Source organism: Haematobia irritans, chromosome 2 (assembly GCF_050003625.1).
Source record: "Haematobia irritans isolate KBUSLIRL chromosome 2, ASM5000362v1, whole genome shotgun sequence".
NCBI lineage: Eukaryota > Metazoa > Arthropoda > Insecta > Diptera > Muscidae > Haematobia > Haematobia irritans.
Window position 1 is genome coordinate 160,184,861 of NC_134398.1, and position 72,089 is coordinate 160,256,949.

General features: G+C 32.3%; 2 protein-coding genes across 2 annotated transcripts; both read left to right on the forward strand.

Annotated features, from left to right (window-relative positions):
• The first annotated feature begins 7,089 nt into the window (after nucleotides 1–7,089).
• Nucleotides 7,090–51,387, forward strand: LOC142225136 (uncharacterized). The gene is made up of 7 exons (XM_075294913.1): nucleotides 7,090–7,148; nucleotides 7,199–7,252; nucleotides 8,077–8,334; nucleotides 43,749–43,941; nucleotides 46,146–46,149; nucleotides 46,212–46,697; nucleotides 46,742–51,387. The coding sequence occupies exons 1-7, from the start codon at nucleotides 7,090–7,092 to the stop codon at nucleotides 51,385–51,387; spliced, it is 5,700 nt and encodes a 1,899-aa protein (XP_075151028.1).
• Nucleotides 43,626–51,784, forward strand: LOC142225137 (uncharacterized). The gene is made up of 2 exons (XM_075294914.1): nucleotides 43,626–43,884; nucleotides 51,457–51,784. Exon 2 carries the CDS (start codon nucleotides 51,464–51,466, stop codon nucleotides 51,782–51,784), a length of 321 nt encoding a protein of 106 aa, XP_075151029.1. The 5' UTR covers nucleotides 43,626–43,884; nucleotides 51,457–51,463.
• Nucleotides 51,785–72,089: the final 20,305 nt, after the last annotated feature.

Below are 72,089 nucleotides of genomic sequence, written 5' to 3' on the forward strand. Positions count from 1 at the left end.
TTTTTATAGAAATAAAATGTTTGCAAAATCTTCTATGTAAATAAAATTTTGGTTAAATTTTCTATAGAAATTAAATTTTGGCAAAATCTTATATGAATTATAGAATTAATTTTATAGAAATAAAATTTTGGCAAAATATTTTATAGAAATACAATTTTGGCAAAATTTTCTATAGAAATATAATTTTGGCAAAATTTTCTATAGAAATAAAATTTAACAAAATTGTCTATTGAAATAAAATTTTGGCAAAATTTTCTATCGTGAGGTACTTCAATTTTGTATCGAAATAAAATTTTAGAAAGAAACAAAATTTTGGCCAGATTTTCTATGTAAATAAAATTTTGCGAAAATTTCTCTAAACATAAAATTTCGGTAAAATTTTCTGCAGAAATAAAATTTTGCCAAAATTTTCTATAGAAATAAAATTTTTGCAAAATCTTCTATATACAGCAAAATTTTGTATAGAAATTAAATGTTGGCAAATTTTTATATGAAAGAAAATTTTTCTATGGAAATAAAATGTTTTAGCAAAATTTTCTATACAAATAAAATTTTTAGCCAAGTTTTCTAAAGATCTAAAATTTTCTGTAGAAATAAAATTTTGGCAAAATTGTCCATGGAAATAAATTTTTTTGCGCAATTTTCTATAAAGATAATATTTTTGCAAAATATTCTATATACATAAAATTTGTGCACAATTTTCTATAGAAATAAAGATTTGGAAAAATTTTCTATAAAAAAAAAATTTTGGCAAAATTTTTTATACAAATAAAAATTTGAAAAAAAAATTTAACAACATTTTCTATAGAAATAAAATTTTGACAAAATTTCCTACAGAACTAAAATGTTTATTCTATAAAAATAAAATTTTGGCCAAATTTTCTATAGAAATACAATTTTGGCCAAATTTTCTATAGAAATATAATTTTGCCAAAATTTTCTATAGAAATATAATTTTGTTGTTTGAATTAGTTGACCTTTAAACTTTTAATTATATTTTCTTAGTTCGGCTTGAGGTCATGTGAATAAAAACAGATGTTGTTGTTTTTTGAGTTGTATTTTTATATTTAAAATTTTCCAATATTTCGAGACATCTCCGATGCTCGTCTTCAGGGAAATTAATTTAAATTTAAAGAACAGTGAACTTCTTTACAAGGGAGTATATTTACAACTGTTGTAAATATACTCCCTTGTAAAGAAGTTCACTGTTCTTTAAATTTAAATTAATTTCCCTGAAGACGAGCATCGGAGATGTCTCGAAATATTGGAAAAAAAAATTTTAAATATAAAAATACAACTCAAAAAACAACAACATCTGTTTTTATTCACATGACCTCAAGCCGAACTAAGAAAATATAATTAAATATAATTTTGCCAAAATTTTCTATAGAAATAAAATTTTGGAAAATCTTTTTATCGAAATAAAATTTTGGCAAAATTTTCTATGGAAATAAAATTTTGCCAAATTTTTTAAAACAATAAAATTTTGATTAAAAAATAAGATTTTTTAAATTGGATAGATTTTTGGTGGAATTTTCTTCAAATTTTGGTAGTTTTTTTTTTTTGGCACGAGTGGCAACCGTGGATGGATCTCTACTGGTATACACGGTAACAAGCAAGCACAAAAGATTTGTGTTCATTTGTGTAATTGGGCAATGGCGCAATAATGAAGATTTTTTTTGCATCGCTATAAGATTCGCGATGACCAAATTTTTCTAAAAATTCAGATCTTACATGTATGTATGCTTGCGTCCTAACATTTTTTTCACTTCACTTCACATCACCATTGATTGCTTCCATTTCTGTTGTGACAGATAAATCACTTAAAAATTTCGTTTGCGTCATTTTATCACATCACAAATAAAATGTGACATGAAACAATAAGTAAGGACATACAAATATACTTTATCAAAAATTTTTGTTGACGAAAAACAGCAAGAACTGTTCACCTACAAACAAAAAACAAATGCTAGCATTTACTTAAGCAGTTTTCCCAAGTTACAAAATCTACTTCGTACTCACAGATGGGACGGTGTTACTGTGCAAAGGATGTAAGGACAATACAGAAACACAAAACATGTTCTTCAAAATTAAATCGAACATGATGACAGTTGAATAGAAGACCAATAACAACAAAAGTATATATAAACCTGCCTGCCTGTCTGCCAGAGAATACGGTAATGAAAAATTTATGTTCTTGACATCCTACAAATAACAGCAAAAACAAGCATAATAGTAAAGAAAACTTAAGATGAAGCAATAAATTGAAATCAAAATGTATGTCAAGTCTTCTATTTTTCTTTTCGAATGAATGAGTTTTTCTTTTGTTTAGGAAACTTGAGAAAAATTTTCACATGTGTAGATTAAATGTTTTTGAGTAAATCACATCTGTGTCTTCAACAGTATGTGAAAGTCATGTGTGTTTATATATTATGCGTGTGAAAATATTCCAAACAAATCCTATGCAATTTTAATAAGCAGAAATTAGATTCTTAATTGCACTCTATTAAGGGTGGCTTTGTGAGAAACTGACATTTTAAATATTAATATAAACAGGTATATACGGCCGAAAGTTCGGCCGAATCTTGTGTAGCCTCCACCATACATTGCTTGTACGCAATATACAACTAAAGCATGTCCTCCACAATCGAATTACTTAGCAAAGGTATCTTAAACCATCTTGTCTTCTAACTTATAATTTAGTATACATGGAGTCTATGTTAGATATTTGGGAGGCTAGAAACCTTAAAGCTGTATAAATGTATTCATACCTTTGAATTCGAAAATCACTAGTATGCATATAACTTTATAAATGCGAAAGCCTTTATTTAACGTAAACAAATCTTGCATTTTTAAAGGACGAGCGAAAAAAAATAATATATGCACGACGAGATCCGTAAAATTTATATTTAAATATGTTTCTGAAAAATGAAAATTTGGACCAACGAAGTTTTCATTTATTGTTAGCAGGACTGTGGAGTCGAATTTGGAGTCTGAAGATTTTGTTGGAGTCGCAGTCGTAAAAATTTTACTTGACTCTGGCTAAACTATTTTTTTAAAACACTTAACATATTTGTAACTAAACAAGTTTTTACGCAAATTAGTTTCCATTGCGTTATTCATTCGATCAATGTACGGTATGATAGTAAATGAAAAACAACTTCCAATTACGGAGATCATTTTATGTTTCCTAGGATGTTAGACTAGCAGATGGGCTGAATCGATCCATTTTAATGCCCACCACCATAACAATTTATTTGAAATATTTCGAAACATTTCGATTTTATAGTTTTAATTTTATTTTAAATATTGGCAGAAACTTTTTTCAAAAATTTATTATTTGGTCAAAATTTTATTTATATAAAATTTTTTTTTTAATTTTATTTCTATATAAAATGTTGTCAAAATTTTATTTCTATAGAAAATTTTGTCAAAATTTCATTTCTATAGAAAATTATGCCAAAATTTTATTTCTATAGAAAATTTTGTTAAAATTTTATTTCTATAGAAAATTTTGTAAAAATTTTATTTCTATAGAAAATTTTGTCAAAACTTTATTTCTATAGAAAATTTCGTCAAAAATTTATTTCTATAGAAAATTTTGTCAAAACTTTATTTCTATAGAACATTTTGTCAAAACTTTATTTCTATAGAACATTTTGTCAAAACTTTATTTCTATAGAAAATTTTGTCAAGATTTCATTTCTATAGAAAATTTTATAAAATTTTTATTTCTATAGAAAATTTTGTCAAAATTATATTTCAATATAAAAATTCGTCAAAATTTTATTTCTATAGAAAATTTTGTCAAAATTTTAATTTCTGTAGAAAATTTTGCCAAAATTTTATTTCTATAGAAAATTTTGTGAATTGTTATTTCTTTAGAAAATGTTGTCAAAATTTTACTTCTATAGAAAATTTTGTCAATATTTTATTTCTATAGAAAATTTTGTCACAATTTTATGTCTATAGAAAATTTTGTAAAAACTTTATTTCTATAGAAAATGTTGTCAAAACTTTATTTCTATAGAAAATTTCGTCAAAATTTTATTTTTATAGAACATTTTCTCAAAATTTAATTTCTATAGAAAATTTTGCCAACATTTCTTTTCTGTCATTTTGTCAAATTTTCATTTCTATAGAAAATTTTGTAAAAAATTTATTTCTATAAAAAATTTTGTCAATATTTTATTTCTATAGAAAATTGTGTCAACATTTCATTTCTATAGAAAATTTTGTTAACATTTCATTTCTATAGAAAATTTTGCCAAAATTTTATTTCTATTTTGTCAACATTTCATTTCTGCCATTTTGTCAAATTTTCATTTCTATAGAAAATTTCTTTAAAATTTTATTTCAATATAAAATTTTGTCAAAATTTTATTTCTATAGAAAATTTTGTCAAAACTTTATTTCTATAGAAAATTTTAACAAAATTTTATTTCTATAAAAAATTTTGTCAAAATCTTATTTCTATAGAACATTTTGTCAACATTTCTATAGAAAATTTCATTAATATTTCATTTCTATAGAAAATTTCGTTAAAATTTTATTTCAATAAAAAATTTTGTCAAAATTTTATTTCTATAGAAAATTTTGTCAAAACTTTATTTCTATAGAAAATTTTGGCAAAATTTTATTTCTATAGAAAATTTTGTTAAAATTTTATTTCTATAGAAAATGTTGTAAAAATTTTATTTCTATAGAAAATTTTGTCAAAACTTTATTTCTATAGAAAATTTCATAAAAAATTTATTTCTATAGAAAATTTTTGTTCAAATTTTATATCCGAATTTATTCTGATAATTGGTTGATAGTTTTGCTGCAAGTAGAGGATGCTGATGAGGAATGTGGTAATTCCGAAACAGCTGTACATCCAACCATCTTGCAGTCTATAGGGCTTTGCCCAAATAAATTTGACAAGCATACTTTTCCTCTGTTGGTTAAGCTACACTTGTAGTTTAGTCAATGCATGGCTTTAAGCTGAGATCAAAAAACAAAAAAACAACATAGAAAATATTGTCAAAATTTTATTTCTATAGCAAATTTTGTCAAAATTATATTTTTTATAGAAAATTTTGTCAAAATTTTATTTCTATAGAAAATTATGTCAAAATTTTATTTTTATAAAATTTTGTCAGAATTTTATTTCTATAGAAAATTTTGTCAAAATTTTACTTCTATAGAAAATTATGTCAAAATTTTATTTCTATAGAAAATTGTTTAAAAGTTTTATTTCAATAGAGAATTTTGTCAAAATTTTATCTTTATAGCAAATTTGGTCAACATTTTATTTCTATATAAAATTTTGCCAAAATTTTTATGGAAAATTTTTGTCAAAATTTTATTTCTATAGAAAATATTGTCAAATTTTATTTCTCTAGAAAATTTTGTCAAAATTTTATTTCTATAGGAAATTTTTGTCAAAATTTTATTTCTATATAAAATTTTGTCAATATTTTATTTCTATAGAAAATTTTATTGAAATTTTGTTTCTATACAAAATATGTTAAAATTTCATTTCGATAGAAAATTAATTATTTCTACGGAAAATTTTCCCAAAATTTAATTCTATAGAAAATTTTATTTTTATACAAAATTTCGTCAAAATTGTATTTCTATAGAGAATTTTATCAATATTTTATTTTATATAGAAATTTTTGTCAAAATTTTATTTTAATATAGAAAATTTTTGTTAAATGTTATTTTTATAGAAAATATTTTCAAAATTTTATTTCCATGGAAAGTTTTGTAAAATTTCATTTCTATAGAAAATAGTGTAAATTTTTTTTTTATAGAATATGTTGTCAAAATTTTATTTCTATAGAAAATTATGTCAAAATTTTATTTCTATTGAAAATTTTGTCAAAATTTATTTCTATATAAAAAAATTTTTAAAAATTTTATTTCTATAGAAAATTTTGTTAAAATTTTACTTCTATAGAAAATTTTGTCAAAATTTTATTTCTATCGAAATTTTTGTTAAAATTTTATTTCTGCCCAAAATTTTGTTTGTTTTCCACAGAAAATTTCGTAAAAATTTTATTTCTACAGAAAATTTCGTCAAATTTTTTTATTTCTATAGAAAATTTTGTCAAAATTTTATTTCTACGGAAAATTTTGTAAAAATTTTATTTCTATAGAAAATTTTGTCAAAATTTTATTTCTATAGAAAATTTTGTCAAGATTTCATTTCTGTAGAAATTTTTCTCAAAATTTTATTTCATAGAAAATTTTGTAAAAATTTTATTTTATTTTGTAGAATCTTCAAAAACATCAAAAATTTTACCAATCTAGCAAACAGTAAAATTCTATCAACTGTGGCAATAAAGTGAATATAATGTGTTTTTTTCCTATAGCTTCCTCATCAATAGACAATAAAATATGACAATAAGCTTATCCAGAAATTTAAGAAGAATATATTGTACAAATAGCTTGCTCGAAGCACATATTTGATACTCTTAACATACATGATATGAAAATGATAATGTACAAGATTTATATGAAACTTTTATCGGAAAACAACGGAAAATATTTGTATGAAACCTGCCATTTTCGTATCTCTTTCGTAGCCAGTGATTAATCAAAGCAAACGTGTTTCCCTCACTCGCTCACTAATGAAGTCCCCATATGACAAGAATTCAATTTCCCATAGAAGTCAATAGGTTTCTGGAACTTTTCTAGGGACCAATCCCACACGCACAAAAAAATCATAAATAATAAATGACTCCAGTTGTTACTATGACAAATGATGTTGGTCCTTTTGAGTATAAATATTTGACACTTTTTGCCAATAATAAATTCCCATCCAAATAGCCAAGTGTCAAAGAAAATAACATGTGTTTTTAGATACAACAAAACTAACCAATTCACCAGGGAAAGATGTGGGAAAAAAACAGTTTCCAAAGAAAGGAAAAGTAATTTCGATAATACATTGCAAAGTCAATCGACAGTTAAACTGTCTTCTGCTTTGAAGTGATATATCATTTATTGCGTAGAATAATGAGGGAGAAAAAAAACTCCTCGTAAATAGAAAAAAATATTATTTTTCCCAAGTGTCTTCTAACATCTAAAGTGATTCAAAAGAAAATGCCTTTACCCATAAAACCTAAGCCATGTGGCCATGGCTACACGGCATATTTTCAATAGTATGTTAAATGGAACAAAGGCGTGTGGTCTATTATGTTTCCTTATACAGCTGTGAGGGAGTCTTCTATGCTGTCCTTTCACTTCCTCATCATATGATGCTGCTGTATAGTGTTCTTTATTAGTGATGTCCAACAGTCATTGAAGCTATTCACCCATATACTTGTCCAACTAATAACATATGTCTTTATAGAATGTTTGTTAAGGTCCCTACGGAAAGCTCGCATACTGACCTCACCCTAAACTTTATTGGTTATCGTTGGGTTGGTAATACCTATATGAAGAACAATAACGTTTTTCTTATTAATCTCGAACAGTGGAGGAATTTTCCTGATGGGAAAATTGCCACACTTTCTCAGAAAGAAAATATATAACATCCATTAGTGGGAGTTCTTTGCGAAAATCCCATTGTAAGTTCTTCTAAAGGCACAAGAATTTCTTTATTTTAACAACCCAGGAGATTCTTTTGATTCAATTGATTCAAGTTTCATATTTTTAGTGGTTAACTTGTTGTTATATGGTCACCCTTGTTACATATTCGTTTTCTTAAATGCGAACAAAATATTCCAACCACTGTGCTATTGTATTAGTGAGTCAAAAGTAGTTTGTACGAGAAAAACTCTCATTGCGTAAAAAGTACACATGTTTACGTTCCATAAAGTAAGTCTAACATTAAGAATTTCTATTACGGCTATTGTCACACCCACACAAACACACATCGTAATAACAAGAAATAATTCTTATTGCAGTGCCACACAATATCCAATTCATTCATCCGCACGGTTCTTGATTCTTTAGTCCGCTGACTCAGTGTTTGTACACGCTTCACGGTATATGTGTGTGTGCGTGTGCCGCGTATAATTGTGGATCCCCCCAAAAAGAAAGTGAATTTCATGAAAACATCTCCGTTTTTTTTTCGTGCGTTTGCAGCTCTGGTAATAGAGTAATAAATTTAAAGAAAATGAAGGATAACAAGGACACATCTTGTAACAGTTTAACTTGTTTTGGTATTGGTGTTGTTTTTGTTGTCGGTAACATTGCCATATTAACCAACCATGCGATCAACCAAACAACCCCGACCAACAACATCAGCATAAGTAGCAATACACTGAGCAATGGCAAGCGAGAATATCAACGAATATTCTCAATATCAATCGTATTAAGTTATGGCGTAATGAAAACGTTAAGGTAGTAATTGTGTTAGAAAAATATTGAACCCAAAATAGATTTTATCGGGGTTTGTCAAAATGTTATTCCAATAGAAAATTTTATCATTTTTTATACCCACCACCATAGAATAAAAAGTTTGTCATTCCGTTTGTAACACATCGATATACCGATTTCCGACTATATAAAGTATATATATTCTTGATCAGGAAGAAATAGCCATGTCCGTCTGTCTGTCTGTCTGGCTGTCTGTCTGGCTGTCTGTTGTAATCACGCTACAGTCTTCAATAATAAAGCATTCGTGCTGAAATTTCGCACAAACTCGTCTTTTGTCTGCAGGCAGGTCAAGTTCGAAGATGGGCTATATCGGTCAAAGTTTTGATATAGTCCCCATAAAGGGTGATACAGTCAAAATTTGGTCAATATAAACTTGACGTATTTCTTTCAATTTTGCATTTGAAAAACCTGAACACCCCTCATTTTGAAGGTGTGTGTGTGTAGAATGTTGCTCCTATTTTTATTTTGGAATTCACTCTTCAGTTGTCACAATGCCGTCCAAGCAAGAAGAGCAGCGTATCAAAATTTTGTTCGCGCATCGCGAAAATCCGAGCTACTCGCACGCAAAGCTGGCAAAATCGCTAAAAGTTGCCAAATCAACCGTTACAAATGTAATTAAAGTGTTTGGGGAATGTTTGTCGACAGCCAGTAAGTCTGGATCGGGGGGAAATCGAAAACCGGAAGCCGCTGAGACGACAAAGAGAGTTGCCGGTAGTTTCAAGCGAAACCCTAACTTCTCTCTCCGAGATGCCGCAAATAAGCTGGGTGTATCGTCTACAACCGTCCATCGAGCAAAAAAACGAGCCGGACTATCGACTTACAAGAAGGTAGTGACTCCAAATCGCGATGATAAACAAAATACGACGGCCAAAGCGCGAACCCGGAGGCTGTACACGACGATGCTGACGAAGTTTGACTGCGTGGTAATGGACGACGAAACCTACGTCAAAACCGACTACAAGCAGCTTCCGGGATAGGAGTTTTATAAGCAAAAGGAAGGGGAAAGGTAGCAGATATTTTCAAGCACGTAAAACTGTCAAAGTTCGCAAAGAAATATCTGGTTTGGCAAGCCATCTGTACTTTGTGGCTTGAAAAGCAGCATTTTCATAGCTTCCGGGATTGTCAACCAAGAAATTTACGTGAAAGAGTGTTTGAATAAACGTCTGCTGCCTTTCCTGAAGAAACACAGTTGTTCCGTACTGTTTTGGCCGGATTTGGCATCTTATCATTACGGTAAAAAGGCCATGGAGTGGTACGCCGCCAACAACGTGCAGGTGGTTCCCAAGGACAAGAACCCTCCCAACACGCCAGAACTCCGCCCAATTGAGAAATACTGGGCTATTGTCAAGCGGAACCTAAAGAAGACCAAAAAACTGCTAAGGACGAGCAGCAGTTCAAGGCAAACTGGCTTTCTGCGGCGAAGAAGGTGGACAAGGTGGCTGTACAAAATCTGATGGCAGGTGTCAAGCGTGAGGCCCGGCAATTCGGATTTGGAAAAGCGAAAGCCTAACTGAATATTTTTCTTGAATTTTATACTAATTGAACTTGAAAAAGAAATTTAATTTGATTTTTTAAATAAACAATTTCTTCAATTTACACGCGTTTTCCCTTGACCAAATTTTGACCGTATCACCCTTTATTACGGTTAACGCATTATATCATAATCCTGCAGGAAGAAGTGCGGACGATAACGGAATCACAGCACAAGTCTACAGGAAGAATTGCACACGATAGTGGAATAGTTTAAATGAATCTCAAATCTAGGATAATTGAGCATTTACGTGGTATGTCCTTACACTGAGATCCTATACCGATTGACAAATTTGGGGTCTTGGGCTTATAAAAACCTTAGTTTCTATCCAATTTGCCTGAAATTGCCTGAAATCTAGAAATATTTTATGACCACAAAGAGGTGTGCAAAAATGGTGCCCATCGGTCCATGTTTTGGTATATCCCCCATGTAGACCGATCTCCCGATTATATTTCTAGGGCTTCTAGAATCGATAGTTTCTATCCAAGTCGCCCGAAATTGGAAATCTAGAGGTATTTTAGCACCATAAGGAGGTGTGCCGAAAATAGTGACTAGCGGTTGATGTTTAGGTATAGACTGATTTCCCGATTTTACTTCTTGGGCTTCTAGAATCCGTAGTTAGTATCTAATTTGGTTGAAATTTTAAATCTACAGGTATTTTAGGACCATAAAGAGGTGTGCTAAAAATGGTGAGTATCGGTCCAGGTTTTGGTGTATCCCCCATATAGACCGATCTCCCGATATGGGGTCATGGGCTTATAGAATCCGTAGTTTTTATCCAATTTGCCAGAAATTGGAAATCTAGAGGTATTTTAGCACCATAAGGAGGTGTGCCAAAAAATGGTGACTATCGGTTGATGTTTAGGTATAGCCCCCATATAGACCGATCTCCTCTTTTTACTTCTTGGGCGTCTAAAATCTGTAGTTGTTATCCAATTTGCCTGAAATTAGAAATCAAGAGGTATTTTAAAACCCTAAAGAGGCGTGCTGAAAATGATGAGTATCGGACCATGTTTTTATATAGCCCCCAGAAACCATAGTTTTTATCCAACTTGCCTCAAATTGGAAATCTAGAGGTATTTTAGGAACAGAAAAAAGTATGCCGGAAATGGTGAGTATAAGTCCATGTTTTGATATAGCCATCAGATAGACCGATCTCCCGATATTACTATTTGGGCTTCTAGAAACCGTAATTTGTCCACTTTGCCTGAAATCGAAAATCTGGAGGTTTTTAGGAATACAAATAGGTGTGCAAGAAATGATTTTATTTTTTAGGCTTCTAGAATCCGTAGTTTTTATCTAATTTGCCTGAAATGAGAAATTTAGAGTTATTTTAGGACCTTAAATATGAGAGCTGAAAATGGCGTGTATTGGTCCATGTTTTGGTTTATCTTCCAAATAGACCGATCTCCCGATTTTACTTCTTGGGCTTTTAGAAGCCATAGATTTTTTTCAAATTTGCATGAAATTTTAAATCTAGAAGTATTTTAGGAACATAAAGAGGTGTGCCGAAAATGGTGAATATCGGTCCATGTGCACTGATAATGAAAATTGCTTGAAACTGAATTATAGTTTCCAGATTTTGCTTCTGGTAAGCATTTAGATAATGAGGGTAAAAATCTACAGATGTTAGATTTTAAACCATCGTTTTCTTGCACACTTACACACATTGTTTATGATTCCTCTAAAACTCAAACAAATATTCTTCTTATAAATCCAGAATCTGATCTAGTCTTCATAGGTAAAATCTTTGAATTTATCTTCGGGAAGTGGCATGGTTGAACTGATCTGCTTGCCACCAAATCCCCCTGAAATTTTCACAAGAAACTATAATATTTGATTCATGGTGGTGGGTATTTAAGATTCGGCCCGGCCGAACTTACTGCTTTATATACTTGTTTTATAGAAAATTTTGGCAAAATTTTATTTTATAGAAAATTTTGTCAAAATTTTATTTTTTAGAAAATTTTGTCCAAATTTTATTTTTAATAAATTTTGTCGAATTTCAGCTTTATAAAAAATTTTGTGAAAATTTTATTTCTAATGAAAATTTTGTCAAAATTTTATTTGATAGAAAAATTTATTTAAATAGATCATTTTTTCAAAATATTATTTTATAGAAAATTTTATTTTAATAGAAAATTTTGTCAAAATTTTATTTTAAAGAAAATTTTGTCTAAATTTTATTTTATAGAAAATTTTGTCAAAATTTTATTTTTTAGAAAATTTTGTCCAAATTTTATTTTTAATAAATTTTGTCGAATTTCAGCTTTATAGAAAATTTTGTGAACATTTTATTTCTAATGGAAATTTTGTCAAAATTTTATTTGATAGAAAAATTAATTTAAATAGAAAATTTTGTCAAATTTTATTTTAATAGAAAATTTTGTTTCGTAGAAAATTGTGCCAAATTTTTATTTTATAGAAAATATTTCATTTCTTTAGAAAATTTTGTCAAAATTTTATTTATATAGAAAATTTATAGAAAATTATGTCAACATTTTATTTTACAAAAAATATTTTATTTCTTTAGAAAATGTTGTTCAACTGTTACTTTTTAGAATTTTTTGTCGAATTTCATTTTTATAGAAAATTTTGTCAAAATTCTATTTCTACTGAACACTTTGTCAAAATTTTATTTTAATAGAATATTGTGTCAAAGTTTGTTTTATAGAAAATATTTTATTTCTTTAGAAAAGTTTGTCAAAATTTTATTTATTAGAAAACATTTCTATAGAATTTTTTTTTCAAAATTTTATTTTATAGAAAATTTTGTCAAAATTTCATTTCAATAGAAAATTTTGTCAAAATTTCATTTCAATAGAAAATTTTGTCAAAATTTCATTTCAATAGAAAATTTTGTCAAACTTTCCTTTCAATAGAAAATTTTGTTAAAATTTTATTTTATAAACAATTTTGTCTAAATTTTATTTTATAGAAAATTTTGTAAAAATTTTATTGTATAGAAAATTTTATTTCTATAGAAAATTATGTGTAAATTTTATTTAATAGAAAATTTTGTGAAAATTTCATTTCAATAGAAAATTTTGTGTAAATTTTATTTTATAGAAAATTTTGTCAAAATTTCATTTAAATAGAAAATTTTGTCAAAATTTTATTTTATAGAAAAAATGGCTAAATTTTATTTTCGAGAAAATTTTGTCAAAATTTAATTTTATAGAATATTTTATTTCTATAGAAAATTTTGTTAAAATTTCATTTCAATAGAAAATTTTGTCAAAATGTCATTTCTATAGACAATTTAGTGTAAATTTTATTTTATAGAAAATTTTAACAAAATTTCATTTGTGCAGAAAATTTGGACAAAATTTAGATGTTATAGAACATTAGTCCAAATTTGTGAAAATTGGGAAATTTATTTATATAACAGTTATATGTAAGTTTAAATGAAGCCAATACATCCAAATTTGAAATTTTAGTAACATTGATTAATAAATAAGAGAATTATGGCTAAATTGATAGAAAATGGGGCGATAAATACCTATGAAAGATATGTCTGAACCGATTTGGTTGATTTTTGCACATATAGTGGTACTTTAGAATATTAGATATAGCCAACTTTCATTAAGATCGGTTAATAAATAAGGGTAGTACGACCATATTTTGGAAAATCGAGAGATACTTTGGAAACTTCTTAGCCTAGCACAAAAAGCGCGGTATAAACAGAAAAAAGTTAAGTGTTTTGGAAACTACCATCTCTGTTATGAACATATGTTAAATTTTGTTTTGATCTGGAAACTCTTTCATATAGAAAAAATTGTTCAAAAAAGACGCATCCGCAATTTTTGTACAATGGAAAAATTATAAATGCGTGCCGTCATTAAATATTTACATAAAAAAGGTTTATCGGGACAAGAAATTCATAATGATATGGTGAATGTGTTAGGTGAAAGTGCTCCTTCATATGCAACAGTAAAAAATTGGGTTGCTTAATTTAAACGTGGTCGTACAAGCATTGAATTGCTAGAAAAGCGTTGGACTAAGTGTATTGAAGTTTCAGGAGATTATATTGAAAAATAAAAATATTTTTGAAAAACTAACTATTCTATTTCATTGATAGGCTAAGAAGTTTCCGAACCGCCCTCGTATATATAAGGAATCTATGTCTAAATCTGAGCCGATTTCACTCAAATTTAAAGAAATTGTTGTACACTATCAACTTACAACACACTCCATCTTTATTTTCGGAAATTTATATGAAATGTAAGGTATACTATCTTTGATGATTACCGATTTTTCGATATATGGGCGAGGAGTGACACCTCCTTCTTGCCGATTTTTTGAAAATTGATAATTTTACAATTTTCTCGAAATTTGTAGGAACAAAATTTTGTAGGTTGGTCTCTTAATGGGAACTCAGTACATAATTTTTTTATATTTTACGGAAGGGATTTTTTAAGTAAAAAACTTTATTTTTAGTGCCTTTCTGCACATGTACGTTTATACGGGAGCTACTCTTAAAACTGAACCGATTTCGACCAAATTTGGCCAACTTGATAGTACTATCATTGTGCAAATAAAATTTTGACAAAATTCTTTATTTAAGTAAAATTTTGACAAAAATTTATATAGAAATAAAATTTTTACAAAATTTTTTATAGAAATAAAATTTTTAACAAATTTTCTACAGAAATAACTTTTTGACAAAATTGTCTATAGAAATAAAATTTTTACAAAATTTTCTACAGAAATAAAAATTTTGACAAAAATATCTATAGAAATAAAATTTTGATAAAGTTTTCTATTGAAAAAAAATTACAAAATTTTCTAATGAAATAAAATTTTGACAAAATTTTCTATAGAAATAAAATTTTGATAAAATTTTTTAAAGAAATAAAATTTTGACAAAATTTTCTATAGAAATAAAATTTCGAAAAAAATTTTCTTAGAAATAAAATTTTTACAAAATTTTCTATAGAAATTAAATTTTTACAAAATTTTCTACAAAAATAAAATTTTGAAAAAATTTTCTATGGAAATAAATTTTGTCAAAATTGTGTATAAAACTAAAATGTTGACAACATTTTCTATAGAAATAAAATTTTGACAAAATTTTCTATAGAAATAAAATTTTGACAAAATTTTCTTTAGAAATAAAATTTTGACAAATTTTCTATAGAATTAAAATTTTGACAAAAATATCTATAGAAATAAAATTTTGATAAAGTTTTCTATTGAAAAAAAATTACAAAATTTTCTAACGAAATAAAATTTTGACATTTTCTATAGAAATAAAATTTTGACAACATTTTCTATAGAAATAAAATTTTGACAAAATTTTCTATAGAAATAAAATTTTGACAAAATTTTCTATAGAAATAAAATTTTGAAAACATTTTCTATAGAAATAAAATTTTTACAAAATTTTCTACAAAAATAAAATTTTGATAAAATTTTCTATGGAAATATATTTTGTCAAAATTGTGTATAAAACTAAAATGTTGACAACATTTTCTATAGAAATAAAATTTTGACAAAATTTTCTATAGAAATAAAATTTTGACAAAATTTTCTATAGTAATAAAATTTTGATAAATTTTCTATAGAATTAAAATGTTCTATAGAATTAAATAGAATTAAAATTAAATAGATACCATATACTAACACCACGTACCAAATTTCAACCGGATCGGGTGTATTTTGCTATTCCAATGGGCTTCGGAGGTCAAATCTGGGGATCGGTTTATATGGGGGCTACATATAGTTATGGACCGATATGGACCAATTGCTGCATGGTTTTGAGAGACCATAAACTAACACCACGTACCAACTTTCAACCGAATCGGATGAATTTTGCGCATCCGTGAAACTCCGGAGGTCAAATCTGGGGATCGGTTTAAATGGGGGCTCCATATAATTATGGACCGATATTGACCAATTTTTGCATGGCTGTTAGAGACCATATACTAACATCATGTACCAAATTTCAGCCGGATCGGATGAAATTTGATTCTATTAGAGGCTCCGCAAGCCAAATCGGGGGATCGGTTTAGGTTAGGTTAGGTTAGGTGGCAGCCCGATGTATCAGGCTCACTTGGACTTTTCAGTCCATTGTGATACCACATTGGTGAACTTCTCCCTTATCACTGAGTGCTGCCCGATTCCATGTTAAGCTCAATGACAAGGGACCTCCTTTTTATAGCCGAGTCCGAACGGCGTTCCACATTGCAGTGAAACCACTTAGAGAAGCTTTGAAACCCTCAAAAATGTCACCAGCATTATTGAGGTGGGATAATCCACCGCTGAAAAACTTTTTGGTGTTCGGTCGAAGCAGGAATCGACCCTACGACCTTGTGTATGCAAGGCGGACATGCTAACCATTGCACCACGGTGGCAATGGTTATATGGGAGCTATAAATAATTATGGACCGAAGTAGACCAATTTTTGCATGGCTATTAGAGACCATATACTAACACCATGTACCAAATTTCTGCCGGATCGGATGAAATTTGCTTCTCTTAGAGGCTTGCAAGCCAAATTGGGGGATCGGTTTATATGGGGGCTATATATAATTATGGACCGATGTGGACCAATTTTTGCATGGTTATTAGAGACCATATACTAAGACCATGTACCAAAATTTCAGCCAGATCGGATGAATTTTGCTCCTCCAAGAGGCCCCGCAAACCAAATCTGAGCGTCCGTTTATATGGGGGCTATACGTAAAAGTGGTCAGATATGGCCCATTTGCAATACCATCCGACCTACATCAATAACAACTACTTGTGCCAAGTTTCAAGTCGATAGCTTGTTTCGTTCGGAAGTTAGCGTGATTTCAACAGACGGACGGACGGACATGCTTCGATCGACTCAGAATTTCACCACGACCCAAAATATATATTCTTTACGGGGTCTTAGAGCAATATTTAGATGTGTTACAAACGGAATGACAAAGTTAATATACCCCCATTCTATGGTGGAGGGTATAAAAAAAATACAGGAAGGCGAACTTTTGAACTTCAATCATTATACCCTCCACCATAGGATGGGGTATATTAACTTTGTCATTCCGTTTGTAACACATCGAAATATTGCTCTAAGACCCCATAAAGTATATATATTCTGGGTCGTGGTGAAATTCTGAGTCGATCTGAGCATGTCCGTCCGTCCGTCCGTCTGTTGAAATCACACTAACTTCCGAACGAAACAAGCTAAGCAAGATTCATCCGATTCGGTTGAAATTTGGTACGTGATGTTAGTATATGGTATCCAACAACCATGCAGGAATTGGTTCCTATCAATCCATAATTATATATAGCCCCCATATAAACCGATCCCCAGATTTGACCTCTGGTGCCTTTTGGAGAAGCAAACTTCATCCGATCTGGTTGAAATTTGGTAAGTGGTGGTAGTATATGATATTTAATAACCATGTGAGTTGAAATTTGTGGATGACAGTCTTTCGTTGAAGTTTCTACGCAATCCATGGTGGAGGGTACATAAGATTCGGCCTGGCCGAACTTACGGCCGTATATACTTGTTTTGTTTTATAATTTGATTGTATCGGTTGATTTTGTTTTAATTTTCTCGAATCATCTCACCTTCATAATCTAGTTCACAATTTTTTTATTCACATCATTATATCTCACAGTGTATCAAATAAAGCACCCATCTCAATTTGTTACACTCCGTTAGTAGTGAAAATGGGACACAATCAAAAGAACTACGCTTTATTACCATGAATATTTATGTATGTTCCTGTAAAAAGGACAATGACAACAACTACAACAAAAGCAGTAATGGTAGCGCACAACAAAAAAAAAAAAAAACAACAGAAGTAAACAACATAAAGTTTTTCCTACTTACGCTGAATTTTCTGTTTTTTTTTTCTTTGGGACAAATAAATTTTGTATGTAAAATTAAACCAAAAGAAAGGGAAAAAACCAAAACTACCAAGGAATATTTTGTGTCTCGTTGAAAATGGTAAGATTTACGACTTTGTAAGCGATGGTTTTTTCGGCTTGTTCTTCTTAGAAAGAAAAGGACAACAACGAAAATGAATCTTTCAACTTATTAGTGCCCATAAAGGCAAAGACACTTATTTATTGGATGACAGATTAGAGAAAAAGTCCCTAGGTTTTTATTTCTTTTTTTGGTTACTGGAGCAAAACAGTTAGCAAAAAAAAACATTAGTTTGCCATTTCCTGTGGAGATAAAATAATTACCAAGCTCAATGCATGGTGGGCAATTTTGAATTATGACCATGAGACCGTAAAATAAAGCAGCAAGCAGCTATAAACATGAAAAATGTTCTGATATATATTGGAAGTAGATTAAATAATTTAATCAATAGAAGCCAGTCAATAAGGAATCTAAATCAATATCTTCGCAGGAGATAAAATTGAATTTGTTTCCAATATACTGGTGTTTTAAGATCTGTCAAAGATAATGCACAAATATATTTGTAGCCTTTATAAAGAGCTACACCTATATGACGAATTTGGAAAAAAAGATACAGTGGCGAGCACTTGTTGGTACTAAATACTTTTTGAAAACCCCAATGATGATATTAAATATTTTTATACCCTCCACCATAGGATGGGGGGTATATTAACTTTGTCGTTCCGTTTGTAACACATCGAAATATTACTCTAAGACCCCATAAAGTATATATATTCTGGGTCGTGGTGAAATTCTGAATCGATCTAAGCTTGTCCGTCCATCGACTTGCAACTTGACACAAGTAGTTGTTATTGATGTAGGTCGGATGGTATTGAAAATGGGCCATATCGGTCCACTTTTACGCATTGCCCCCATATAAACGGACGCTCATATTTGGCTTGCGGAGCCTCCAACAGAGGTATATTTCATCCGATCCGGTTGAAATGTGGTACATCGTGTTGGCATATGGTATCCAACAACCATGCAATAATTGGTCCCCATATAAACCGATCCCCAGATTTGGCTTGCGGAGCCTCAAAGAGAAGAAAATTTCACCCGATCCGGCTGAAATTTTGTACATGGTTTTTGTCAATGGTCTCTAACAACCATGCCAGAATTGGTCCATATCGGTGCATAATTATATATAGCCCCCATATAAACCGTTCTCCAGATTTGACCTCCGGAGCCTCTTGGAGGAGCAAAATTCATCCGATCCGGTTCAAATTTGGTACGTGGTGTTAGTATATGGCCGCTAAAACCATACCAAAAATGGTCCATATCGGTCTATAGTTATATATAGCCGATCTCCCATCACCAAAAATTGGTCCACATCTGTTCATAATCATGGTTGCCACTCAGCCGAAAATAAACTATCTAAATTTTATTTCTATAGAAAATTTTGTCAAAATTTTATTTCTATAGAAAATTTTGTCAAAATTTTATTTCTGTAGAAAATTTTGTCAAAATTTTATTTCTATAGAAAATTTTGTCAAAATTTTATTTCTATAGAAAATTTTGTCAAAATTTTATTTCTATAGAAAATTTTGCCAAAATTTTATTTCTATAGAAAATTTTGTCAAAATTTTTTTCTATCGAAAATTTTGTTAAAATTTAATTTCTATAGAAAATTTTGTCAAAATTTTATTTCTATAGAAAATTTTGTTAAAATTTTATTTCTATAGAAAATTTTGTCAAAATTTCATTTCTATAGAAAATTTTTCCAAAACATTATTTCTATAGAAAACTTTGTCAAAATTTCTATAGAAAATTTTGTAAAAATTTTATTTCTATAGAAAATTTTGTGAAAATTTTATTTCTATAGAAAATTTTGTGAAAATTTTATTTCTGTAGAAAATTTTGTCGAAATTTTATTTCTTTAAAACACTTTGTCAAAATTTCTATAGAAATCTTTGTCAAAATTTCTATATATAGAAAAAATTTATTTATATAGAAAATTTTATAAAAATTTCATTTCTATAGTTAGCTGATGGCCTTAGCAGCCAATGCTACTTTTCCCTTTTCTTTTTTATCATACATTTACTGTATGATTAAAATAAACAATAAATAAATAATATTTCTATAGAAAATTTTGTCGAAATTTTATTTCTATAGAAAATTTTGTAAAAATTTTATTTCAGTAGAAAATTTTGTAAAAATTTTATTTCTATAGAAAATTTTGTCAAAATTTTATTTCTATAGAAAATTTTGTTAAAATTTTATTTCTATAGAAAATTTTGTTAAAATTTTATTTCTATAGAAAATTTTGTCAAAATTTCATTTCTATAGAAAATTTTTCCAAAACATTATTTCTATAGAAAACTTTGTCAAAATTTCTATAGAAAATTTTGTAAAAACTTTATTTCTATAGAAAATTTTGTGAAAATTTTATTTATATAGAAAATTTTGTGAAAATTTTATTTCTATAGAAAATTTTGTCGAAATTTTATTTCTTTAAAAAACTTTGTCAAAATTTCTATAGAAATCTTTGTCAAAATTTCTATATATAGAAAAAATTTATTTATATAGAAAATTTTATAAAAATTTTATTTCTATAGTTAGCTGATGGCCTTAGCAGCCAATGCTACTTTTCCCTTTTCTTTTTTATCATACATTTACTGTATGATTAAAATAAAAAATAAATAAATAATATTTCTATAGAAAATTTTGTCAAAATTTTATTTCTATAGAAAATTTTGTAAAAATTTTATTTCAGTAGAAAATTTTTTAAAAATTTTATTTCTATAGAAAATTTTTAAAAATTTTATTTCTATAGAAAATTTTGTCAAAATTTCATTTATATAGAGAATTTTGTCTAAATTTTATTTCGAAAAATGTTGTCAAAATTTTATTTCTTCTATAATTATAGACATATTTAATCGGTCTATTTTTGATTTAGTATATACCACGTATGGACTTACTTACAATTTAGAAGACGGTGTTAGGAGGTTTTAAGATACCTTGCCATCGGCAAGCGTTACTGCTACTCAAGCAATTCGATTGTGGATGAGAGTGTTTAGTAAAAGTATACTAAATCAAAACAAGTAAGGAAAGTCTAAAGTCGGGCGGGGCCGACTATATTATACCCTGCACCACTTTGTAGATCTAAATTTTCGATACCATATCACATTCGTCAAACGTGTTGGGGGCTATATATAAAGGTTTTTCCCAAATACATACATTTAAATATCACTCGATCTGGACAGAATTTGATAGACTTTTACAAAATCTATAGACTCCAAATTTATGTCGGCTAATGCACTAGGGTGGAACACAATGTTAGTAAAAAATATGGGAAACATTTAAATCTGAAGCAATTTTAAGGAAACTTCGCAAAAGTTTATTTATGATTTATCGCTCGATATATATGTATTAGAAGTTTAGGAAAATTAGAGTCATTTTTACAACTTTTCGACTAAGCAGTGGCGATTTAACAAAGAAAATTGTGGTATTTTGACCATTTTTGTCGAAATCAGAAAAACATATATATGGGAGCTATATCTAAATCTGAACCGATGTCAACCAAATTTGGCACGCATAGCTACAATGCTAATTCTACTCCCTGTGCAAAGTTTTAACTAAATCGGAGCAAAAAATTGGCCTCTGTGGGCAATTGAGTGTAAATCGGGCGAAAGCTGTATATGGGAGCTATATCTAAATCTGAACTGATTTGGCTGACATTTTGCAAGATTTTCGAGACTCATCAAATATTCGGATGTACGGAATTTGAGGAAGATCGGTTGATATACACGCCAATTATGATCAGATCGGTGAAAAATATATATGACAGCTATATCTAATTCTGAATCGATTTTTTCCAAAATCAATAGGGATCGTCTTTGAGCCGATACAGGACCCCATACCAAATTTTTGGGACAATCGGACTAAAACTGCGAGCTGTACTTTGCACACAAAAATACATCAACAGACAGACAGACGGACAGACAGACAGACATACAGACAGACAGACAGACGGACATCGCTAAATCGACTCAGAATTTAATTCTAAGCCGATCCGTATACTAAAAGGTTGGTCTATGATTACTCCTTCTTGGTGTTACATACAAATGCACAAACGTATTATACCCTGCACCACAGTAGTGGTGGAGGGTATAAATAGACCGATTAAATATGTCTATAATTATAGAAGAAATAAAGAAATAAAATTTTGGCAAAATTTTTCGAAATAAAATTTTGACAAAATTCTCTATATAAATAAAATTTTGACAAATTATCTATATAAATAAAATTTTGACAAAATTTTCTGTAGAAATAAAATTTTTACAAAATTTTCTATAGAAATAAAATTTTTACAAAATTTTCTACAGAAATAAAATTTTTACAAAATTTTCTATAGAAATAAAATTTCGACAAAATTTTCTATAGAAATAAAATTTTCACAAACTTTTCTATATAAATAAAATTTAGACAAAATTTTCTATAGAAATAAAATTTTCCGTAGAAATAAAATTTTTACAAAATTTTCTATAGAAATAAAATTTTAATAAAATTTTCTATAGAAATAAAATTTTAACAAAATTTTCTATAGAAATAAAATTTTTACAAAATGTTCTACAGAAATAAAATTTTTACAAAATTTTCTATAGAAATAAAATTTCGAAAAAATTTTCTATATAAATAAATATTTGACAAAATTTTCTATAGAAATAAAATTTGGATAGTTTATTTTCGGCTCGAGTGGCAACCATGATTATGAACAGATGTGGACCAATTTTTTGTGATTGGAGATCGGCTATATATAACTATAGACCGATATGGACCATTTTTGGTATAGTTATAGCGGACACATACTTACACCACGTTCCAAATTTCAACCGGATCGGATGAATTTTGCTCCTCCAAGAGGCTCCAGAGAGCAAATCTTGGGATCGGTTTATATGGGGGCTATATATAATTATGGACCGATATGGACCAATTCTGGCATGGTTGTTAGAGACCATTGACCAAAAACATGTACAAAATTTCAGCCGGATCGGGTGGAATTTGCTTCTCTTCGAGGCTCCGCAAGCCAAATCTGGGGATGGGTTTATATGGGGGCTATATATAATTATGGACCGATGTGGACCAATTTTTGCATGGTTGTTAGATACCATGTGCCAACACGATGTACCAAATTTCAGCCGGATCGGATGAAATATACTTCTGCTAGAGGCTCTGCAAGCCAAATCTGAGCGTCCGTTTATATGGGGGCTATACGTAAAAGTGGACCGATATGGACCATTGGCAATACCATCCGACCTACATCAATAACAACTACTTGTGTCAAGTTGCAAGTCGATGGGCGGACAAGCTTAGATCGATTCAGAATTTCACCAAATAAAATTTTCACAAAAGTTTCTGTGGAAATAAAATATTGATAAAATTTTTGTGGAAATAAAATTTTGACAAAATTTTCTGTGGAAATAAAATTTTGAGAATTCTTTTTTTTTGTAAATAAAATTTTGACAAAATTTTCTACGGAAATAAAATTGTGAGATTTTTTTGTAAATAAAATTTTGACAAAATTTTCTACGGAAATAATTTTTGACAAAATTTTCTGTGGAAACAAAATTTTCTATGGAAATTAATTTTCACAAAATTTTCTGTGGAAATAAACATTTTACAAAATTTTCTGTGGAAATAAAATTTTGTCAAAATTTTCTACGGAAATAAGTTTTGACAAAATTTTCTGTGGAAACAAAATTTTGACAAAATTTTCTATGGAAGTAAAATGTTGACAAAATTTTCTATAGAAATAAAATTGTGACAAAATTTTTTATAAAAATAAAATTTTTTGTGGAAATAAAATTTTGACAAAATTTTTTGTGGAAATAATATTTTGACAAAATTTTTGTGGAAATAAAATTTTGACAAAATTTTCTACGGAAGTAAGTTTTGACAACATTTTCTGTGGAAACAAAATGTTGACAAAATTTTCTATGGAAATAAAATTTTGACAAAAATTTTTATGGAAATAAAATTTTCACAAAATTTTCTGTAGAAATATTTTTTTTCTGTGCAAATACAATTTTGACAAAATTTTCTATAGAAATAAAATTGTGACAAAATTTTTTATAAAAATAAAATTTTGACAAAATTTTTTGTGGAAATAAAATGTTGACAAAATTTTTTGTGGAAATAAAATGTTGACAAAATTTTTTGTGGAAATAAAATTTTGACAAAATTTTCTGTAGAAATATTTTTTTTCTGTGGAAATACAATTTTGACAAATTCTTGTGTGGAAATAAAGTCTTGACAAAAATTTCTGTGGAAATAAAATTTTTACAAAAATTTTTGTGGAAATAAAATTTTGACAAAATTTTCTGTAGAAATAATTTTTTTCTGTGGAAATACAATTTTGACAATATTTTCTACGGAAATAAAGTCTTGACAAATTTTTTTGTAGAAATAAAATTTTGACAAAAATTTTTGTGGAAATAAAATTTTGACAAAATTTTCTACGGAAATAAGTTTTGACAAAATTTTCTGTGGAAACAAAATTTTGACAACATCTTCTATGGAAATAAAATTTGGTAAACATTTTTATGGAAATAAAATGTTCACAACATTTTTTGTGGAAATAATTTTTTTCTATGAAAATACAATTTTAACAAAATTTTCTGTGGAAATAAAGTCTTGACAAAATTTTTTATAAAAATAAAATTTTGACACAAATTTTCTACGGAAATAAACATTTTTTTGTGGAAATAAAATTTTGACAAAATATTCTACGGAAATAAAACTTTGACAAAATTTTCTATAGAGATAAAATTGTGACAAAATTTGTTATAAAAATAAAATTTTGAAATTTTTTTTTTTGTGGAAATAAAATTTTGCAAAATTTTTTGTGGAAATAAAATTTTGACAAAATTTTCTACGGAAATAAAACTTTCATAAAATTTTCTATAGAAATAAAATTATGACAAAATTTTCTATGGAAATTAAATTTTAACAATTTTTTCTGTGGAAATAAAATTTTAACAAAATTTTCTGTTAAAATAAAATTTTGACAAAATTTTCTATGGAAATAAAATTTGCACAAAATTTTCTATGGAAATAAAATTTTGACCAAATTTTTTTTTTAGAATAAAATTTTGATTACATAAAATTTTTGGTAGATTTGCACTCTGTCTATAGGAGAAAGTCTCCAAACCCTATTATACTTTTGCCTCGCCCACTTTGGAATCCGACCCCGGCTGATGGTCGTCCAACTTCTCCACCTACCTTACACAGACAAAAGTTGTTTTTTCTGATTCAATCACGAAATTAATTCGTCCAATTAATTTTTTAATTGAAATGATAGTATCAATTAAAAAATTAATTGAATGTAAATTAAAAAATTAATTGATCCAATTAAAAAATTAATTGATTCTATTAATTTTTGTTATATTGGTTTCAATTAACAAATTTGTTGAATCAATTAAATTTTTAATTGATTTTTTTATTTTTTAAAACTCAATTAACCCTTTGACTAACGATGTCCACTTAAGAGGACATTCTAAAACGATACCAAACTCTTTTTCCCCAATTAGTTTCGATTTATTTTTCGATGTTATTTTAAAGTAGAGATATTGATCTACATAAATGTGACCAATAGATTGCATTTGTATAAACTTCTTTAAGAAGAAACGAAAAATAGTAAATTTTGAGACCATATTTCTACGGTATGTCTCTATTAAATGGACTTTCCTACAAAGACTATTGCTGATATTTTTCAGGGTTATTTTGAGTATTTTGCTCACACTTTGAAAGATATTATAGACCAAAATGGCGCGTATTTTCGTAAGGCCAGATGATCACAATTCAAGAATAAAATTTTCAGAACAAACTCATATAACTCTTGAAATTTTTTTCTGTGTACGTAGTATTTCGCTTATCTCCAATTAACAATAAATTTAATAAAACGTTGGCCTGGATATGAAATTTTTATTGTACGTGTATTATCGATGAGCCAATGTGAAAAAAAAAATATCTACCTACCCAGTTAAGGTTTTTTTTTCTACTTCAGAAAACATTAAATCGAACAAAGTAAAACTCCCAACTGACCACATTTGGTTGAACAAACATTTCGGTTAATAACATTTTATGTAGCTGCATAAAAACTCCTGTCAATTGCAGCATATCTTCAACCACAAGGATAATAAGCAAAAAAGTTGAGAAGAAAAAAACATATATATATCTCGAACGAAGTTGACCTTATAATACCATTTTGCCATTACTGCAGGATTCCAGGTATGACTGATTTGTACTCGTATTAGAGTCTAATATCTGACCAAATAACAGTGTAGGGTAGAACAAATCTACCCCGTTTTTTTATTCCTTTTTACAATTTCAACTAAAATTGTACCTTTTATGTAAGAAGAGAATAATCCATTTTGCAAGAAAAAAGAAACGTTTTTTTTTATTTTCTTTAGAGTACTCCAACTAACAAAGCCAAGGATAAAAAATCCCAAAGTTTCCAGGTTTAAACCATTATCTACCCAATACAATAACAACATTTTAGCTTTAAGCCAAACAACCAAAAAAAAAACCCCAAACGAATCCAACAAAAAAAGAGCAAACACAAGAGCACTTACACTGTGGGTACCCTTGTAGTTTTTCGTTTTTGGTTTTTTTTTTTTGGGAAAAAGTAGGAGTTCTCTAAAACGGATCAGAGGATTTCTCCCAAAACGCAAACTATGCCCAGGGCTGTTGTTCCTGTAATTATATATTGTTCTACTACCACTACTACTACCACTGCTACTGCTAGTATACTGCTGCTACATGTTGTCATCACTGTTGTTTTTGTTGGTAGGTCGTTTGGATGTTTGCTTGTCTAGGTGGTCCAGGATATGTTAGATGTGTCCACCACTTTTTTTATTTAATTTTTTGTGATGGCCTCACAAACGAACCCCTGAGTAGTTGGCACTTTCTTGAGTGGATTCGTGCTCTAATGCCTACGTGCTAGACCAAATAGGTGGGCAAATATCCTCAAGTATGGGACATTACCCAATGGATTACTCGAAAAATGGTACTCAGGCGTCAAGTAGTTCAAAAGTTGTATGCCAAAGTAAACACAATGACATTATGTTGGAAAGAATAAAATGTGGAAAATTTATCATAAGTATCAAGACCACAAAAAATCGGGAGTGAATGAAAAAAAGTGATGCTACTATAATCAAATGACCAGTAATTTAGCTCTTCACCGATATACTAGAAAATGTTGTTAATTTATATATAACCCACATAAAGGGCGCCATTAGAAAATTGAAAAAACGAAATTCTGTCAATATCGGCTCTATAGAGAATTGTGGATACTTGGATACTTTGCTTTGGACATGAGACGCCATAAATTCACTATTAGAATTTTAATATCAATTTGAACATTTGAAAGTTGTAACATATGATTTTTAAATTTGTGCGTTAAATATTTGCCCAAACTGAGTGTCAAACTTTTTTTCCTGGAGGTCTTTTGAAATATCAAAATGTTTTTGGAAATTGGGCCGAATCTTAAATACCCACCACCATAAATCAAATATAATAGTTTACTTTGAAAACTCTTCGTCGTAGCGGGTTACTTGATAATATGTAGCATTTTGGGGGTTTGATGACAAATCTTCTCCCAAGCAAATCAGTTCAACCAGTACGCTTCCCGAAGAAAAAATTTAAGGATTCTACCTATGAAGACTAGATCAGATTCTGGATTTATGAGAACCAATTTTGTTTGAGTTTTTGAGAAATCATAAACATATCGTGTATATGATGAAATAACGCCTTGATTTGAAATCTTAAATCTGTAGATTTTTTCCGCCATTATTTAAATGAATACGAAGAGTAAAATCTGGAAATTTTACTTTCAGTTTCAGCAATTTTCATGATCAGTGTGCCTGCTATACCCTGAAAGAAGTGTTTTCTTTTCTGAGGAACGAAATTTTAAACAAGCAAAGTTTTCTTTTGACACAAATTTTAGAGACAATCGTTGAATGGCTTATCAAAAATTCGGACTAGTTTGCTCTAAACAAAAATACTTTATACGAAAGGGGAATTTCGTTTGTCAAAAATTTCATTTCGGAGGAAAATAGTTTTTCCTTTCGATATAGACCGATTTAACTTCTTGAAATGCCTTGCCAAAAGGACCGAAAAAATAAATGCGATACAGATTTTTGAGGATCTAAAATTCCAGTATATTCAAATTTTTGTTCAAATCGGATAAAAACTACGGTTTCTAGAAGCCCAAGGAGTTAAATCTGGAGATCGGTCTATGTGGAGGCTATACTAAAACAGGGGTCGACAAACACCATATTCGGCTAACCTTTTTGTGGGCAGTCGGATTCCAGCAGCCCTAGAAATAAATACGGGAGTTAGGTCTATATGGGGGCTGGACCAATACTCACCACCCCTTAATGTTCCTCAAATACCTCTAGAATTCCACTTCTAAGAAACTACGAATTCTAGAAGCCCAAGAAGTAAAATCGGGAGATCAATCTATATATAGAGGCTATACCAAAACATGGACCGATACGGACCATTTTCGACACACCTCTTTATGGTCCTAAGATACGTTTATATTTCTAATTTCCGGCAAATTGGATAAAAACTACGGATTCTAGAAGCCCAAGAAATAAAATCGGTAGATCGGTCTATATGGTGAATATACCAATATACGGAGCAATAGGCACCATTTGCGACACACCAATTTGTGATCTTAAAATACCTCTAGATTTTCAATTTCAAGCAAATCGGCTAGAATATATAGTCTCTAGACGCCCAACAAGTAAAATCGCGAGATCGGTCTATATGGGGGTTATACCAAAAAATGGACCGACCCACCTCAATTTCGGCACACATATTTGGGGTCCCAAAATACCTCTAGATTTCCAAAATCAGGCAAATCGAAACTTGAAACTTGGCTTAAGTAGTTATTATAGATGTATTGCAAATGGTATTGCAAATAGGCCATATCTGACCTTTTTACGTATAGCCCCCATATAAACCGATCCCCAGATTTGGCTTGCGGAGCCTCTTAGAGGAGCAACATTCATCCAATCCGGTTGAAATTTGGTACGTGGTCTTAGTATATGGTCTCTAACAATAAAGGACAAATTGGTCCATATCGGTCCATAATTATATATAGCCCCCATATAAACCGATTCACAGATTTGACCTCCGGAGCCTCGTGGAGGAGCAAATTTCATCCTATCCGGTTGAAATTTAGTACGTGGTGTTAGTATATGGTCTTTAATAACCGTGCCAAAATTGGTCCATAGCTGACCATAATCATAGTCTCTAACAACTATGGACAAATTGGTCCATATCGGTTCATAACAGCCCCCATATAAACCGATTCCCAGATTTGACCTCCGGAGCCTCTTTGAAGAGCAAATATCATCATATGCGGTTCAAATTTGGTACGTGGTGTAAGTATATAGTCTCTAATAACCATGCAAAAATTGGTCCACATAGGTCAATAATTATATATAGTCCCCATATAAACCGATCCCCCGATTTGGCTTGCGGAGCCTCTAAGAGAAGCAAATTTCATCCGATCCGGCTGAAATTTGGTACATGGTATTAGTATATGGCCTCAAACACCCGTGCAAAAATTGGTCGAAATCGGTCCATAATTATATATAGCCCCCATATAAACCGATCTCCAGATTTGACCTCCGGAGCCCCATGGAAGAGCAAAATTCATCCGATTCGGTTGAAATTTAGTACGTGATGTTAGTATATGGCATTCAACAACCATGCATGAATTGGTTCATATCAGGCCATAATCATATATAGCCCCCATATAAACCGATCCCCAGATCTGATCTCCGGTGCCTTTTGGACAAGCAAAATTCATTCGATCTGATTGAAATTTGGTACGCGGTTTTACTATATGATATTTAACAAACCATGCCAAAAGTGGTCTATATCAGTCCATAATCATATATAGCCCCCGTATAAACCCATCCCCAGATTTGGTTTTGGAACCTCTTGGAGGAGCAAATTGCATCCGATTCTGTTGAAATTTGGTACATTGTGCTAGTATGTGGTCGCTAACAACCATATCAATATCGGTCTATAGATAAACCGATCCCCAGTTACACAAAAATCGGTCCATATCGGTTCATAATTGTATATAGCGTCCATATAAAGCAACCCCATTTTAGAAGACGATGTTAAAAAGTTTTAAGGTACCTTGCCATCGATAAGTATTACCACAAGCCAAATAAATCGATTGTGGATGACAGTCTTTCGTAGAAGTTTCTACGCAGTCCATGGTGGAGAGTTCGGCCTGGCCGAATTTACGGCCCTATATACTTGTCTTATTTGGCTCAATTCTAGGAATATTTAAGGTCCATTAATAGGTGTGCTGAATATGGTAGGTATCGCTCTATATTTTGTTATAGCCCCCATATAGACCGATCTTCCGATATGACTTCTTAGGCACTACAGTTTTTATCCGATTTGAATAAAATTGGAATTCTAAAGGTATTTCAGGTCCATAAATAGATGTGCCGAAAACGGTGTATATCACTCCATATTTTGATATAGCCCCTGTATGAACAGATCCAGTGTTTGTCCCCAAATTGGGACAGTATAGCCCCAAAATTGGGACAGTATAGTCCCCAATATTAATTAAAATTCCTACCAAAAAAGCAGGAGATCGGCGATCGTCTTCCAAGTGCTCGATAAATAAAAATTGATCACCATGTATTAGGTGAAAGTGCTCCTTCATATGCAACAGTAAAAACTTGGGTTGCTGAATTTAAATGTGGTCGTACAAGCATTGAAGATGAACCACGTAGTGGACGTCCAAAAACACACGCAAAAAAATAATTCTTTCCTCCCAAACGAAATTTTAGACAAACAAAGTTCGTTTCTCATTTGCTTTTCGTTGAAAGGAAGTGTATTTGGAAGAAAAGTATATACTTTTTGTGATAAACGTTTATTCTTTTCCAGGATGTAAAAACAATTTCATAAAGACTAACTCCAAAAAATTTTTTTCTGGCTAATTGCATTTTCCCTCACATCTTTATCACTTCCACGAAGTTTTTTAGTTCTTAGCTCCTTTTTCTGTAATACAAACAGTGTAGAAGAAATTATACGATTTTATAAATTTTTAAAATTTTTTTTACCTTTCGCCTGGACGGCGAATCGAACCGCGGACCATGCAATTTTTAAGCCAACACACTATCCACTGAGCTATGTAGCCGTTATTGTCATCAATAGACAATTACCCATATAAGTTATATTTATATAGCATAGGTTGCGGGGCCCACGTGCCGATTAAACAAAGTTTATTTAACAGAAAAATGCATTTAGTTGGGCACCGTGGAGCAGTGGTTGCTACGTCCGACTTGCATGCCAAGGGTCGTGGGTTCGATCCCTGCTTCGACCACAGTTTATTTTTTTTTTTTACATATATTCCAGATATGGTGGGAAGATTCCCAAAAAATTGTTCAGCATTATATTCTACTATATTAAATTTTTACTATGAACTGTAAAATGTGTCTTATTAAAAACCTAAAGTCAGAAAAGAACAGTGTTTGATATAAAAGAAATGGACTGTGTTGTTGGTTTAAAAATAAATTTTTTTTATAGAAAAAATAAACATTTTGTAACAAACGAATTTTTTTCGTGATAGAAGTGTATACTTTTCGATGCAATTCAAAAAACTCTAACAAAAGAAAAACGTTTTCGGTACACGTTTTCCAAACGTTTTTTTTTTCTTTGCTTGTAAGAAGTTTCCGAACCGCCCTCATAATATGGGATATATTATTTAAATCAGGGAGGAACACTGATGAGCCCGAGACCGATTCTTAGTGTTAATTTTAGTCATGCTGAGTAAAATTATAAATCGGCATGTAGGACACCAAAATAAAATCCAGTTTCCGCTTCTAGCCTAAATGCTATTTCAAGAGGAGCAAAATTTTCTTTTTTGCATTTTGATGATTTTTAATAGAATAGAAATAAAAAACAACTGAAAATTTTTGCATCCACCCTTGAAAAAAAAAAATCTCCAACTTGGGGGACATCCCCAATCCCGGCAACACTGGAAAAATTTTTCGCTGTGATTTGAGAGGCTTTTAAACAGCGCAAGTTTTATCAGATTTGCCAGAAATTCACAATCTAAAACAATTTTACGTTTACAAAGATCTATGTCGAAATTGGTTTTTATCGGTCTATGTTTTGATAAAGTCCCCTTATAGGCGGATCTCCTATTTTGAATTCGTCGGCATTCATAAATTGTGATAAGTAGAGTTCAAATTTTGAAGCATCCTGACAATGCTGAATATCCTTTTATTCTGAATCCAAAGATATCTGAGGCGCCTGCCTCGTACTGAAGTTACTTTAAAATACCCAGCAAAAGCCCAGCAATAAAATTTGGAAGTTCTTCCAAAGGCACAACATTAAAAGCACTTCCCGAAGATGTACTCCCAGTGATGTTCTTTATATTAACTACACAGGAAGTTCTTTTCATTCCATTTTTTATAACATGCTTTTTCATATTGTTAATGGGTAATTTTAACTTTTTATACCCACCACCATAGAATGGTGACGGGGGTATAATAAGTTTGTCATTCCGTTTGTAACACATCGAAATATCGATTTCCGACTATATAGAGTATATATATTCTTGATCAGGGAGAAATTCTAAGACAATATAACGATGTCCGTCTGTCTGTCTGTCTGTCTGTCTGTTGTAATCACGCTACAGTCTTCAATAATGAAGCAATCCTGCTGAAGTTTTTCACAAACTCATCTTTTGTCTGCAGGCAGGTCAACTTCGAAGATGGGCTATATCGGTCCAGGTTTTGGTATAGTCCCCATATAAACCGACCTCCCCATTTGGGGTCTAGGGCTTATAGAAATAGTATTTTTTATCCAATTTGCCTGAAATTTGAAATCTAGAGTTATTTTATAACCATAAAGAGGTGTGCCAAAAATGGTGAGTATCGGTCCATGTTTTGGTATAGCCCCATATAGACCGATCTCCCGATTTTACTTCTTGGGCTTATAGAAACCGCAGATTTTATTAAATTTACCTGAAATTGGAAATCTGGAGGTATTGTAGGACCACAAATACGTGTGCCAAACATTGTGAATATCGGTCCATGTTTTGGTATGGTCCCCATATAAAACGACCTCCCGATTTGGGGTCTTGGGCTCATAGAAACCGTAGATTTTATCTGATTTGCCTGAAATTGTAAATATTCTGGTATTTTAGGCTCACAAAAACGTGTATCGGATTAAGTTTTTATCGGTCCATTTGGTAATGCCTCCATATAGACCGAGTTCACTTCTTGAGGGTGTAGAAGGCGCTGTATATACTTGTTTTTGTTTCAAATTGGTTAAAAACAGTTTAAGAATTCATAAAATGGTAACAGGTTGGCTGATAAGTCCCCGGTCTGACAAGAAGATAGCGTCGCTAGTATTAAATGCATATTATTTTTATATAGTACCAACCTTCAAATTATTCGTGTCAAAATTTGAAGTCTGTAAGTCAATTAGTTTGTGAGATAGAGCGTCTTTTGTGAAGCAACTTTTGTTATTGTGAAAAAAATGGAAAAAAGGAATTTCGTGTTTTGATAAAATACTGTTTTCTGAAGGGAAAAAATACGGTGGAAGCAAAAACTTGGCTTGATAATGAGTTTCCGGACTCTGCCCCAGGGAAATCAACAATAATTGATTGGTATGCAAAATTCAAGCGTGGTGAAATGAGCACGGAGGACTGTGAACGCAGTTGACGTCCGAAAGAGGTGGTTACCAACGAAAACATCAAAATAATCCACAAAATGATTTTGAATGACCGTAAAGTGAAGTTGACCGTGATAGCAGGGGCCTTAAAGATATCAAAGGAACGTGTTGGTCATATCATTCATCAATATTTGGATATGCGGAAGCTCTGTGCAAAATGGGTGCCGCGCGAGCTCATATTTGATCAAAACAACAACGTGTTTATTCTGAGCGTTGTTTGCAGCTGTTAATTCGTAATACACCCGAGTTTTTCCGTCGATATGTGACAATGGATGAAACATAGCTCCATCACTACATTCCTGAGTCCAATCGACAGTTGGCTGAGTGGACAGCGACCGGTGAACCGTCTCCGAAGCGTGGAAAGACTCAAAAGTCCGCTGGCAAAGTAATGGCCTCTGTTTTTTGGGATGCGCATGGAATAATTTTTATCGATTATCTTTAGAAGGGAAGAAACATCAACAGTGACTATTATATGGCGTTATTGGAGCGTTTGAAGGTGGAAATCGCGGCAAAACGGCCCCATATGAAGAAGAAAAATGTGTTGTTCTAACAAAACAACGCACCGTGCCACAAGTCATTGAGAACGATGGCAAAAATTCATGAATTGGGCTTCGAATTGCTTCCCCACCCACCATATTCTCCAGATCTGGCCCCAGCGACTTCTTCTTGTTCTCAGACCTCAAAAGGATGCTCGCAGGGAAAAAATTGGCTGCAATGAAGAGGTGATCGCCGAACCTGAGGCCTATTTTGAGGCAAAACCGAAGGAGTACTACGAAAATGGTATCAAAAAATTGGAAGGTCGTTATAATCATTGCATCGCTCTTGTAGGGAACTATGTTGAATAATAAAAACGAATTTTGACAAAAAAAAAAATCTATGTTAGACCGGGGACTTATCAGCCAACCTGTTCCAAATTATTAAAATTTTGTCAAAAAAAAAAAAAACTACACAATCCAATCTAAAAAAATTTGGAATTTTTAAAATATTTCAGGTCAAACGTTTCAGGCAGGCGTCAGAATTCTTTAAACATTATAAAAAATACTTATTTGACAAAATATCACAGATTTTTTTTAATTTACATACAAAACATTGAATTCGGATCATACCTAATGAAGTAATGCAAATTTAGTGCACCGGCTGTTGAAATGGAGGACTTCCGTACTATGACAAGCCCATGTTAAATTCATCGCTTCTGCGTCAATTTTGCACCACTTCCGGATCCAAAAAGAACATTTTCATTACTTTTTTAGCGACGCTTTTTTTTCTGGGTAGGTCCAAGAGCATCTGACATTCATCTGAATGACATTCATAAATATCGAATCATAAGTGCTATATCTACATTATACAATTTCGTAGCACTATAAAAATTATATTAATTCGCATACCTATTAACACCATCCCATCATTTATTATTCAACTGTTTTTCCCTATGGCATGAATACCTTCCCATCAGTTACTAATGCAAAGACCCATATGTAATAACATTGTGATTGTTCTCTATGACTATGCATACGATTGTGGGTAGTTATGTATCTGTGAATGTGTGTTTGTGCTAAATGTTATTTCTAAAATGGATTATCCATGTCCTGCTGTGAATTGCAAAAAAGAGTATTTGCAATGTCGATGTGTGTGTGTGTGTATGTATGCGTGCATGCATATTCCCCATGCTGTGCTCTCTGGTTAAATTCCATCAAAGGCTTGCCCAACATCTTTCTAGTAAAACATCACGCAGCACATTGATGTAACGCAACAATGAAAACTGTGTTAGTTTGAACATTCACGTCCATAAATCACGTAGCAATCTCTCGTTTTTTGGGGAATAGAGTCAATTTTCTTGACTATTTAACAAAAATGGAGGCTTCGCTTTTTGTAGTAATTCGTTTTTCTTTACGGCTCAGGAATGCATTTCTAGGATAATATAAAATTGGGAACGTGATATTTAGTAGATTATCTTATGGATGAACATGACGCACCATATATTCAATACGAAAGATTTCATGAACATTTATAAAATGGTCATCTGTATGTTATATGTTACTATACTATTTTAACGGAAGAATTTCTTTACATTGTAAAAGCCGAATGAAGTGTTGTCCCTCAACAATAATTCGGTACTTAAATTTTACGAGCTATGTTGAAAGCAACCATAGGGAGCGTCCCATATTTTTGTGTGATCGGTAAGGGAGACCGTCTCCTAGACCGACATTTTGAAAACTGAATTTAAGTTCTTTGATTTAATCTACACTTTGAAAAGAGGTACACGGACCAGAAAGACTGTTTCTCATACGTACACTTACATATGAAGTGTGCTCCAGGTTACTGCCCAAACATTGAGTGGCTATTGTGCGGACATAACCGATTGGTTCTAGGAGACTTTAATGCCCACCATGAACTTTGGCATTCACTCCTAGGTAATGACCAGAGAGGCATAGCTTTGGCAGAGCAGATAGATGACTACACATTTTGTACGGTGAACGAAGAGGCCCCCACGAGAATTATGGGTGACTGCAGCAGTTCGCCAGATATATCTTTAGCGTCGCCTGGTCTGATAAATGACGTTTCCTGGCAACCTGTCATTTCATTGGGATCGGACCACCTCCCCATAATTCTCACCATTAACCGACCCTCCGATTTCATAACCTCTGAACTCCAGACGTTTATCAATCAAAAGAAAGCCAACTGGGAAGGCTTCAGAGAATACACCGATCGCCGCTTCAGTGAGCTCCCGTCCCCGTCTCATGTTCATGTTGCCCAGAGGGCGTTCCGGGACATCATCAACGCAGCAGCCGCTCGCTTCATACCCGCTGGTCGAATTGCCCAAGTGAGGCCCAACTTCCCAGCCGAAGCGGCGGGACTCGCAGACGAGCGTGATGAACGCCGTCGTAATAACCCTGCTGATCCTAGAATCAGAGAACTAAATCTAGAGATTAGTAAGATAGTCGACGAGCACAAGAGGAACACTTGGTTAGAGCACCTAAAGCAATGTAACTTAGGCACAGGGACTGGTAAATTGTGGTCAACAGTGAGAGCCCTCTCGAACCCCGCTACAAGGGATGATGGGATTTCAGTCACCTTTGGCGACGTGACTGATCCGAAGAGATGCGCCAAATACTTCAACCGACTGTTTGTCGAGCATCCCGAGAGTGATAGAGCGAAAAGGGGAGCCACTCGTCGCATACGTGGTCTCCGAGCCGACGACACACCACAATTTACCGCTGCCGAAGTTACCAATGTCATCAACAGCGCGAAACCATCTAAGGCGCTGGGCCCCGACGGAATTTCAATGCTAATGCTGAAGCATCTGGGAATACTGGGAGTTGAGTACCTGACCAGACTCCTCAATTTGTCCTTGGAATCACTCATTATTCCCGATGTCTGGAAGATGGGAAGAGTGATTCCACTACTGAAGCCAGGCAAAGATTCGAGTAAAGGTGAATCGTACAGACCGATATCCCTTCTCTCGCCAGTAGCCAAGACACTTGAGGCACTACTCCTCCCCACCCTTGTGGAGAATTTTCCAGCTGCCCACCATCAACATGGATTCCGTAAGGTACACAGTACGACGACGGCCTTACATGCCATTTCGACACATATCAATAGGGGACTTAACCAACCCAAGCCGTGTCATAGGACGGTCCTCGTGGCGTTTGACCTATCGAAAGCGTTCGATACGGCCAATCTTGCCACATTATTCGAGGACATCGAGAACACGTCCCTACCGGCAGGTGCGAAGCGTTGGGTTCTGAATTATATGTGTGGACGCCAGTCGTACGTCGAATTTAGGGACAAGAAGTCAAAACCCCGTAGAGTTAAACAGGGAGTTCCTCAGGGCGGGGTGATATCTCCGGCACTGTTTAATCTCTACCTGTCCTCGATTCCACCCCCTCCTGACGGCGTCGAGATTGTGTCTTATGCGGATGATTGCACAATCATGGCATCCGGGCCCATTGTTGATGACATTTGCGATCGATTAAATGTCTACCTCGCTGATCTTACCAGTTATTTCACTGCAAGAAATTTGAGGATATCTCCCACCACACTTTTCACTACATGGACGGCGGAAGTACGCAGGCAGTTGAGTGTCAGAGTCGATGGCGAAACAATTCCGACAACAAATTACCCCAAGATTCTCGGGGTCACATTCGACAGCCTTTATAAGTCGTCCGCCCATGCCACTGCAATTTGTAATAAGCTCCGCGGTAGAAACAAGGTCCTCAAGTCGCTTGCCGGCAGCACTTGGGGTGCGGACAAAGAAACCTTGTTAACTACATATAAGGCAATTGGCCGGTCAGTGGTAAACTATGCAGCGCCAGTGTGGACACCTCAAACGAGCGATACGCAGTGGAATAACATACAGACCTGTCAGAACGCTTCCCTTAGAACCGCAACAGGATGTCTCCGCAGTACACCCCTGGATCACCTTTATGCGGAGACTAAGATCATCCCAGTGCGTCGACACAACTACATGTTGTCAAAGCAGTACCTCTTGGGTTGCCATCGAAGTTGTCATCCGAATCACCATCTTGTGGATAGACAACCTCCACCCAGGAATGTAAGGGTTGATCTTCACCTTCTAGAGCCAGAGATCCAGCGTTACAAAAGAGAGCCTCTAGATCAGGCAGCATACCAGACAGGTCTGAACAGGATTCATGAGGATACTGTAGCTGAAGCGGTGAGAAGCTACAAGGTTAATCCTGTTCTCGGAGTCCGACCGCCGCCCATTGCACCGGAGGAGAGAGACCTCCCACGGCAGACAAGGGTAGTTTTGGCCCAACTAAGATCAGGCAAGTGCAGCGCCTCAATTCATACTTATCAGTGATTGATAGCAGCGTAGCTGACGTATGTCCCATATGTAATCAAGGGCCACATGACACTCGTCACCTTTTTGCTTGCCCAGCTAAGCCTACCCGTCTCACTACCAGATCACTCTCAACACACCCCATCCTTGTCGCAGAGTTCCTTGATCTGGCTACCAGCTGAACTACACAAGCATAGAACAAAATGGATGAAACTACATTAACAACTGTTACAACAACAACAACTGTTTTTCATATGTTTTGGTGTAAAAATTATATGTTTGGAAGTCAAATTTTTTTAACACAATATTTTTAAGTGCAAGCATATAATGTTCATAAACTAGCATAACATGTTTGGGACGTATATGTTAATATGTTAGAACATATTATGTTTGGGACATAAAATTTTTGTAAATATAATATGCTTAGATGCAAACGTATATTAATTTCGAAATAGTCTATAAACATATATGGGTTTAGAAAGAGAGACCTAGAGAGTATGCTGCAAGTAAAATAATGGAAGTATCCAATTGACGCCTTAAAAATATATCCACACACAGAAAATGTCATTAAAATTTTCTTCTACCAGTGTATGCTCTAAGGTGAAACATAATATGTTTGAACAATACAAACAATATTTTATTTGGACCAATCCTGAAAATATATATGCCTGAAGCAAAATGTGTTTGGGGTATATGTTACAGAAGCGATTTTTTTTGAGGGTGTAGATTGTTCCTATTCCATACCATATCCTTCGATACTTGCATAGCATCCCAGAAAAAAATTGGAAGCTCCTCTAAACGTACAACTTTAAAAGCACTTCTACAAATGTCCTCCCAAAGATGTTCTTTGGTTTAACTACAGAGGAAGTTATTTTAATTAAATTTTTTATAACTCGACTTTTCCATATTTTTAAAAGGTTGGCCGATAAGTCCCCGGTCTAACAAAGAAAACACATTTTTTTGTCAAAATTCATTTTTATACCCTCCACCATGGGACGGGGGTATATTACTTTGTCATTCCGTTTGTAACACATCGAAATATTGCTCTAAGACCCCATAAAGTATATATATTCTGGGTCGTGGTGAAATTCTGAGTCGATCTAAGCATGTCCGTCCGCCCGTCCGTCTGCTGAAATCACGCTAACTTCCGAACGAAACAAGCTATCGACTTGAAACTTGGCACAAGTAGTTGTTATTGATGTAGGTCGGATGGTATTGCAAATGGGCCATATCGGACCACTTTTACGTATAGCCTCCATATAAACCGACGCTCAGATTTGGCTTGCAGAGTCTCTTGGAGGAGCAAAATTCATCCAATCCGGTTGAAATTTGGTGCATGGTGTTAGTATATGGTCTCTAACAACCATGCAAAAATTGGTCCATATCGGTATATAATTATATATAGACCCCATATAAACCGATCCCCCGATTTGGCTTGCGGAGTCTCTAAGAGAAGCAAATTTCATCCGATCCGGCTAAAATTTGGTACATGGTGTTAGTATATGGTATCTAACAACCATGCAAAAATTGGTCCACATCGGTTCAGAATTATATATAGCCCCCATATTTGGCCTCCGGGGTCTCATGGATGAGCAAAATTCATCCGATTCGGTTGAAATTTGGTACGTGGTGTTTGTATATGGTCTCTAACAACCATGCGGGAATTGGTTCATATCGGTCCATAATTATATGTAGCCCCCATATAAACCGATCCCCAGATTTGACCTCCGGAGCCCCTTGGAAGAGCAAAGTTCACCGATCCGGTTGAAATTTGGTACGTGGTGTTAGTATATGGTCTCTAACAACCATGCAAAAAATCGGTCCATACCGGTCTTAAATATATATAACCCCTATTTAAACCGATCCCTAGATTTGACCTCTGGAGTTCTTGGAGGAGCAAAATTCATCCGATACGGTTGAAATTTGGTACGTGGTGAAATGTGGTACATTGCGCTAGCATATGGCCGCTAACAACCATGCCAAAATTGGTCCATATCGGTCTATAGTTGTATATAGCCGATCCCCAAAAATAATCTACCAAAATTTTATTTCTATAGAAAATTTTGTCAAAATGTTATTACTATAGAAAATTTTGTCAAAATGTTATTACTATACAAAATTTTGTCAAGATTTTATTTCCATAGAAACACCGAAAAAGAAGTGAATTGTTTTATAGTAAGAATGAACTACCTCGCACGAAAATTGAACAAAATTTTACTCCACATTTTGAGATTTCCCCAAAGCGTTGTTAAAACCAGGAAATTTTAATGCCCTGTTGTACTTTTAAACTGTAGTTCACATCATCTCATAGAAGAAAAAAGTAACTAAAAGTAAAGAAGAAAATCATTGGCGCCAAATCATGACCATTTTGACCAAACAGTAGTTCATTCTTACTATTTTTGGGAATCGTACGAAAATCTTCTTTTGCTTTAGTTCATATTGAACTTATGTGTACGGTCATTGAACTTTATACTCACGTTTAGTTCATAAAATTTTTGAGACATACTTAAAAAAAGTAAGATTTCATTAAGCTGTGGAAAATTTCGATAAATATAATAAAATTTAACTACAAGCAAATAAATTTTTTCCAATAAAAATAAGTTAAATTTAGCGTTAGTTTAACTACGGAAATGTTTTTCTGTAAAAGTTTGTCAAAATTTTATTTGTATAGAAAATTTTGTCAACATTTTATTTCTATAGAAAATTTTGTCTAAATTTTATTTCTATAGAAAATGTTGTCACATTGAATTATTTATATACGTATTTAATCGGCCTTGTTTGTTTAATATATACCCCGTATGGACTAGTTAACTTACAATTGAGAAGACGGTGTAAAGAAGTTTTACCGCAACCCAAGTAATTCGATTGTGGATTATAGTCTTTAGTACAAGTTTCTATGCAATCCATGGTGGAGGGTACATCAGATTCGGCCTGGCCAAACTTACGGCCGTATATACTTGTTAACTTTTTTTTTGTTTCAAATAAATTAAAAACAGAGTAAGAATTAATAAAATGGTACAAATTTTTAAGATTTTGTCGAAAAAAAATGAAATATTCTTTCTAGAAAAATTGCGAATTTGTGAAAAATTTTGAAGTCAAACGTTCCAGACAAGCGTTAGAATGCATAAAAAAAAACATAGAAAATTAAACAAATTATTTACTTAGCAAAATATCAAAAAAAAATTTGATTCACATCCAAAACACTGAATTCGGATAACACCTTAAGAAGTGATGCAAGTTCAGTGCAACAGCTGTTGAAATGGTGGAAATCCCTCCTTTGACAAGCCCATGTTAAATTCATGGCTTCTGCCCCAATTTTGCACCACTTCCGGATCCAAAAAGTACATTTGCACTGCTTTTTTGGCGACGCTTTTTTCTGGGATTTTTATATACCTGTTGCCATATTCTGACCCTATTAAATAACAATTTGGAGTGTATCGATTGTGTACATTTCAGCCAAATCGGAATCGCAATAACTGTAGCATAACACTATCGTTTGAGAGGACAAGAGTATGTCTTTTATATTTCGGGACTGGGTAACCCTAATGTTGCAATCTGCCCACTGACAGTTCTATCGTAAAGCTTGACATTTGCTATGATACGTAGTCATTGTGTTGACTACAGCAACTTAAAAGATTCATCTCGTCCAAAAAATGGAAATAAATCGTGTTTTTTTCGTGCGATTATTTTTTACAAAAATCTCCTCGTGAATTAACTCAACAACATCGATGAATTTAATTAAATTTCTAGTGTTCATCGATGGCATGGTGAATTCAATCGAAGTTGTAGTTCACTCCAAGACGAATTTCATGAATGTTATCCACAATAAGTTGTTCCGGAAACCATTGATGCTGTGCGCTCTCTAATATTGAAAGATTGTCAAGTGACCCACTGTAAGATTGAGACAACCTTAGGCATTAGTGGGACCAGCATACATTCAATATTGCATGAACACTTGACCGTCAATAAATTTATTCGCATTGGATCCCACACAATTTGTCGCCCAAATTGTCCTTATCCAATTGTCGTTTCGGTGAAAAAGCGTAAACGTAGGGTTGTACAACTTTTTATACCCACCACCCACCATAGAATGGTGATGGGGGTATAATAAATTTGTCATTCCTTTTGTCATTCGCAATATTAATTTCCGACTATATATATTCATGATCAGTGAGGAATTCTAAGAATTCATGTCCGTCTGTCTGTTGTAATCACGCTACATCTTTCAATAATGTCGCTATCGTCCGTTTTTTGTTTGCAGGCAGGTCTAGTTCAAAGATGGGCTATATCGGTCCAGGTTTTGATATAGGCCCCATATAAACCGAAATCCAGATTTGGGGCCTTGGTCTTCTAAAAACCGTATTTTCTTTCTGATTTGCCTGAAAATGGAAAATCTAGGGGTATTTTAGGACCACAAATAGGTGTACCGAAAATGGTGCCTATCGGTCATTGGTTCGGTATAGCCCCCATATAGACCGAACTCCCGATTTTACTTCTTGGGTCTTAGAAATTGTATTTTCTTTCTGATTTGCCTGAAATTGAAAATCTGAAGGTATTTTAGGACCACCAAAAGGTGTGTCGAAAAGGGGTTTATCGGTCCATATTTCGGTATTTATTACTTCTTGCTCTATGGTGTGCTATATCACCCACCCAGCAAAAAATTTGGAAGTTCTTCCAAAGGCACAACTCTAAAAGCACTTCCAAAAGATATACTCCCAATTATGTTCTTTATTTTAACTACACAGGAAGTTCATTTAATTCAATTTCTTATATCTAGCTTTTTTCATATTTTTAATGGGTAGTGTTAACTTTTTTGTTACAAATAGGTTAAAAATAGAGTAAGAATTCATAAAATAAAAAAATGCTAAATCCAATCTGAAAAAGTTGTGAATTTTTGAAAATATTTGAGGTCAAATGTTTCAGACAAGCGTAAGAGTCCAAATACCACAGAAATTTTTAATTTACATCCAAAACATTGTGTTTATGTCACATAAACAATTGAAAAGCTTTTCCCGTCTAAAATACTAATTTCTCCAACACTGAAATCCCTACTGGGATTCTTAGAATACCCAATTACTTATCCAGATACAAATCCACACAAATCGATAAATTATAATTACAAATGACAACTAAAAACCTACAAAACTGTCAAGCCATGTCAAAACCACAGCTTCCGCAATAATTTTAAGTGACACTACTCTTTTTGAAATCATCATATCTACTGGTAAGGCGTTGTTTCAGAAAAGAAATAAATCCCTAACAATATCATCCATCTAAAACCAAATCGTTTTGTTCTTTTTTCCATTCCATCGTTTTGATATTGGTTGTTTCTTTCCTGTAATCTCATCTGGAGTACAAATCCCAACTATTATTGCAATAGTGGAATTTGTTTCGGCTCACGAGAAATACTCTTCCAACAGGTTGACTGCACTCCCGCATACAAACATTTTGGTCCACTTCGAGCCAGATTCCAACAACACTGTGACAAGAGCTCTCAGAGAAATCAACTCCACAGAATCCACAGCATCCACTCAACGCCAGCATCGCTCCAAACAGGTTAGTTTACGTTTTCGTCTTTTGCTATATTTCATTGCTCATTTGAATTTCGGTGTGGTAACAACTTTGTTAAATATTAGAATGAAATATTCGAGAAATCAAATTTTATAAAGTGAAAAGAAAAAGGGAACAATTGTTATATATTTGAATTTGATGAAACAAGCATTCTACTATTGGGAAAATATTGAGAATTTATGAAAAAGGAAATATTGTGAACCTAATTGGAAAATCTGCGTATGGAGACCATAGAAGCTAAAAATCAAGGCTATTGATGTCTGAGGCGAGGTATAAAAATTGAAGAGGAAGATTTTTTAATTTCTAAGATATTGTGGTGAGTCTTAAATCTTCAATAGAAAACAAAATCGTCCATATGTATGCTAACCCACGTGTTTCACTGGGTCACCAATATGAAATTCTATGCTCGTAACAGAAGCCTGTTGTAATGTTTAACATGGCTCTGCTATGAAGATATGCCAATGATAATTGTTTGCTTTACAGATGTACCCTTCCCTCATCCTTCTACACTTCTCCAACACCCATACATATTTCTAATTTCTCATTTGTCGCTCAGCAATCTATTCTCCTTTTCCCGCCAAACCACACATACGCTTCTCTCCTCCACTTCATACACTCATTCAGTATAAGAGTCCCTCCAATTCTTATCACTTGAGCGATTTATTTCTCTACCAGCATTAGCTGACGTCCACGACTCCATACAGCGCCCCTCTTGTTCATGTCAAATTCCATGTATGTGCTGATCGTACCATCAGCTACAGTACAACCTCTGTTTTATTTATTTATTCTACTTTTCATTTTTGATACGATATTTTTTCTTCAAATAATTAATTAATAATCATTCTTATACATTCATAATTAAACAAAAAGTTTTTGTCATAAAATCAAAACATAGTATACATTTACACAGAAAAAAAAAAACAAATATTTCCAATTAAAAAGTAAATTGAAGATTACTTTTCAAAAAGTTAAAATAAATATTAATTATTTAAATTAAACATATAACTTACAAGTTAAAATAAATAAATAAATAATAAATAATTTAAATTTAACTAAAAAAAAAAATGTTCGGAAATAATTAATTGTCATATATATTCTATAAATTGGATTATTGAATATATCAAATTAAAAGTAAAATTACACTATAAATATTTTTCGAAAATTTTAAATAAATATTAGTTAAACTGAAAGAATGTTTTTAATGTAAAGACTAATTTTTTCTGTGTACTTGTGGAAAGTAAGAAATTGTTACTACACATAAACCATTCGTGTATATAAAAAAAAAGTTCCCCTTTACATAAAACTGAAATATAACACTACAGCCATCGAGGTTGCTCTGTAAACTTTTTGAATACCAACGCTCGTTGCCCACAATTACCTTTTCTTTATTCTGCCAGTTTAATACTCATCATAATCGCATTGGGTTTTATTTACGTGTGCTAACCAAAGTTCGCAATTACTCTCAGAGATATTTTCGTTGTACTCCGACCCCCCTTTCCATATTTTTTTTCTGCCCACTATACCTCTTCATCACTTGTACAATTTTGGTTGTTTCTGTATGGGCGTAATCGGTGTACTCTCGTTCTCTTAAACTCCATTATCTCTTTACTCTTGTGGAATGTATTTTTTGATCTATGCAGAGAACCCTTGGTTGCATACAAAACAGTTGATTTGGTAAAAGTGTTTGTAATTTCTGTTTATCGAATGCGATAGATACAAAATATCTATTGAGTACGTAAAATTCTTTCATAAAAATAAAGTAGGGTTGTCGAAGCGTGTTTATTCTTTAGTTTTGGGCACAATTTTGGTGAATTATATGGGGTTCGGGAAACTGTATTTATTTCCAAAGAATTTATGAGTTGTCATTGTGAATTTTTTGAGAATAACTTAACACGAATATAACAATTTTTTTTGTCGAAACCCTTTGTCGTTAGTACCTATCTGATTTAATATCATACTTTATTATGGTTTTAAATCATTTAATAAGTACTAAATAAATAGTAAGAATTTTTCCATATTTTTTTTAATCCTACCAATACGATAAGTGGTATATATTTTCATTAAAATTCCTACATTGTCCATAATTTGGGATATCCTATTAATCTGTGTATGAAATACTAGATTTTTTGTTTCGGGAATTCGTTTACAATTACGGTTGAAGATCTTCTATCTCCACTACGTGATTGTAATATTACCTCAGTCCATTAGATTCAATATGTCTCTTAACCGATTTATCCGTGTTTCAGACAGGTTGGTTGAATTTGAAGCCAACCTTAATGATAAAAACACCCCTCTATCGTCATCATACTTAGTCGAGTCGCATATGGAAGAACTGAAAGCACTGTGGGAGGAAATTAAGCTCTCCTATGACCAGTGCCTTCAGGACATTGAGGCCGACGGTGATGATGAAGATGATCAAGAGGGGGGTAAAGAGGGCATAAATCCGGAAAAAGCATCCGAATTAGAGACCGTCAAGGGGAAGTATCGCAGTGCATACACGACATATTGCCGTTGCAATGCCCGACTGAAAGAAATTTTATCTGACCACTTTTCACCCAGGGTGAATCCAAATCCTCAGTCTGTCACTTCGCATGCGGTACACATCCCAATTCCAGAAGCTCCGAACGGCTTCAAGTTGCCACCGTGCGAAATCCCAACTTTTAAGGGTGACTTCTCAACTTGGCCAACTTTCCGGGATATATTCAAAGCTGTTTGTTTGAATAATCCTAGATTGAGCTCCGTTGAAAAATTGTTTCACCTCACCCGAAGGACCCAAGGCGAGCCCCATGACATCGTTAGTAAATTCCCCCTCACTAACGATAATTTCGAGATGGCTTGGAAGAGTCTTTGGCTCGTTACGAGAATAAAAGAGTTCTCGTGAACATACAACTCAAGAACTTATTTAGTCTTCCGGTGATTACTGCTGAATCTGGAGCCACTTTGAAGAAGCTTCAAAGAGATATGAATTCTAGTATCTCACTGCTTAAACAGTACGGCATCGAAATTGAAACATGGGACCCAATTTTTACTTTTATTTGCTCCAATCGTTTACCCGATTCCACGCTCACGTTGTGGGAACAGACCCTGTCGGATAAAACAGCGATTCCTAAGTGGTCTGAATTGGACACATTTCTGACAAATCGTCATAAGACTTTAGAGTCAGTGTCCGAAATCCGGAAACAGGAACCGAATCCCACGAATCGTTTAAAGCTCCCAACTGGAAAATCCACTAATCGGGGAAATCCGTCGAATGTGAAAACATTTCAGAATAATATTTCTGAACCAAAATGCACATTATGCCCCAAAGAATTCCATATCATTCGCAAGTGTCCAAAATTTTTAAAAATGGATCCGAGTCAACGATTTTCAGAAATTAAAGCTAATGGTATGTGCATAAATTGTTTTTCTAAAGTTCATACAGTCAAGAGTTGTAACAGCAAATATTCTTGCCGCTTTTGTAACAAAAAGCACAACACTCTACTCCATAAGCCACAAAACGAAAAACCTAATAGCACCGAACTCAATCCGAGTGCAGCGGTTTTTCCATCCACTTCATCATCTATACAGTCCACTTCTAGAAATGAAACTGTCCATTCATGCTTTTCGACCAGCTCTCGTGGTGTTTTGTTAGGAACTGCTTTGGTGAAGATCTGTCACAGTGGGTTGACATATACTGCTCGAGCTTTGGTCGATTCGGGATCCGAGGGAACTTTTGTTTCCCAAAAGCTTTTTAATATTTTGAAATTGCCATTTAGACGCACTAGTGCCAACATATCAGGATTGAACAACACTGTGTCGGCTGCTGTACAGAAAGAATGTTCTTTTGTATTAGGGTCCAATACGGATGAAAATATTGCAATTTTCACTACGGCACTAGTGGTTCCACACCTTTCGGGAAATCTTCCCTCTAGGACCTTTGAAATTGAATCACTTTCGAAACTTCCCAACATTCCTTTCGCTGATCCTAGATTTTATGAAAGTTCCACAATTGATGTCCTTTTAGGAGGGGACATTTTACCATCCATTATGCTTCCTGGCCTTAAGCGCGATATTTGTGGATCCTTAATGGCTCAGGAAACAATATTTGGATGGATATTGACCGGACCCATTCCAGATACTTCCGGGGATATTTCTCCCAATATAGTATCATACTTCTGTGAAATCTCACTGGATAAAGAGATTTCACGATTTTGGGAGATAGAAGATCTTCCTCGGAAAAAGTTCATTTCCGCTTCGGATCAATTTTGCGAAGATTTTTATGTCCGCACGACGACAAGAAATAATGAAGGGAGATACATTGTTGCTCTTCCATTCAAGGAGTCTTATCCGAATGATGTTGATCTCGGCCAATCAAAAAAGATTGCCATGGCCCAATATTTTCGCAACGAAGCCCGCCTAATCCGCACTCCTGCTTTTAAGGAGGAATATGATAACGTCCTTGCGGAATATATAACTCTAGATCATATGAGTCTAGTTAGCCCTAATTCAATTCCAAATTACTCCAAGTGCTATTATCTGCCACATCATGCAGTTATAAGGCCCGAAAGTGTTACTACCAAAGTCCGAGTGGTATTTAATGCTTCGGCCCCAACTTCCAATGGGGTAAGCCTAAATGATGTGTTACATACAGGTCCCATCTTACAAAATGAGCTCATTGTGCTCATCCTAAATTGGCGACTTTTCCAGTATGTTTTCAACGGCGACATAACCAAAATGTATCGCCAAATTCTTGTAAATCCCAGCCAAAGATCTTTTCAACGAATTCTTTTTAGAAAAAATCCTCAAAATCCTTTAGAGGATTTTGAACTTAAAACTGTCACTTTTGGAGTCAATTGTGCGCCTTATCTGGCAATTCGCACCATGCTTCAATTGGCAGATGATGTCCAACATAAGTATCCAAAGGCTAGCGAAATTCTTAGAAATTTCATGTATGTGGACGATGCATTAGCTGGTTCTCATACTATTTCGGAAGCAATTGAGGCTAGAAATCAACTTATTTTGGCTTTAAAATCCGCTGGCTTCGAAATGAGAAAATGGACATCTAATTCCAAATCAATTTTATCCGATATCCCGTCATCCGATTTACTTCATGCCGAATTTTTAGAATTCGATGACTCCAGTACTGCTAAAGCTCTAGGCATTCGCTGGAATGCCTTATCGGATTCGTTTTTCTTCATTGTTCAAGATTTCCCCACTTCATCTACATATACGAAGAGGGAAGTATTATCCCAGATTTCAAAGCTTTTCGATCCAGCTGGTTGGCTAGCACCATGCCTCATAGTTGCAAAAATAATAATGCAGCAAATATGGGTTGATGGTACAGGCTGGGATGAAAGGATAACTCCAGAGTCCTTGAAAAAGTGGACTACTTTCCAAAGTAACTATCCGTATGTCAATTCAATAAAAATCCCTAGATGGTTCAACTATTCTCCAGATAGTGAGGTACAGTTGCATGGGTTTAGCGATGCCTCAGAAAAGGCATACGCCGCTGCATTATATATTCGTATAAGGGGCACAAACTTCATATCCACTCATTTGGTTGCTTCTAAAACCAAAGTTGCCCCAATAAAAACCTTATCGATTCCAAGACTAGAGTTATGTGGGGCAACTTTACTAGCCGAAATGATCGACCATATTGTTCCCCAATTGAGATTAAATGAATTTACTGTGGATTGCTGGACTGATTCCACAATTGTTTTATCCTGGCTTTCCAAACCTCCTTGCTATTGGGGTACGTTTGTGGCCAATAGAGTATCTAAAATTACTCAAATTATTCCACCTCACAGATGGCACCATGTTTCGTCTGAACTTAATCCCTCAGACTTAGCAAGTCGTGGTCTGACTCCACGCGAATTAATTGAAAATGAACTTTGGTGGCAAGGACCACCATTCCTTCGAAGTTCAGAACCTAATTGGCCAATTTTCGATTACGAAGATATCGATTTAGAGAGAAAGCCAATAAAGGTAAATTTTACCTATTTCGCACAATTTGACGATGTTTTGGATAGATTTTCATCGCTTCCAAGGGCTATTCGAGTAATAGCTTACATGTACCGGTTTCTGTATCGAACCCATCCAAAGTACAAGTCCAATTTTTACAGTCCCATGAAAGATATTTCCACTTTTGAAGTTCTTTCAATCCATACTAAGCTTCAAGTCATGTGTCAAAAGGTACATTATCCTAATGAATACCACGCACTCTCCGCAAAGAAAAATATTGCATCGTCTAGTTCCTTATTGAGTTTGAATCCGTTTATAGATAGTGAAGGCATAATGCGTATCTGTGGTCGTCTTTCAGCTTCGCCTGCGTTAAGGTACAATGAAAGACACCCAATTATTATACCATACAATTGCCAATATTCACGTCTTCTCGTGAAATTTATTCATGAAATCTGTCTCCATGGCGGTAATCAGTTGGTATTGAGGTTGATTAGAGAACAATACTGGATACCCAAGGCCAAAAATCTTATTAAAACGACCATAAATAAATGCAAACCATGCATTCTTTACAAGCATAGATGTCAGACACAATTAATGTCTGCATTACCACCTCAACGGTCAGAATTTTCTCGGCCCTTTACTCACACGGGCCTTGATTTCGCTGGCCCTTTTGACATTAAGTCATACTCCGGCCGATCATGTCGAATTTCGAAGGGATACACTTGCGTCTTCGTTTGTTTCTCCACCAAGGCGATCCATCTGGAAGCCACTTCCGAGCTATCAACGTCTGCATTCCTAGCAGCTTTCAGTCGATTTGTTTCCCGCCGTGGTTGTCCATTGCATCTGTATTCGGACAATGGAACAAATTTTGTTGGTGCATCCAGAACATTAGCAAAAGAATTCTTACTGACTTCCAATCAGTTATTAAGTTCCAATTATGTCCACCAAAATGTGACGTGGCATTTCATTCCTCCAGGTGCGCCACATATGGGTGGGCTTTGGGAGGCTGGGGTCAAGAGCTTTAAGGCTCATTTTAAAAAGGTTGCGGCAAACTTCAAGCATACATTTGAAGAATTTCAGACTCTCCTTGCAAAAATTGAGGCGTGTCTAAACTCGCGTCCTTTATCCCCGTGCTCTCAAGAACCATCAGATCTTTCTGCTTTGACCCCAGGACATTTCTTAATAGGAACTCCACTTTTAGCTCCCATTGATCCTCCAATAAAAGACAGTCCATTATCCATTGTAAACCGCTGGCAACGGCTTAAAGTGATCCACCAACATTTTTGTCTCCGTTGGAAAGAAGAGTACCTTAAAGAATTACACAAGCGCCATAAGTGGAAACGGGCAACCGATAATTTACAAGAAAATACCATGGTGGTCATACGTGAAGAAAATTTGCCACCAAACTGTTGGCGCCTTGGGAGAATAAAAAAGGTATATACTGGGGCTGATAACCGAGTTAGAGTCGCTGAAATTATTACGCAAAAAGGCATTGTTACCCGACCGATTACAAAACTCGTAGTTCTTCCTATCGAAGATACAGTTTAGCCAGTACTGCATAATAAGTACTTAAGTCATTCCAGATTTCCAAACGAATATTATTATTTTCTCTTATAGTTCCAAAATGCGTGATAATAAATCCACATCACATTCCCACCAAAATCGTAATAAACGGAGTACAAACCAATCGTACATTTGTCGTTTGTGTAGACAGTCTCATCCTTTACGGAAATGTAAGCGTTTCTTGGATATGAATATCTTGAAACGTCAAGAAATAGTACGCAAATACGGATATTGCACCAATTGCCTAGCGCATGAGCATTCTGGCAACACATGCTTCACTACAACTGGTTGTCGATATTGTAAAAAAGCTCATCATAGTCTTCTACACACCCATGCCCGGTTGGAATCTAAGAAACGAAAAGAAACAGAAGGCTTCAGCTAAAACTTCAGCTAAATCTCCAGCGTCAACTTCCAAGACACAATCGTCCTCAACATCGACGACTACTTCATCATCATTTAACTCGGCGAATACAACACTTTCGGCTATTTTAAAGCACAATGCTATAACCTTGCTTCCGACAGTAGTCGTGTCTGTCAACACAAAAAACGGAAATTGTACCATAAGATGTCTGTTGGACTCTGGATCGAAATCCAGTTGTATATCCTCCAAAGTAGCAGATAAACTTAATTTGACTACTCTTACGTTGGACGACGAAACTATCTGCCCACTCACATTGATGTCTACATACAACTCGGAAATTTACATCGAAACCGTCCTGAAAGTTAACAATCGGATTGCTATTCATACGCCTAGCAAATCGTTATCACCATCTTATGCTCGACATTTTTCAAACATGCTTTTAGCCGATAAAGAGTTCTACAAGTCTGCTCCAATTTCGATTATTTTAGGAATTGACGTATATTCACGTGTAATAAGCGAGGGATTTCTCAACAGGGCTGGGCTGCCAACAGCCCAAAACACGATTTTTGGTTGGTCTATTTATGGAACGTGCACTAACTAATGTATTTTTCGTGTCTCAACACTTTTTCTTTCGAATTAAAATCCACACTTAAGCAATGAAATATTGAAAATTTATGAAAACGTGAACTTCCACAAATGTTCTTATATAAGCACTTAAATATATTTGTATCTCAATACTACAAAAAATGCTTTAATATAGAAATAATATATTGAATTGTGTTAAATTGTAATACCAGAACTACAACACCCGAATTAATGAATTTTTTCATATTAGTTTAATTTTTATTTAATAATAGCACCAGATGTGGTTTGACATTTTTGTATCAGCTTATTGCAGACATACTGCAAGGGGGCCGCTAATGTTTATGTCACATAAACAATTGAAAAGCTTTTCCCGTCTAAAATACTAATTTCTCCAACACTGAAATCCCTACTGGGATTCTTAGAATACCCAATTACTTATCCAGATACAAATCCACACAAATCGATAAATTATAATTACAAATGACAACTAAAAACCTACAAAACTGTCAAGCCATGTCAAAACCACAGCTTCCGCAATAATTTTAAGTGACACTACTCTTTTTGAAATCATCATATCTACTGGTAAGGCGTTGTTTCAGAAAAGAAATAAATCCCTAACAATATCATCCATCTAAAACCAAATCGTTTTGTTCTTTTTTCCATTCCATCGTTTTGATATTGGTTGTTTCTTTCCTGTAATCTCATCTGGAGTACAAATCCCAACTATTATTGCAATAGTGGAATTTGTTTCGGCTCACGAGAAATACTCTTCCAACAGGTTGACTGCACTCCCGCATACAAACACATTGAATTCGGATCACACCTAAAGAAGTGGTGCAAATTCAGTGCAAGGGCTGTTGAAATGGAGGACTTCCGTACTATGACAAGCCCACGTTAAATTGTAATAAAACCTTGCTTAAGCTTGCAGCAATCTTTTGTAATTATGTTCTCAAAAGGTGTTATATGAGATATCTATGGATGCTGCATATGGTAGGGTGTTTAACCATAATCGATTTTGTGGCTATGGACTGTGGGAGCCTTTGGAAGCTAACTTCAGTCGGGTAATGGGGGGGTTCTTGTCCATTTCACACAAAACAGTCTTAACAGAAAATTATTTTAGACTCCCTTTCTTATAAATCATACCGGTCTATGGGATCAAAACTAAATCAAAAATCAAAATTGATACTGAATAGATAAAAGAAATGGTATTCCACTCCATACTATGTGATCTCAGATATTATGAGATCTGCGCCTCCTGACCCTCCCGATCCTATTGTCCTGATCGCGCTCTATATCAGAACCCCATATGACTTTACCTTAGTCACACATCACCACATTTGTACGAGAACGCAAAATTTTAGCTCACCAATTCATTTTAGAATATATATAAATTTATTCAAATCATTATCCTAGTGTATATCAATAATTATTTAACAACGAAATTCAAATTATTCGAGTATATTCAAATAGTATATAAAAATTATTTCGACAAATAGTGATATGAAATAAGTGACATTTTAAACGGAGATATAAATTGTAGATAAAAAAGTTTACGATTTTACATTTTCTTTGTTTGAAGATCGAATTCAGAAAAATATAAATCTAGTCATGAAAATTTAGATTTATAAGCATTAAGAAAAAATCCGAAAATATCAAATTATAACATGAACAAAACGATATATTAAACAATGGCAACTCTATGAATCTCAATTAAAATGAGAATGCAATCCGGAACTAAATCGTGAGAAAAAACTAGCCACACTTGATTCGAGATGTTTCACAAATTCCAACTTCTTAAAAATAACACAAAACTGCATTCAAAAGTTTTTTTTATTCTTTTTGTTTACTCACCGGTCATGCAAATATTCGATGAAGGCCTTCAGGAATGTTTTATGCGGGGGAGAGGTAATTATTTTATGTTGCAACGTAGATGTTCGATGATGCACAGGTTTGGTATGCGGTTAATGATCATTAATACGATCGATTGCCTTGCTGAGCATTTCAATGCACTTATGAATGGAGTTTTTTGATGATTTTTGTTGAGAATGAAATGTATTAGGGTGGTTCTTAAAAACTATTGCATTTCAAATGGGGCTGGTTTCACTCTTTATGAAATCGAATTGCCTTATCAAAAAAAAATAATTAAATTAGTTTTTTTTAAAGCAAACAAGAAAATCGTGCAAAAAAATTGATATATACTTAACTTAAGAAATTAAAAAATTTTTTTTTTTTTTGACCATAATGAATAATTTGACTTTTCATTATGGAGACATTTCTGTCATATAATTTCTGCTTCTATTACGGGTTTGAAATTTTATGATGGGGGTCTTGATTGGGGTTTTATTGTAGATGAATTTTGTACGGCATAACTTCTTACATTATGGCAATTTAAATCGAGTGCAGAAATTGGTCAAACTATGGTTGATGGGTTTTCTTTCCACAATTGCAAAAAAATAACCTTCCCTCCTCTCTGCCTGTAGAACACCGTAGGCTTCTTGGAATTTGGCAATCAGGAGGAGGGCGAAGAGAAAAAATGTGCTTGACCACAATGAGGCAACTGCAAAATTTTTTATATTGCTTCGCAAAATTCTTCCTTCACAACACAAAATAATTTACGTGGCACTTGGACTGGATCTTTTGGCCTTTGGTAATATCCAATTTTCTATGGAAAAATTAAATACAAAATGTGTGAGATATTACAAATCTCAAATTTTCCGATTTTCACAGAAGTTCACAAAAATACATTGGCGTATTACCTTTTTGTAAATAAAAACACTGATTAAAGAATTTTTGTAGAGTACTGCTGCGTTGATTACACTGAAATTTTTCAATTAATTTGAACTTTTATGGATTCACGTTTATGTGATATTTTGTGTATTGATCACTTTTATTACGTCTGTACTCTATGAAGCGTTCAAAAGGAAGGAAGTTTCTGGATTTTTGATAATTATGCTTTTGACATGCTCTGAGCCGATGAGAGCGACCATTAATCGAAACATTGATTAACTTATCAATAACCATCGATTCATGATACCATTAAGGTTTTAGCAAAACAGGGTTGCCCCAAAGCATTTTAAATATTAAATGCTTAATGGAAATTTCATCAGATTAAAATTGCTTTGTCTATTACGTTAAATCTAAATCATTTTTATGATTTTTTTTTTGTGCCAAAATATTAATAATTCAATGTTGTAAAATGAAAATAAAAATAAAAAATAAAATAAACTAGTCAATGATCGGAAATAGAAATAAATTTTTGTAAAAACAATTCAAAATTTGTGCCCACGTTTGAAAGCAATATCAAAAATTATTTTACACCCAAAAAAAAATGGGAAATTTTGTGATTGGAAAAAATGAAGAAAACCCCATTACAAAATTCATCGCTTCTGCGTCAATTTTGCACCACTTCCGAATCCAAAAAGAACATTTTCATTAATTTTTTTGGCGACGCGTTTTTTGCTGGGCATATAGACCGAACTCCCGATTTTACTTCTAGAAGAAACCGTAGTTTTTATCCAACTTGCCTGTAATTTTAAAACTATAGGAGTTTTAGAACCAAATATATGTTTTCAGAAAATGGTGTGTATCGCTCCATGGTGTGCTATATCCCCCATATAGACCGATCTCCTGATTTTACTTCTTCAGCTTTTAGAAACCGTAGTTTTTATTCAATTTACACGAAATTTGAAATCCAGAGTCTTTTTAGGACCATAAATAGGTGGTCCGAATATATTGTGTATGGGTACAAATCTGGTACCGGAGTAAAATCTGGAAATTTTACTTTCAGCTTCAAGCAATTTTTATGATCAGTGTGCCTGCTATACCCTCAAGAAGTGAAATCGGTCTATATCGATGCCTTATATAATAGATAGGTAAAAATAAATGCGATGCAGAGGGGTCTAAAATACCAGTATATTTACATTTTTGGGCAAATCGGATAAAAGCTACGGTTTATAGAAGCCCAAGGAGTTAAATCGGAAGATCGGTCTATATGGGGGCTATATCAAAACATAGCTCGATACACTCCATATTTTGCTGACATATTTGTGGTCCTAAAATACCTACGTTACCAATTTCAGGCAAAGTGGTTAAAAACTACAGATTCCAGCAGCCCAAGAAATAAATTCGGGAGGTAGGTCTATATATGGGGCTTTACCAACACATGGACCAATTCTCACCATTTTAGACACACCCCCTTAAGGTCCTCAAATACCTATAGAATTCAAATTTCATACAAATTGGGTAAAAACTAGGAATTCTTGAAGCCCAAGAACTAAAATTGGGAGATCAGTCTATATGGGGGCTATACCAAAGCATGGACCGATACTGACCATTTTTGGCACATCTCTTTATGGTCCCAAAATACCTCTAGATTTCTAATTTCAGGCAAATAGGATTGTATATGCAGTTTCTAGACGCCCAAGAAATATAAACGGGAAATCGGTCAATATGGGGGCCATACCAAAACATGGACCGATACACCCCATTTTCGACACACCAATTTGTCGTCTTAAAATACCTCTAGATTTCCAATTTCAGGCAACTCGGATAGAAAATACAGTTTCTAGACGCCCAAAAAGCAAAATCGGGAAATCGGTCCATGGGGGGCTATACCAAAACATCGACCGATAGGCACCATTTTCGGTACACGTTTTGATGGTCCTAAAATACCTCTAGATTTACAATTTCAGGCAAATTAGAGAAAAAATACTACGGTAAGCCCAAGACCCCAAATCGGGAGGTCGGTTTATATGGGGACTATATCAAAACTTGGACCGATATAGCCCATCTTCGAACTTGACCTGCCTGCAAACAAAAAACGAATCTGTGCCAAATTTCAGGACGATAGCGCCAGTATTAAAGGCTGTAGCGTGATTACAACAGACAGACAGACGAACATACTTATATCGTCTTAGAATTTCTCTCTGATCAAGAATATATATAATTTATATAGTCGGAAATCGATATTTCGATGTGTTACAAACGGAATGACAAACTTATTATACCCCCGTCACCATTCTATGGTGGTGGGTATAAAAAATTGACTTAAAAGAACTTCTCTTGTAGTAAAAAAAAAATCTTTGGGAGGAAATTTTTTAAAAGTGATTTTAAACACTAACCGACGCCCCAATTCGGGGTCTTCATAGTCTAAACATCCCAATTTTTATCCGATTTGCTTGAATTTCATTTTCTAGAGCTGAGTATGGTGTGATTTGGTCCACATTTTAATAAAGTCACTATATAGCCCGATCTCCAGATTTGACTTCTTGAGCTTCTAGACACCGCCATTTTTAACCGATTTGCCTGCAATTCAAACCCTAGAGTTTTTTTTTTTTTGCGGTTCATAAATAATTGTGCCGAATATGTTGTATATCGTTCCATGGTTTGATATAGCCAACATATAACCCGATGTCCCGATTTGACTTCTTGAGTGCCTAGACACCCAAATTTTTATCCGATTTTACTGAAATTCAAATTCTAGACCCATTTTAGATCAACAAAGGTGTGCCGAATATGGTGTGTAATGGCAAATGTTTTTATATAAACCCCATATAGGGCGACCACCAAAATAGAGATTTTGGTGTGGCATCCATATAGGCCGTCCTCCCGTCTTGAATTCTTGGACATCTAACCACCACAATTTTTATCCGATCGTCGTGAATTTGTAAGTCTATATAATCCTCATTTATACAGGTCTCCCCATTTACTTTCTTGAGGGGATAGAAGGCGCATTTTTAAATTAAGTATTTTTTTTAAATTCACTATTTCACTTTCTCTCTAAAAAAAAAACATAAAGAGTCATATGTAAACAGTCTTTTTTTCGTTTAAATTTAATTCCAATCGAACTTTATTCTGTGTTCAATATTGAACCAGAAGGAAGCTCCAATAAACCTCACTTTGAAACTATGGTCTATGAAATGTCAATTAGTCCCATACCTTACCTTCCTTTAGTGTTATAAGCTCGAGAACACCATTCAAGCTCTTGGCAAACAAGAAAAAATGGAATTTAGGAATCCAGGATATTGCCGAGAATATGTAACCCATTCAGGTATTTCTTACGCTTCATGCATTTGATTTATGTAACCAGCAAACTTTAAGCTAATGGAGTCCAGAGACATTCTTACGACAATGGCAAAATGGAATATGTGAAAGTTGATGATGTTAAGGCTAGTGTATGAAATGTAAAAAGTCCTTATCCTTGGTAGTGATGGTGAGTGTCTCACAGTAACCATAACCATACTACCTTTAATATTGCAGGAAAAAAATCTTTAAAATATGAAAAAAAAAAACACAAACGTTCGCATTCACCTACTCTCTTTCAGGGACCATTCTGAGCTTCTAATACCCCATGATTTACATAATAGCAAAGGTGAATTTTTTTTCACAAAAAATGATTTTTATGATGGCATTTAAAAGCCTTGGCCCATAGAAAACAAAAATCCTAAAGTTCAAGTTTGTTATTGGGTAACTTTAAAACTATGTCTATTGATTTTTCTTCGCACTTTTATGTTTGCCAAGAGAATAGACCCTAGGACAAGCAAAACAAAAAAAAAAACGATGACAGCATCTCTATTGGACGGCAATTCCGTTTGGCAAGCACAAGGCAGCCAAAAAATAAATAACCAGACACCACTTTACCATCTCTCCGCTAGTAAGACTTGCCTCAGGGCCGACGACAAATAAAGAACTCTCTAAAAGTCCTAAAACTATCAATATCAAATAAAAGGATACATCCCTGACGGGGGAGCCACTATCCGTAGCAGTATCCAAGGGATCGAAATACAGATTTTTTTCCTATTCGTTCATTTGTGGCGCCGTCTAGACTACAAAATATTTGGCGCTTGTTTCTTGCTGTTAACCTTCTATGCCAATAGCACAAAAAAAAGTGCACATTGGAATGGTGTTGGTTTGGAATACTAGGTACTGTGGAGTCATTTCAAAATGACCAAGGGAAAAATGTTACATGAAATTGGTAATAATTGCAGAAGAACTGCATTGCTCTAGGATACAACAAAGAACAAGTACCCCATATCATGGATTGCGTACAATTGAATTACTTGGGTTGTGGTAACGGATGGCAAGCCATTTTTTTATACCCTCCACCATAGGATGGGGGGTATATTAACTTTGTCATTCCGTTTGTAACACATCGAAATATTGATTTAAGACCCCATAAAGTATATATTCTGGGTCGTGGTGAAATTCTGAGTCGATCTGAGCATGTCCGTCCGTCCGTCCGTCTGTTGAAATCACGCTAACTTCAGAACGAAACAAGCTATCGACTTGAAACTTGGCACAAGTAGTTGTTATTGATGTAGGTCGGATGGTATTGCAAATTGGCCATATCGGTCCACTTTTACGTATAACCCCCATATAAACGGACCCCGAAAATTTGGCTTGCGAGGCCTCTACGAGAAGCAAATTTCATCCGATCCGGCTGAAATTTGGTACATGGTGTTAGTATATGGTCTCTAACAACCATGCAAAAACTGGTTCACATCGGTTCATAATTATATATATAGCCCCCATATAAACCGATCCCCCGATTTGGCTTGCGGAGCCTCTAATAGAAGCAAATTGCATCCGATCCGGCCGAAATTTGGTACATGGATGCAAAATTTGGTCCACATCGGTCCACAATTATATATAGCCCCCATATAAACCGATCCCCCGATTTGGCTTGCAGAGCCTCTAAGAGAAACAAATTTCATCCGATCCGGATGAAATTTGGTACATGATGTTGGTATATGGTTTCTAATGACATTGCAAAAATTGGTCCATATCGGTCCAAAATTATATATAGCCCCCATATAAACCGATCACCAGATTTGGCTTGCGGAGCCTCTAAGAGAAGCAAATTTCATCCGATCCGGCTGAAATTTGGTACATGATGTTAGTATATGCTCTCTAATGACCATGCAGAAATTGGTCCATATCGGTCCATAATTATATATAGCCCCCATATAAACCGATCCCCAGATTTGACCTCCGGAGCACCTTGGAAGAGCAAAATTCTTCCCATTCGGTTGAAATTTGGTACATGATGTTAGTATATGGTCTCTAATGACCATGCAAAAATTGGACCATATCGGTCCATAATTATATATAGCCCCCATATAAACCGATCCCCAGATTTGACCTCCGGAGCCTCTTGGAAGATCAAAATTCATCTGATTCAGTTGAAATTTGGTACGTGATGTTAATATATGGCCTCAAACACCCATGCAAAAATTGGTCGATATCGGTCCATAATTATATATAGGCCCCATATAAACCGATCCCCAGATTTGACCTCTGGACCACCTTGGAAGAGCAAAATTCTTCCCATTCGGTTGAAATTTGGTACGTGATGTTAGTATATGGTATCCAACAACCATGCAGGAATTGGTTCCTATCAGTCCATAATTATATATAGCTCCCATATAAACCGATCGGCAGATTTGACCTCCGGTGCCTTTTGGAGAAGCAAAAGTCATCCGATCTGGTTGAAATTTGGTACGTGGTGGTAGTATATGATATTTAACAACCATGCCAAACGTGGTCCATATCAGTCCATAATCATTTATAGCCCCCATATAAACCGATCCCGCGATTTGGTTTTGGAGCCTCTTGGAGAAGTAAATTTCATCCGAGTGAGTTGAAATTTGTGGATGACAGTCTGTCGTAGAAGTTTCTACGCAATCCATGGTGGAGGGTACATAAGATTCGGCCTGGCCGAACTTACGGCCGTATATACTTGTTTATTTTCACTTATAAACGAAAATTTCGTAGCTTGAAGGAAACAATTGGGGTTCAAAATTTCAAAAATGTCTTTAGTGCCATATGTAGTTCAAGATGGACTCTCCAGGGTCAAGATGGGTAACGGATATTGCAGGCAGATGGGCTTCATATTGGATGGCAAGTGGATCTTGGAATATACTGATAAACCCTGGAACTAAAAATCGCGAAAAGATTCCCTAATCACTGTAGTGGGTTTCATGCTGAAATACTACAAATAAAAGAGATGACAAATCGTCTGAGAAGTAATGTTCCAATACATGTTGGCATAAACATATACTCAGACAATCAACCTGCCATAAAATCCTTGCTCTCTTGGTTCTTTTATTCAAAAACGGTCATACATTGACGTAAATCTCTCAACGAATAAGAAGAACTGCAAGTGTAGCACTGACACCAAGCTACTATGGCCCCAATGTACACTAGATGTGCCAGTATTTTCATGACGTCAGATATCACTCCTCATATTGGCAATAACGGGTCGCTTCTTGATAGACAAGTTGGCAAAAACCATGGGCGTATATAAGAAAATAAATACCGAATAAGCTGTCATGATGCCGAGGAAAAGGAATCAATTAACACCTCGTGTGTGAGTGTAAAGTAGAAAGTCGGGCGGGGCCGACTACATCATACCCTGAACCAACCCTACTCAATTAGCAAACAAAGGAATTTTTGGCAGATAAACTGCATTTCCATATTTAACCCTTTCACTAGCGATGTCCACTTAGAAGGTTAGGTTAGGTGGCAGCAGCGTTACCGTTGGGAATTTTCAAAAAGTGGCACAAAAAGTGGCAAACGTCGAAAAAAGGGGCACAATTATTTTTGAAAAGTGGCACAAAAAGTGGCACATTCTTTTTATTGACTTATACAAAAAAAACTTAAGAAATAAATACTGCTATGAGGTCAAGTTAAAATATATTTTGCGAATTCATACAAATTGGTGAACAAATCCTATTTAAAATTATTTTTTAAGCGTCTATAAAATAATCAGGCCTTTCAATTATATCTTTAAATTTATTTACGATATGAAAATAATTTATATCATCATTGGTTTTTAAGTAATGCGGAACCCCCTTTTCTTCAGTTTTTTGTCATTTATGTCAATGCATGGTAAAATTTGTCCACAACTTTCGGATTGTGATGTCGTTTTGTGACCTATCTATATTGTTTTAATGTTTTTATTATACAAAGAATTTTTATAGTCGATATCTGCTAAATCACGTTTTTACAAATTTTCTTACAAATTGTATGTATATTTGTAATAGAATTTGTTAAATATAATTAATAAACAATTTAATGTAAGCACTATGTTCGATTTTCGAGTTGAAATTTTCGAGGTTACTTTACTAAAACAGTTCAATATAAAGCAGTATAAAGTAATCACGGAAATAAAGTGATTTTCAACTCGAAAACCGAACATAGTACTCACGTTTAGGAGGAGGATTCTTTGGAATGTTTTGTTAACGGTATTCATACTTTTGATAATATAAACTAAAAATTTAAGATAAATCTTTGGTATTTGAAAGTGCATTTTGGATCTTTAACATATACTTTCTCTAATTTCTTAGGACACTTTTCTTCCAATTTTTCTCTAATGAGGTAATGCTTCAATACTGTCCACTGTTCCAGCATTCATTTTGAGGAATATAGTAGAATTGGAACAATCTGTCCAAAGGCGATTGCAATTTTTTCTAACTGGGTCCTTATGGGATCCATCATCAATTATTTCCTGCGGTCGTAATACAAACCTTAAACATTTTCATATTTATCCTGATATTTCATGCCACAATAAATTTGGCATATTCAAAGTACGGTTTACCAAATAAGTTGAATCGTAACTGTTCACGTAATAAGAATTAATGAGCGAAGGCTGTTGGTGCACAATATTAAATTTTCTTAATAACACATCTATGGTGATAACTACCCATAATATTTAAACTTTTGAAAAAGTGGCACAAATTATTGGAAAAGTGGCACAAAATCGTAAAAAGTATCACATTTAGTGGCACAAACAAAAAGTGGCGCAAAAGTGGCACCGCCCAAGAAAAGTGGCAAATTTGCCACTAAAGTGGCACAACGGTAACGCTGGGTGGCAGCCCGATGTATCAGGCTCACTTAGACTATTCAGTCCATTGTGATACCACATTGGTGAACTTTTCTCTTATCACTGAGTGCTGCCCGATTCCATGTTAAGCTCAATGACAAGGGACCTCCTTTTTATAGCCGAGTGCGAACGGCGTTCCACATTGCATTGAAACCACTTAGAGAAGCTTTGAAACCCTCAGAAATGTCTCCAGCATTACTGAGGTGGGATAATCCACCGCTGAAAAACGTTTTGCTGTTCGGTCGAAGCAGGAATCGAACCCACGACCTTGTGTATGCAAGGCGGGCATGCTGACCATTGCACCACGGTGGTTCCCACTTAGAAGGACATTCGAAAAAGATACGAAATTCTATTTTCCCACATAGTTTCGATTTATTTCTCGATGTTTTTTTTAAGTAGAGGCTTTAATCTATATAACCTATAAATATTTTCCATATTGGTGAACACTAAAATCCTTTTTTATAAACTTTTTTAAAAATAAACGAAAAATATGAAAATTTGAGACAATTTTTCTACTTTATGTTTCTAGTAAATGGACATTCATACAAAAACTACAGCTGATACTTTTTCGGGTCCTTTTTTCTCATACTTTGTAAGATATTATAGGCCAAATAGCGCTTATTTTGTAAGGTCATTTGGTCACAATTGAATAATCAAGTTTTCAGAACAAGCTCATATAGCTCTTGAAGTCATTGAGGTAGGTTCTCAAAATGACAATTTTTGTTCTACATGCTGAAACAGAAGAAACATTTAACTTTTTCACATTACGTTTATTTCGGTAGTGAAAGGGATAAGAGCATTAATAGCTGGTTACTTATCGGAGCTAGGAGTTAGATTTGATTTTGCACCTACAGAGTTACTTAACCACTAATATTAAGTGTATAGAAAATTTTTATTTTATAGAAAATTTTGTCAAAATTTTATTTCTATAGACAATTTTGTCAAATTTTTTTTCTATAGAAATTTTTTTCAAAATTTTATTTCTATAGAAAATGTTGTCAAAATTTTATTTCTATAGAAAATTTTGTCAAAATTTTATTTCTGTAAAAAAAATATTGTCAAAATTTTATTTCTATAGAAAATTTTGTCAAAATTTTATTTCTATACAAAATCTTGTCAACATTTTATTTCTATAGCAAATTTTGTCAAATTTTAATTCTATAAAAAATTTTGTCAAAATTTTATTTCTATAGAAATATTGTCAAAATTTTATTTTTGAAGAAAATTTTGACAAAATTTTATTTCTGAAGAAAATTTTGAACACATTTTATTTCTATAGAAAATTTCTTCAAAATTTTATTTCTGAAGAAAATTTTGACAAAATTTTATTTCTCAGGAAACTTTCGCCAAAATTTTATTTCTGAAGAAAATTTTGACAAAATTTTATTTCTGAGGAAACTTTCGCCAAAATTTTATTTCTGAAGAAAATTTTGTTAAATTTTATTTCTACAGAAAAATAAAAAAAAAATCTACAGACAATTTTTTAAAAATTTCCTTTCTGAAGAAAATTTGTCAAAATTTTATTTCTGAATAAAATTTTGTCAACATTTTATTTCTATAGAAAATTATGTCAAAATTTTAATTCTATAGAAAAATTTGCCAAAATTTTATTTCTATATTTCTCAAATTTTTATTTCTAGAGAATATTTCGCCAACATTTTATTTCTAGAGGATATTTTGCCAAAATTTTATTTCTATAGAAAATTTCGCCAAAATTTTATTTCTGAAGAAAATTTTGTCAAAATTGTATTTCTGAGGAAACTTTATTTCTGAAGAAAATTTTGTCACATTTTTTTTGTCTACAGAAAATTTTTTAAAAATTTTATTTCTGAAGAAAATTTTATAAAAATTTTATTTCTGAATAAAATTTTGTCAACATTTTATTTCTATAAAAAATTATGTCAACATTATTTCTATAGAAAATTTTGGCAAAATTTTATTTCTATAGAAAATTTCTCAAAATTTTATTTCTATAGAAAATTTCTCAAAATTTTATTTCTATAGAAAATTTCTCAAAATTTTTTTTCTGGAGAATATTTTGTCAAACCTTTATTTCTATAGAACATTTTGTCAAAATTGTATTTCTATAGAAAATTTCTCAATATTTTCTTCAAAATTTTATTTCTGAAGAAAATTTTGACAAAATTTTATTTCCAAGGAAACTTTCGCCAAAATTTTATTTCTGAAGAAAATTTTGTTAAATTTTATTTCTACAGAAAAATAAAAAAAACTCTACAGACAATTTTTTAAAAATTTCCTTTCTGAAGAAAATTTGTCAAAATTTTATTTCTGAATAAAATTTTGTCAACATTTTATTTCTATAGAAAATTATGTCAAAATTTTACTTCTATAGAAAAATTTGCCAAAATTTTATTTCTATAGAAAATTTTGTCAAAATTTGATTTCTATATTTCTCAAAATTTTATTTCTAAAGAATATTTCGCCAACATTTTATTTCTAGAGGATATTTTGCCAAAATTTTATTTCTATAGAAAATTTCACCAAAATTTTATTTCTGAAGAAAATTTTGTCAAAATTGTATTTCTGAGGAAACTTTATTTCTGAAGAAAATTTTGTCACATTTTTTTTGTCTACAGAAAATTTTTTAAAAATTTTATTTCTGAAGAAAATTTTATAAAAATTTTATTTCTGAATAAAATTTTGTCAACATTTTATTTCTATAAAAAATTATGTCAACATTTTTTTCTATAGAAAATTTTGGCAAAATTTTATTTCTATAGAAAATTTCTCAAAATTTTATTTCATTAGAAAATTTCTCAAAATTTTATTTCTATAGAAAATTTCTCAAAATTTTATTTCTGGAGAATATATTGTCAAACCTTTATTTCTATAGAACATTTTGTCAAAATTGTATTTCTATAGAAAATTTCTCAATATTTTATTTCTAGAGAATATTTTGTCAAATTTTTATTTCTATAGAATATTTTGACAAAATTTTATTTCTGAAGAAAATGTTGTCACAATTTTGTTTCTGAGGAAACTTTTGCCAATATTTTATTTCTGAAGAAAATTTTGTAAAATTTTTTTCTACAGAAAATTTTTTAAAAATTTCATTTCTGAAGAAAATTTTGTCAAAATTTTATTTCAGAATAAAATTTTGTCAACATTTTATTTCTATAGAAAATTATGTCAAAATTTTATTTCTATCGAATATTTTGCAAAATTTTTATTTCTAGGGGATATTTTGCCAAAATTTTATTTCTGTAGAAAATTTCTCAAAATTTTATTTCTATAGAAAATTTCTCAAAATTTTATTTCTAGAGAATATTTTGCCAAAATTTTATTTCTATAGAAAATTTTGACAACATTTTATTTCTATAGAAAATTTTGACAAAATTTTATTTCTATAGAAAATTTTGACAAAATTTTATTTCTGAGGTTTCCTCACAATGTTATTTCTATACACAATTTCGTCAAAATTGTATTTATGAAGACAATGTTGTCAAAATTTTGTTTCTGAGGAAACTTTTGCCAATATTTTATTTCTGAAGAAATTTTGTCAAAATTTTATTTCTGTAGATAATTTTATCAACATTTTATTTCTATAGAAAAATTTGCCAAAATCTTATTTCTATAGAAAATATTGTCAAAATTTTATTTCTATAAAAAATTTTGTCAAAAATTTATTTCTGTAAAAAACATATTGTCAAAATTTTATTTCTATCGAAAATTTTGTCAAAATTTTATTTCTTAAGAAAATTTTGACAAAATGTTATTTCTCAGGAAACTTGCCAAAATTTTATTTCTGAAGAAAATTTTGTTAAATTTTATTTCTACAGAAAAATAAAAAAAAAATTCTACAGACAATTTTTTAAAAATTTCCTTTCTGAAGAAAATTTGTCAAAATTTTATTTCTGAATAAAATTTTGTCAACGTTTTATTTCTATAGAAAATTTTGTCAAAATTTTATTTCTATAGAAAATGTTGTCAAAATATTATTTCTATGGAAAATTTTGCCAATATTTTATTTCTGAAGAAAATTTTGTAAATTTTTTTCTACAGAAAATTTTTTAAAAATTTCATTTCTGAAGAAAATTTCTAAAAATTTTATTTCTAGAGAGTATTTTGCCAAAATTTTATTTCTAGGGGATATTTTGCCAAAATTTTATTTCTTTAAAATTTTTTGTCAACTTTTTATTTCTATAGAAAATTTTGCCAATATTTTATTTCTGAAGAAAATTTTGTAAAATTTTTTTCTACAGAAAATTTTTTAAAAATTTCATTTCCGAAGAAAATTTTGTTAAAATTTTATTTCAGAATAAAATTTTGAAAAATTTTATTTCATAATAAAATTTTGACAAAATTTTATTTCAGAATGAAATTTTGTCAACATTTTATTTCGATAGAAAATTTTGTCAAAATTTTATTTCTATAGAAAATTTTGTCAACAATTTATTTCTATAGAAAATTTCTAAAAATTTTGTTTCTAGAGAGTATTGTGCCAAAATTTTATTTCTAGAGGATATTTTGCCAAAATTTTATTTCTTTAGAAAATTTTGTCAACATCTTATTTCTAGACGATATTTTGTCAAAATTTTATTTCTATAGAAAATTTTGTCAAAATTTTATTTCTCCATTCGAATGGAAAAAGAAGAGGAGGCACTCTCAAAATAAACCCAGCCAACTGAATTCAAATCGATGATTTGACAGTAGCATAGGAAAAGAGATATGTTTATTTCGAATTTATTTCGACATAAGCCGAAATAAATTCGCCACACTTGAACCCTCCCAAAACCTGTTTTCGGAGGGTTCAAGTGTAGTTTTTGTTGGGTTTAATCAACTGCCTGAATTTATTCTGATAATTGGTTGATAGTTTTGCTGCAAGTAGAGGATGCTGATGAGGAACGTGGTAATTCCGAAACGTGCGTCCTTCCAACCATCTTGCAGTCTATAGGGCTTTGCCCAAATAAATTTGACAAACATTCCTTTTCTCTGTTGGTTAAGCTACACTTGTAGTTTAGTCAATGTATGGTTTTAAGCTGCAATAAAAACAACAAATTTTATTTCTATAGAAAATTTTATCAAAATTTTATTTCTATAGAAAATTTTGTCAAAATTGTATTTCTATAAAAATTTTTGTCAAAATATCATTTCGATATATAGAAAATTGAAGTACCTTTAAGGTGAAGAGGCATATTTTATAGAATCTACTAAAATATAAATAATGCTACCAATCTACCAAACAGTAAAACATGTACCATTTTGGGTATAATTCTACCAACTGCGGCAACCGTGATACCGTGTTGAAAGGAAACTTATTTTTTAGAGAAAATGTCAACATTTTTACGAATCATGAAAAATGCAACAAATGAAAAGCGTTTGCCACGTTGCCACATTTTTTGTGTATAATGACACTTGGCTTTGCATTTATGTTCACATAATATTATCACTTTCCTTTTGTACCCACTGTCTGCCAATAATCGTAGGAGTATACAGACTTTAATGACTTCTCCCCCTTCAAACTCACTTCAATTGTAGACAAAAAAATCCAGAATGGAAAACAAGACAATTGTTTGCTCTCTAAGTAGACACAAATAATTATTTGTTTATATGGGAGGAAGAACACAATGCCAAGACTCCTACAATTGAAGAAGACTTCAATTGAATGCCAAGCCAAGAACATGCTTTAAATGATCGTCATGAGTTTTGTTTGTATGGAAAATCCGATAAGCAAATAAGGACCTCGACTACCACTTTAGCAATTTAACTACAAAAGAAAATTGACCCACTCGAATGGCTATAATCGTCAATGAAAATGCAGAACAATATCAAGTTCTTTTGCAAACTGACGACTTACAGGACTCTTTTGTTGTGCCACAGAAGGATATGGTTGGCGTATACAATAACGAAGTGAGGGGGGCCATTAATGACAAAAACATTCACTGAGAGACATCAAATAAAATTCTCACTACTACCGCTAGTGGCAAAACGGAGACAAGCAAAGTTTGGTATGAGTTCTGTTGAGAGGTTTTTAATAATGTTTGTATATATTGAGGGGCATTTCGAAACAATATGTGTCCATCATTATGTCACTACCAACTGACAAGAGGAATTAACGAGAATATATACTCTCGTATACTCATGATGTGGGTTTAGCACAATGCATATAGTTTTGATGTAGGTTGATCATTTGCAGGTTAAATAATGGGTGAGAAAAGAGGGAAAATATTTTGTCCCATCTAGTAATGCCTAATGTAATATTTTGTGTTAATTTTCTATATCGTGCACTAAAAACAAAAATAACATGGACCCAAAGATTTTGATCTTTGCTTAGGGATTTTGGTATTGATTCCGTGTCAAAGATACTGCTTATTTAAAATAACTTGTAATATTTTTTATGTAGCGAAAGGCTTCGATCATCAAGGGGATTATCCTTGTATGCTTTCTAAATTAGATGCTACATATTGTCTTGTATTTTTATGCTGATTTAATTAGTTACATGGTCACAATTTAATAAATGATAATCTTATCATACACTCAATGGAATAATTTAGGATTTAATAATAAGAATAGCCCAATGAAGTGGTAAATGATTAAGCAAAATCGATTATACGATGATTTTGAATGTTGCGAACATCTTATCAAACTAACCAGTATTCACATTCCAGAACAAAAAAACAAAAAAACATTTTATGAAATATTAAATGTTCCACTGCCAAAACTACTATATAGTTTTCTCCAAAACACAAAGAAAACAAAAAAACCGGACACATAACATTACCAATGTTTTCCAAATGTTCAACACGCCATTGCCATGAGAATAAAACTATCAAAACTTTCGTATACTTTTCCCTCAATGCATACTGCAAACAAAACAATATTATGGTATTTCTTTTACTTGTACCAGAAACATTATTATTATTTTTTAAATTCTTTGAAACTTTTTCTATTTTTTACACAATGTTGCATACAGCACAAAAAGGAAGGAAAATTTGTGCAAAATGTGTGATAAAGTTGAGGGTAAATACTGAGTGAGTTTGTAAAAGATTTTGAAGATATTGTAAAAACGCAAGTGTGTAAAGTAGAAAGTCGGGCGGGCCCGTCTATATCATACCCTAAACCACCCTACTGAATTAGTAAACATAAGCATTCGTGGGGTATCATTAAAATAGGTGTCGAAGATAACCCGTGTTTCTATATTTAAAAAAAATTAAGGGGTACATGTTTACGGGAAAAATTTCTATTGAAATAAAATGTTCACAAAATTTTCTATAGAAATAAAATTTTGACAAATTTTTCTATAGAGATAAAATTTTGACAAAATTTTCTATAGAAATAAAATTTTGACAACATTTTCTATAGAAATAAAATTTGGAAGAAATTTTTTATAGAAATAAAATTTTGACAAAATTTTCTATAGAAATAAAATCTTGAAAAAATTTTCAATAGAAATAAAATTTTGACAAAATTTTCTATAGAAATAAAATTTTGACCAAAATTTTCTATAGAAATAAAATTTTTACAAAATTTTCTAGAGAAATAAAATTTTGATAAAATCTTCTATAGAGATAAAATTTTGACAAAATTTTCTATAGAAATAAAATCTTGAAAAAATTTTCATTAGAAATAAAATTTTGACAAAATTTTCTATAGAAATAAAATTTTGACAAAATTTTCTATAGAAATAAAATTTTGATAAAATTTTCTATAGAAATAAAATCTTGAAAAAATTTTCAATAGAAATAAAATTTTGACAAAATTTTCTATAGAAATAAAATTTTGACAAAATTTTCTATAAAAATAAAATTTTGATAAAATTTTCTATAGAAATAAAATTTTGACAAAATTTTCTATAGAAATAAAATTTTGACAAAATTTTCTACAGAAACAACTTTTTGCAAAAACTTTCTAACATATAGAAGCTAAAATTTTGATACAATAGAAATAAAATGTTTACAAAATTTTCTACAGAAATTAAATTTTGACGAAATTTTCAATAGTATTAAAATGTTGATAATATTTGCTATAGAAATCAAATTTGGACAAAATTTTCTATAGAAATAAAATTTTGACAAAATTTTCTATAGAAATAAAATTTAGACAAAATTTTCTATAGAAATAAAATTTTGACAAAATTTTCTACAGAAATTACATTTTGACGAAATTTTCGACGAACTTTTCTATTGAATTAAAATTTTGACAAAATTTTGTATAGGAATAAAATTTTGACAAAAATTTCTATAGAAATAAAATTTTTCTATAGAAATAAAATTTTGACAAAATTTTCTATAGTAATAAAATTTTGACAAAATTTTCTATAGAACATATATTTTGACTAAATTTTCTATAGAACAAAAAATTTGGACAAAATTTTCTATAGGAATAAAATTTTGACAAAATTTTCCATAGAAATAAAATTTTGACAAAATTTTCTATAAAAATAAAATTTTGACAAAATTTTCTATAAAAATAAAATTTTTACAAAATTTTCTACAGAAATTAAATTTCGACGAACTTTTCTATTGAATTAAAATTTTGACTAAATTTTGTATAGGAATAAAATTTTGACAAAATTTTCTATAGGAATAAAATTTTGAGAAAATCTTCCATAGAAATAAAATTTTGACAAAATTTTCTATAGAAATAAAATTTTTACAAAATTTGGACAAATTTGGACAAAATTTTCTATAGGAAAAAAATTTTGAGAAAATTTTCCATAGAAATAAAATTTTGACAAAATTTTCTATAGAAATAAAATTTTTACAAAATTTTCTACAGAAATTAATTTTCGACGAGCTTTTCTATTGAATTAAAATTTTTACAAAATTTTGTATAGGAATACAATTTTGACAAAAATTCAAATTAAGACAAAATTTTCTATAGAAATAAAATGTTTCC

Bases quoted from the DNA above. Each gene is read 5' to 3' on its own strand.
- LOC142225137 (XM_075294914.1), top strand. From the start codon at position 51,464: ATGCGTGATAATAAATCCACATCACATTCCCACCAAAATCGTAATAAA.
- LOC142225136 (XM_075294913.1), top strand. From the start codon at position 7,090: ATGCCTTTACCCATAAAACCTAAGCCATGTGGCCATGGCTACACGGCA. The intron at 7,149-7,198 runs GTATGTTAAATG...TTCCTTATACAG, and splicing joins TACACGGCATATTTTCAATA to CTGTGAGGGAGTCTTCTATG. The intron at 46,698-46,741 runs GTAAATTCCCCC...ATGGCTTGGAAG, and splicing joins CGAGCCCCATGACATCGTTA to AGTCTTTGGCTCGTTACGAG.